At 37.4% G+C, this 60,948-nt stretch overlaps 3 protein-coding genes, 1 long non-coding RNA gene and 1 pseudogene across 6 annotated transcripts; 4 read left to right on the top strand and 1 right to left on the bottom strand.

Annotated features, from left to right (window-relative positions):
* Positions 1-894: 894 nt before the first annotated feature.
* On the top strand, positions 895-8,125 carry LOC148863994 (vacuolar iron transporter 1-like). The gene is made up of 4 exons (XM_088976296.1): positions 895-1,145; positions 6,186-6,271; positions 6,423-6,537; positions 7,560-8,125. The coding sequence occupies exons 1-4, from the start codon at positions 895-897 to the stop codon at positions 7,849-7,851; spliced, it is 744 nt and encodes a 247-aa protein (XP_088832422.1). The 3' UTR covers positions 7,852-8,125.
* A 5,756-nt stretch (positions 8,126-13,881) lies between these two features.
* Positions 13,882-18,784, top strand: LOC148863993 (vacuolar iron transporter 1-like). Its single transcript, XM_088979445.1, has 4 exons — positions 13,882-14,328; positions 15,055-15,140; positions 15,395-15,509; positions 18,317-18,784. Exons 1-4 carry the CDS (start codon positions 14,099-14,101, stop codon positions 18,612-18,614), a joined length of 729 nt encoding a protein of 242 aa, XP_088835571.1. The 5' UTR covers positions 13,882-14,098; the 3' UTR covers positions 18,615-18,784.
* Positions 18,785-19,359: 575 nt separating this feature from the next.
* On the top strand, positions 19,360-23,378 carry LOC148863992 (uncharacterized). Its single transcript, XR_016110254.1, has 2 exons — positions 19,360-19,796; positions 22,913-23,378. It is a non-coding gene; the product is annotated as an uncharacterized LOC148863992 (long non-coding RNA).
* Positions 23,379-24,738: 1,360 nt separating this feature from the next.
* LOC148863991 (heat stress transcription factor A-1-like) lies at positions 24,739-32,218 on the bottom strand. 2 transcript variants are annotated; one of them, XM_088979444.1, is made up of 3 exons: positions 32,103-32,218; positions 31,671-32,005; positions 24,739-25,997 (listed from the first exon to the last, which is right to left on the bottom strand). In XM_088979444.1, exons 2-3 carry the CDS (start codon positions 31,887-31,889, stop codon positions 25,107-25,109), a joined length of 1,110 nt encoding a protein of 369 aa, XP_088835570.1. In that variant the 5' UTR covers positions 31,890-32,005; positions 32,103-32,218; the 3' UTR covers positions 24,739-25,106. The 2 variants fall into 2 exon arrangements, with proteins under 2 accessions (XP_088835570.1, XP_088835569.1); XM_088979443.1 differs by having other exon boundaries at positions 24,739-26,018; positions 32,103-32,204.
* Positions 32,219-45,490: 13,272 nt separating this feature from the next.
* LOC148863990 (uncharacterized) lies at positions 45,491-54,206 on the top strand (annotated as a pseudogene). Its single transcript, XR_016109420.1, has 7 exons — positions 45,491-46,089; positions 46,596-46,682; positions 46,814-46,858; positions 46,967-47,062; positions 47,196-47,297; positions 53,745-53,899; positions 53,990-54,206. The product of XR_016109420.1 is annotated as an uncharacterized LOC148863990 (transcript).
* Positions 54,207-60,948: the final 6,742 nt, after the last annotated feature.

The raw sequence follows: 60,948 nt of genomic DNA, 5'->3' as shown, positions 1-60,948 counted from the left end.
ATAAATGATAAGAATTATGCAATATCGCTTTCAACCCAGTATTGTCAAACACAGATAGGATCAGACAATCGGAGTGTTAGAACTGAGAATGATCAGGAGGTAGAACAGTGTTTAGGTTATAATTAATTGTTTGGTTCTTAGTAATGTTGGCTTCGTAAATATCTATTATTTTAAAATTTAAATACATATGTAAATTTTTGTTAAAACCTATAATATTTATTTTTCATGCTTATTTTGATAAAGAAAAGGTTTAAAAGGTAATCTGAAACTATTTTAATTTCTATATTTTTACATTTTCAAATTTCAATTGAACAAACAAGTTAGAACCGGTTGAATTGGACAATTATATTGGACCATTCAACTCGTGATGATGAAAATGGCTGTGTCCGGAGTCCTGTCCAACTCTAACACCACTTGATTTTTTTTAGTAAGTGTGTTTGTTAGGACTTAGGGCTGTGCTACTTAACTAATACCTAGCTACTTGGAGACATTTTGAACGATGCAGTTGCAGATCACGTGGTCATGATGAGACTTACAAGCCAGGTTTCCTACCCACTCTCTAACTCGCCGTATGGCCGTGGCGACTACCGAGTGGGTAGGAAATCCCGAGTACGGATGGTACAGTAAATCGGGGGTTGCCACGATGCCTCCTCCACCTCGTGTCTTTTATGATATGAAAAGATTTCAGTAGGTACGTACATCATTATTAATTAATTAATTTAATTTCCAAATTCGACTACACGTGCAGATCGAGAAGAGAGAAATTAAGTCCGCCCTTTACATATATAAAGATCGATCATCGATGCACACCCACATACCATCCGCTATAGTTATACAACTTAATTTCTTTCATTTTTGTTAATTTCCTGATCATCAGGATTCAGATTAATGGTCATGGAGAATGGGAGAAACACGTCAGCAGATCTTAAGTCGGAGGAAGTGCCGCTGCACCATGGCCATCACAAGGAGATACATTTCACAGCGGGAGAGGTGGTGAGAGATGTTATAATTGGCATGTCCGATGGCCTCACCGTCCCCTTTGCTCTTGCTGCCGGTCTCTCCGGCGCCAATGCTTCCTCATCTATCATCCTCACTGCCGCTCTTGCTGAAGTGGCTGCTGGCGCCATCTCCATGGGACTTGGCGGGTATTGTTCCCTTTCTTTTATTTATTTCTTAATTTTCTTATTTATTTAATATCTGAGGAGTTTTAAGCTTTTAACTCATCCATGCCAAGTATGCATGCAGCTGATGCAGTTCTTGGGTAGACGTGACAGACTGGTGATGATATGCCTCTAAATGCTTCGGGTAGACCCGATAGAACCGAGCATATATTGTATTTTACAAAGGTGCCGTTTGGCATGTCTTTTTAGCATGGTTTTGAAAATTGGACTGGACTGGATGGTCAGACCAGTTGACCCAGGACTTGTTTAGGTAACCGGTTGCTTCTATTTCACCCTAAAATCGTTCTTGGGCTAAAAACTGTTGACTTGGTTAATGGCCAACTGACCTGGGTGGTCAAATCGTTGACATGTCAATTTGACCAATGGTTTTTGGTCGTTTTTTATTTTAATTATTTGTATTTTTTAAATTAGAATGGCTCATCCTTTCGAACAAGACAATCGGACCATTCCACTTGAGAACCGGTGGCCAAAATGGTTCCGGATACAATTTTTAAAACCTTACATTTTAGGAATATCCTTCAACAGCCCAAATGGTCAAAAGATATGATAAGCTTTTGGGGTCTTGTCTTTTAAGGCTCATCAGTTTGGAAAGAGTACAAATACATAAAAACAATGCAAAATACAAAGTTTTTGTACTCTACATATTTGTGTTTGTACTCCTTCCAAACTAAGCCTAAAGATCTACACCATTTGGTAAATATCATACTCTACCATGGTCTATCAAGCCGTTAAGGCTATGTTTGGTTTGAAGGAAAAGGTAAGAAAAGGAAGGGAAAAGTAGGGAAACCTATATAAGGTTTATACATGTTTCCCTTGCTTTCCTTTCCTTTCCCTACCTTTTCCTTCAAACCAAACATAGCATGAATGAAAGGTTTTAGGCACAGAAAGATAGGGAGCTTCTTTTGAAGCTTCCAAAATTTTTTCCATTTTGGTCTTCTATGAGTTTTTTAGGGCATAAGTCTTTTTGGCATGGTTTTCAAAACCAGACTGGACTGGATGGTCGGAAAAAATCGGGAACCAGTCACCAGTTTTATTTTCCCCAAAAGCTAGATTTCCTCTAAAACCATTAATTTTGGTTAGCGAACCGTTAAACCAGACGGATAACCATTCGAACAGTTTTAACCGTTTTTTTTTTGAATTTTTTATTTTTTTGTCAAATCTGACCAAGCATTCAGTTCGAACAATCAAACCGTTCAACCCAGTAACAAGACCCCTGACCTATTCAATCACCAAATGCATTTTGGCATCCTATCTTTCATTGTCAAAAAAGAAAGACCAAACTATGGTTTTCCACACTTTGAAAAGCGTGAAAGACCACATTAAAACACCTTTCTTTCTCAATAATAGGGCTATCGGCGGACTTGATATCTAATTGTGCCAGACTTAAACATTGCACCCGATTAATAATCGGATGCGGATTTAACCGCCCCCCCACCCCACCCCACCCCCCACCATATATAAATTATTATTTTATATACAATTTATATAAAGTTTATGAATGATATACTTAATATTTTATTGAGTAAATTATAAAGACCTCTTATACGATGGGGTCAGTGACAATTACCCCCTTTAATTTTCACTTTGCAACAAATAACCCCTTTCCATTAAGTCAATTGACAGAATTTTTCTTATTTTCTTTTTCTTGCCCTTTTCTCTTAAACCATAATTGACCCAAAAATGCCTTTATTTTCTCTGAACAAAACCAACTACAATAACAAGAATCATTTCACTGACATAGAAAAACAAGTTTCTTTAAGGCGTTGTTCATTTACGAAGAGGCCATTTACTTGGGTAAGTACAAGTTTCTTTAAGGCGTTGTTCATTTACGAAGAGGCCATTTACTTGGGTAAGTACACTTACCCATGTTCTTTTTTGGTAAATTTACCTAGGTAAATGAGGCCTCTCAACTTTCCCGTTCTTTTGCCTCACCCACTTTCTTAGGTAAGTGGTTAATTTTTCTATGTTTTGTCATTTTTACCCTTGGGCCCAAGTCCATGCTTTTTGGATTATATTGTTTTGATGGATATTTTTGAGATATTATATTTTGATCATTTACTCTCTACTCAGGAAAAGTTAACTTTCCCAAGTGGGAGAAGGGCAACACTTCCTTGAGGAAAACATATTTACAGTGTGACTTTCCCCCTACTAAAATCCGTGAAATGAACGAGACCTAAATTCTTGTGTCATCTCACTGACATGAATGTCTATCTTCATCTTAATATACAAAAATTACCTACTCTTTTCTCCTCTTTTCTCTAATAAACCAAAAAAAAACCAAACGAAACCTTAAACTTAAAAATCTCTACCATTTCAATATCATATTTAGAAAACTAATTGAATCATACATCATTCAAATAAATAAATAATGGTAGTTTGGGGATTTAAAAAATTAAGTTGACTAATGGAACTTTAATTGAGGGGGTATTTTTTCGTAAAGTGAAAGTTTAGGAGGTTTTTGTCACAAATTAAAGTTCATGAGTAATTGTTAATGACCTCATAATATAAAGGGGTCTTTCTAATTTACCCTATTTTTATTTCTTTACATTTTTTATACATATATAAGTTAAAAATAATTAATTTTTTAAAACCTTTTTAATTTTTTGTCATTTTTAAAACAATAAGACAAATGCATATTACATCAGGATCTGGATTGGATTTCAGACCGGATTCAAATCAAAATGTTTGATAAATAGATCAGATGCGAATGTAACTGGATTTGATCTAAATCTGATCCATTTGTAGCTCTATTTCTTATTGTATGCTTGCAATATAATCATATTATCATCCAAATACATCAGCCTTGCTTTGTTTTTTATACCTATAATTTTAGGCAAAACCTATCTGCACCATGCAACAAAAGATGTGAACTAGTAACAATACATTACAACTAACATTTTTAACGTTGTTAAAGTCTTGGCGATAAGTACACCTTGTGAAACTTGAGGGTACATTTTGTGAAACAAAAATCAATTAAATAAATAAACCACTAGCAACTAAACCCATGCAACTTACAGGCTTAATAGAAGTTAGGTTTTAGTTGACAAATTTATATTTTTGGCATCAATTTTGGTTTAAGCTAAGGTCCATATTTAGAGTTGGGAAGAAATTAAGTTTTGGTTGAAAAATTTTGGTTTTTGATGTCAATTTGGGTTTAAGCTAAGATTCATACTTAGAATTGGGAAGAAATTAGGTTTTGGTTGGCAAATTTCGGTTTTTGGCGTTAAGTTGGGTTTAGGCTAAGGTCCTTATTTAGAATTGGGTAGAAGTTAGACTTTGGTTGACAAGTTTAGATTTTTGGAATCAATTTGGGTTTAAGCTTAGGTCCATATTTATAGTTGGGCAAAAGTTAAATTTTGGTTGGCAAATTTAAGTTTTTGTCATCAATTTTGGTTTGGATTAAGGTCCATATTTAGAGTTGGGCAAAAGTTTGGTTTTGATTGGCAAATTTAAGTCCACATGTGTTAGAAAGGAAAGAAAAGAGGAGGTACATGTGAGCTATGTGGTGATAGGACCCCTTTTGTTCCTCATTTTCTCATCTAGTATACTAGTAATTGTTTACATGCTTTGCGCGTGGCAATTTTTTATGATGATGATAGTAAATAATGTCTCCAAAATTTTTATAATGTTTTCATATTTTTATGTCTATAAAAATAATTCTTATTTGTCACATTTATTTTTTTTAATATGATAAATATAAAATATTAGAGATGGGCCTAGATGTTTTATACAAATCTTTGTATTTTTTATATTTTTCTGTGTTTTTTATCTTTTTTAATTTTTATTATTAGTTAACTATGACATCAAAAATTGACCTAAAAGGTTGTATTGTTGACTTGCCACCAAATAGGAAAACAATTTTATTTTTAAGGTTGGTTTTAAATTTGTATATTTCTATCACCAATAAAAATAATTATTCTTTATCATACTTATTTTTGTTTAATATAATATGGTTAATTAATATAAGACTCAATGAAAGAATGGAAGTTAATATTGTAAATATAAAACTTAATGAGAGGAATTTGAATGAGGAAAAAATGGTTGTTCAAATTGCATTTCTATCCTTATAATAATTAGAGAGGAACCAAATTCAAATTTGAGATATTTTAATCAAATAAAAGTTTGACACTCATTCACTAGCATAGGTGATTGATTGAATATTGATTTAAAGTGCAATAAATGAATGCATTGAAGTTGGATTCATAAATTTATCCTACTTTATTTGCACCATAAACAAACAAAATAATGTAAAAGCTGAAGATAAACTGGAATTTGCACTCAAGTCATTTACAATTCCATACTTGACCGGTGCAAATGAAATTGCACCGGTAACAAGCCAGGCCTAAATTTTTAGTTTTATATCTAATTTAATCCACTAAAATAATCAAATCAAATAAGCAATAATTTATTCAGTTCATCCAGATAAATAGATTTCCTTATTAATGATTATATCATTTAGGCTATGTTTAGTTTGAAGCAAAAGATAGGGAAAGGAAGAGAAATGTAGAAAAACTTTTACAAACTTTGTATAGGTTTTCCTATCTTTTCCTTCCTTTCCCTACTTTTTCCTTCAAACCGAACACAGCCTTAGTGATTCCACCATTGAATTAAGATTTGAATACTTTTTCATAGTCTGACTTTCATCCTGATTATGTGTGTCAATTGAATGATTTAAAGGATGCATGCATGAGCAAAGTAAATATGTATCATTAGTATATATATTTCCCCCAGTAAAATTTGTAGAGTTGCAACTTGGGTGGACTCGGGTTGGACATTAAAGAATCCACAACCTCTTTAAAAACTTATTCACTAAAATAGAAAGCAATAAGCTTTCCAATTCAGAATCTTCAGCCTGCGGCCCCTGGATGGACCTTGTGGGAGGGCCTAGGCCCAATGCTGTGTAAATTCTAGAGTGTAGGGGCCATGATCCAGGAGCACAAGCTGCTATTGTAATTGTTAAAGCAACAGCTGAAATACCATTAATTATGTTGGAACTACCCACAGGTATCTTGCTGCCAAAAGTGATGTTGATCACTATATGAGAGAACTCAAGAGAGAGCAAGAGGAGATCATCACTGTCCCTGATGAAGGTGCCTCTCACCATTTCCCTTTTCTTTCTGTCATGTAGATCTGATTTCTGTCCTACCCATCTCATCCGTTGATAGTGGTGGGACCTCATATCATATGAGATCATGACTGATTTATTCCGAAAGGTTGATTGTAGTTTTGTTTAAATTACAGAGGCAGCTGAGGTTGCAGAGATATTAGCAGAATATGGGCTTGAGCCTCATGAGTATGGGCCGGTAGTGAATGCCCTTCGGAAGAAACCCGAAGCATGGGTTGATTTCATGATGAAGTAAGTCGTAATTACTTAATAAATTTTATTTTCTAGAGAGTTTATCGAGTAGTATGGTTTGAGGTGGTTCCGTTCTCTGCCTAATCAATTTAAACTGTAGCATTTATCTTGCTCTGAGCGATGAGTGCTAATTAAACCCTACATAGATTTATGGAACTAAATTTTACAGAAGAAATTGTTTGGGAAAATAAAATAGGAATAGCCACGTCCTAATTGTTAGGACCATTAGGAATTCACAAAAATAAAACTTCATTTTTCGAGAAGGGTATACTCCATAATTGAATAGTCAACATTTGATCTATCATTCCATTTCTATGGCCTCGATCAGTTGAAAATTCGGGTTTTCAAGATCAGTTGACTGGTTTTGAGGCCCATTTTAATGGTTTAGATATCTTTCTTAAAAGATCATTTGATAATATTAATTAGAAAGAGTAGAATCCTCTTGGTAGGATTTTTGACTCGTTGTAGCAGAGACTTGAGATCAAATCTCATTGCCACCAAGGTTAGGGGTTAAAGGCATGTGGATGGGTTATCCAATAAAATGCTAATATCCCCTTAAAACCTATATCAAAATTTAAAAAAAATCATAAAATTCACACATAGTAGTATATTTCATTAATTACATTTGTTGTAATAAAATATCAATTTGGATGCAATGCAAATAAATTTGCACTGATGCAAAACCATGGCAGTGCAAATGAGTTGAGTGTAAATTCTAACTTATTTTTATTTCAAATTTTAGCTTATTTTGTTTAATTGCAATACAAATAAAGTAAATTAAGACATGAAGCAGAATAAAATAAAATCCAAAACAAAATTAAACAAGGATTTTCATTTTTTACATTTGTACTAATACAAACAAATTTACACTGCAACCAAACACAGCCCAAAGTTCAACATAAAAATTTATCAAGGTGTTATTGTGTAAATCATCATTGTTATTGTTCTTCCTGTAATAACCATTGGAAAAGCCAATGATTTGAACTCTGATGAAACTAAAAAATAACCATGCATGAATGCAGGTTTGAACTGGGGTTGGAAAAACCACAGCCAAGGAGAGCAGTGGAAAGTGCACTAACGATTGCACTCACCTACGTAACAAGTGGCTTAGTCCCCCTCCTCCCATACATGTTCATTTCAACTGTGAAAAAGGCAGTCCTCACATCTGTGGTTGTCACCTTGTTTGCATTGCTACTCTTTGGCTATTCAAAAGGCCGCCTTACAGGCAACAACCCCATCAAGACTGCCTTCCACACTGCCTTGGTTGGGGCCATCGCCTCCGCTGCTGCTTTTGGAATGGCTAAGCTTATATAATCATAATCATGCATCAAACAATATCAAATAGCCCTCCTTGTACCTTCTTTTTTTTTACCCTCTTGGATTGAAAATTTGGGCTATCTATTCCTATTTGATTGCTCGAATGTTAATCCTTTTTATAGCGTGTATTCATTGTTGGGTCCATTTTATCTTTTGATAATGGCTGAATTGGCTGATTTGAATGTCAGTGCCTATGATCGAAAAGTGGTGAACTGAATGACTTGTTGGTTTATCGGATGAAATTATTTTATACCAAGGGTATAGTAAAAAATGCAACTTCAGATTGTTGGCAATTAGACTTGTTCATGGCCAAATTCGGGCTTAATTTTTGTTAAAATTTGAATTCACTTGACCGGAAACCCGAACCCAATATAGTGAAAAGTAAGGCCTGAAGCCCAGCCCGTGAACAGGTCTATTGGCAATGGTCCAAAGAGATCCTAATTAATGCTACTGTTTTTTGTCCCATGGCCGTGAATAAAAGGAATATAGTGGGACAGGTTGGTCTTAGTTCCACATTTATATAAGAGAAAGGAGCCCTTTGAGTCTTTGTTTCTTCTCAGCAAAAGGAACACCTATATATTTAGCTCCAAATTCAACATTCTCATGTTAAGCAGTATTAACAACATTTTATTAATTGATATGGTGAACTTTCTTACTACAGAACAATCTCTATCTTTGAAGGTTAACCATTTGAATAAATATAGTCTACAATAAATTTAAGGGGTTTTTATGATTCAGTCCACCCCTAGGTGGAGCTAAGATTTTCTAGGGTGGACTGAATCCTGCTTGTGCATTGATGTTAAATTCACGGGCAGGATGTGGTTTAGGGGGGGGGGGGGGCTGCAAAAAAGATTTCTGAGGAGTGCAGTCCAAAAATCCCTAAATTTAAACAGTACAAATATTGGCAGCTTCAATACAAAAGCTCTAGCAAATATTAAGGGTCCATTTGACTTTCAGGAATAGGGGTCTGGAATCGGAATCCCATTTTCATTATTCTAGAATGATCATTCCCTCCCCCTCCCCTGAGAATCCATCCCAACCAATTCTGATTCCAATTCTAATCCCAATTTGAACCAAATAAGTGAGAGGAATAGACTATTCCAATTCCAATTCCAAAGAATTTCAATTCTGATTCTAACTGTAAATCAAACAGGCCCTAAAATATCATTTACAAAAAAGTAAGTGAGAAATCTTGGGGCTCTTCAATCAGCACAAAACCCATGAACCCGCTTCCACCAGGGTTGAGGGTTAAAGGGATTGGAGGATGGATCACCCATTTATCAGCATAGAAAGATCTATTACAAGAAATGCAGTCTTTTATCATTTTCACACCAGTTTTGATCAAACCAACAAATGTAAAATAGTAAACAAGTCATTAAGGCTACATTTGGCATTTCTTATTTTAAGGACTTATCTCCTTTTTGCAATTAAAACTCAGTATTCATAGATGGTATTTTAATTGCAAAAAAGGTGATAAATCCTTAAAATAAAAAATGTCAAATGCAGCCTAAGCCTCTTTTTTTTTCTTTCTTTTTCTTCACTAAAAATTAAAAAATATCTATCTCAAGAGTCATCAAACCTCCTTTCTTTACATTTTCTCTTGATATAAATTTTCATTGGTAACGATAACTACATCATATTATACATATAAATCGAATTGAATTGATTTAGGAAATTAGACAAGGGTGGATCTATATTTGATCATATCATGCACAAATCAAATTCAAATTGGGCAAAGGAATGCCATTTGGCATTTGCAGTTCACAAAAACCTGTTCTGTTGTCCTTTATATGAAGCTTACTCTAGTGGTGGCGGCACACTCAAGTTTCCTTACAGTTCAGATTTGCTCTTCATGGAATGCTTCTCAGAGTTGTACATCTGGAAGGAGACCGGATCTGCTCCTCCCACTTGAGACCTCACATGTACATCCTATCATGCATTGAGAACATTTCTCACACTTATTAATTATTATTCACGAGAAATATTCCTAATGCACGGTGAATGTATATATGAGGCGCCCATTCATGAGCAACAGATCCCGTCTCATCTGAAACATCCCCATACTTTAAGTATCATTTATGGGAGATATTTCTAATGTAGGACTACAACGTAATGTATTGTAAGGTTAATGTGAGGCGCATTCTGCCAAGAGCAGCCCGACCTATCATCAAACGTAAATAATAATTTATTACTTGGACAGGCCAAGTCTAGCCCAATTTTTTAATGGGCTTACAAGTAGGCCCGACTGTTTTACAAGACTTTGGCCTATCTGGGAGTCCGTACTGACTCTGCTGCATGTAATGCTGCGATTGCTGTATTACATAAGACTAGTGAGCCCAGGTCTGCTGCTTGCGCTGTGCATCACTTGCTAGTTGCTACATAACTAATCACAAATGAACATGCCAGGGGTCTATATTAGTGGCACAGCACGAATAGCATGTACTCAGGACTTTTACTACTTTTAGCAAAATAATTCGATTTTTTGGGAGGGTTTTATCATCCACTCCACCTCATAATTTATAATTTTATTGTATAATTTGGATCATGGTTTTTGAATCCTTGGTGATTCGAACAGTTGGACTGTTTGGTCTAGGAATCATTTAGACCATCGATTTTGTTTTACCCCAAATTTGATCCTTAGTTAAAAACCATTGAATCGATCAACAATTTATTGATTTAAGCAACGAACTATTGATTTATTTAATGGTTTTTTAATGTTTTTAACTTGTAATTATTTTTTATTTTAATTTATTTTATCAGAACAAACTGTTCTTTCAAACCAGAACTGATGGTCAAAATAGTTTTGATTCTGAATTATTTTTTTAAATATTGATTTGGATAAGTATCAAGGGGAAAGAAGCCAAATTCAAGGGGTACGGTATTTATAGGTGGAGTGGATCGTAAATACACTGGGGGAAAATGATTTTCCCATTCAAAGGTGGACTGAAATAAATGGCATGTGGTAAGATAGATGGTCCTGGGCCTCCTGGCAAAATAACTGGTATCATATTTGTGCAGAAGTTTTCTTTTTGGATAAAGATATAGATGCAGAAGAATGATATTAAAAAAAAAAAGGGTAAAATACAAAAATCTTTTTGGAAAATATTGGGATAGGTATCTCGTATTTTAGGTCAATTGCCAATTTAGTATTCGAATTTTAAAATATAATAATTTAGTACGTACCGTCAGTTATATGTATTACGTAACCTCACAAGCGATTTAAGACTTTTAAAATTATTAAAATTACCCTATAAAATAAAATTAACAGAATCAAAATGGCTTGCTGCTCCATTGTTGCGTAGCGAATTTTTTACCTGCTCTATTGTTGCGTACCCATACAAGCGTTTTTTCGCCTTCTCTTCGCTCTGGATAGGAGCGCTAATGGACACGGGGAGGGAGCAGGCGAAGCGTGTCGTTCGTTGTTCAACGAAAGAGACGATGAACAGTGGCGGTAAACAGTCAGAAACCACGGGCGCAGGCGATCCCAATGAAACAAGGAGTGGCACCACTGTTCAACGAAGGAGACGGTGAACAGTTCAGAAACCACGGGCGCAGGCGATCCCGATGAAACGAGGAGTATCGCCGTTGTTCAATGAAAAAGACGATGAATAGTGGCGGTGAACAGTTTGACCCTGACGAAACGAAGAGTGTTTGCCACTGTTCAACGAAGGAGATGATGAACAGTAACGGTGAACAGTCAGAAACAACGAAACAAGAAAGAATGTCGCCGCTGTTCAACGAAGGAGACGATGAACAATGGCGGCGAACAGTTCAGAAACCACAGGCGCACAGGCGACCCCGACGAAACGAGAAGACGCCACGACACCGGTGTTTTAAACCAAATAGTAGTTGATGTTATTTTTCCTTTTTTTTTTCTTTGAAACATTGGCGTATTCGCATTTTATCAAGGGGTGGCCTCTCTGAATTATCATCTGACGATTTTTTTTTTTTCTTTTGATTTCTTCTATCATCTGACGATCTAATGCATACTATTTTCCCTTCGATTAGGACTACTTGCGAGTTGGGCTGAAATTAAGCCTAAAACGCAATTTTAAGGGCCGGATTTTGCATTTCGGCATGTTGAGAATCACACTGGAGAAAGGGAAATGCTTGACTTGAAACCCTCCTGCAACAGCAACTAAAAGTGTCTAAAACAGATACAGAGCAAGAAAATGCAAAAAAACAAAAAACAAAAAAAAAAAAAAAAACAAAAAAGAGATTCATGCTAGCTTTGCTTCACAGTTCACACAATCGACGTACAACGGTCCAAGTTCTAGATCGTTTATCATGGAAGTTCCTTTAATAATTGAACAATTGATTTTTTTTTTTTTTTTGGTTAATGAGCATTTTTCTTATTTTGTCATGGCTCAGAATATTCCCGATAATTCTGAACAGTGCATTCAGAGACGATGAACAGTGTCATCTTCTCGTTTGAAGATGTCCATTGTCTTGAAGGGGAGTTGCGCACGGTGAGAGGCAGTCTTACAGCCAGCCGTCGATTTTAAAGGGCGTTTGTGTCTTTTTCCATGAATTAATGCCAGGTATTAGATTGTAGCAAAATGAAAATTCGGATATTAATTATGATATTTTAAAGTTTGGGTATTAAATTGGTATTCGACCTAAAGTATAGGTATCGAACGGAAATTTTTCCTAAAATTTTTAACCATCATGAAAAGCTCTCTTATAATTTCATTTTAGCAAAAACTTTCCTTAAAATTTTAAATAATTAAAAAAGTCCTCCCTTTTTTCATCAATGACCCGATGGAAAACTCCACCATTTATGAAATTACCTTTAGGCATCATTTAAAAATTTTATAAAGTGCGCTATATTTGTATCACACACCCATATCCAGGGAAAATCGTCGTTTGTTGTGTCACACACACCCAAATCCTTTGCGTCTTCTTCCTTTTCTTGAAGTAGTGTTAAAACATCTATCTCTAAATACGGTAATAAACCAAAGGATCGCAGCGTTATTAGCATTCCAAACATCAACCTAAAATTTAAACTCTTCCCATATCATATCTTTCTTTCCTACATTATAGATTTTCCCAAATTGACAACATATTAAAACTGGATTTAACTCTCTTATTGCCAGATCCAGATAGACATTATACTCTTTGGCGAAGATGAAATTGAAAGGAACGATCCCTTGAGGGAGCACGACCTGTACAATTATGATGTGGAGAAGCTGGCCTCGTAATTCAACAACAGTGGAAGCCGTAGCCATTACTGTTGGGCCCGTTAGAAACCACACGGCCATGGCGAACGCTGCAATCGTGTTCCCACATGCAGTTATCTTTGGCTGGAGCGTCATAAACAGTTCTGTCAGGATTATTGACGGAAGGGAAGTTTTTGTTTAATTATTTAAAAAATTAGGGAAGATTTTTGCTAAAATGAATAATTAAGAGAGGATTTTATGATTATGAGAAACTTCGGGAGAGATTTTTGTATTTTGCTGGTGGGCCCTATCAAAACGATTCCTTGTTGGATCTTATTCCATACAGAAAGGGGTCACCGATAAAAAGTTTACTTTTCCTTTCATTTTCTGTCCTTACCTACATTAAAGCGAAAAAAAGGCTGCAAACTTTTGTCCGTAATTACGCACCACTACTGCTGTTACAGTCCATAGGGCCATAGAGCTCCGGGCCAGGGTCCAAATGATCTCGCCTGTCGATTTAAATGGACCCACCCCTGAGGGAAATGTGAGGAGATGGAATCTCCTCCAAAGTCCAAACTGTTCCCACACTCTTCTGATCTGTGTGTCTCACATAAAATTGAGTTTTTTGAGACCCACCAGATCATGTTTGAACTTGTTGAAATAGTTTTTCGTTGGGACTTAGGGAGTTTCAGATCTAGACGAAACTTCAGGCGTAATTCACTATATTCGTACAGAAGCTCGGGTTGAATCAGTTCGGGCTCGGGTTGGACCCGCCTAAATTTCAACATTCGGTATTAGTGGTATTACCAGTAATTAAATGCAAAACTGTATCCAGAATATTAAAACCATTAACTCTTGATTTTCGACCACAGAAAGAGCACAGAGCCACCAATCCGCCACTACTCCCGAGTCCAGCGCCCTCTCTCTATATATATGAAGTCCTCCAAACACCATGCTCCGTAATCATCAATCCTTCTTCGTTCTTTGCTCTCACAGACAACAATCTTTCTTTATTGTTTTTATTTTCTTCTTGAAATCAATCAATCTCTCTCTCTCTTTCAGTCTTTCTCTCTTTTCCTGATAAAATGGAGGACGGGAGAGACACGGGATCGGATAAGCTGCTGCACCATCACAAGGAGAAGCATTTCATGGCGGGAGAAGTCGTCAGAGATGCTATCATCGGCATATCCGACGGCCTCACCGTCCCTTTTGCCCTCGCCGCCGGGCTCTCCGGTGCCAACGCTTCTTCTTCTGTCATCCTTACAGCCGGTCTCGCTGAAGTCGCCGCTGGCGCCATCTCCATGGGACTTGGCGGGTATTTTTGCAATTTCTTCGTTTTCTTTTGTTTAAGAAGAATTTTGTCTGAATGAGATCGATCTAGAGTTAGAGTGCCATTGTTTTCTCGAGGTTTTCCTCTCTTCTTGAAACTTCTAGAAACTAAATGCAGTTCTTTGCACCGGAAAACCTACATTCATTGCACTGCAACTCAACCCTTCTCTCTCTCTCTGTCTCCGACGTACGTGTGAAAGTCACATCTTTTAGCATTTAACATACGCCAGGGAGCATAGGTTAAGATGGTGCAGGATTAGAGGAGATTCAAGGTGGTACTGGTTCATGGTTCCCTCAATAGTTTGTATTCAATAGATTCCAATCTCATGTCTGAAAACAGGATACCTCTTGTAGGAGGCCCCTCTTACAAGACTTACACCAAACCAAACTGCTTATCACTGTTTTGTCGTTTTGTATTTTAAAGGAGCGCGTGGCCACCACAAGTCCATACTGCATTGTCCTACATCCTTAATTAACACATGACAACTGATCCAATGGTCATAGATTTGGACCTATGCAATTAATCACATGAATTTATGATATTTATTTATATTTGGTAAACAATTTATGATGTTTATTTAGTTACCTGCTGACCCGGTTGGTTTCTAATTTATTATCTGTTGACCCGGTTGTACTTTGTGCTCCTGGGTATAATACCAATTTGCACACCGAGGTCCAACTATTACAGCTTTAAGTTGGGGTTTGTTGGCAGGTATCTTGCTGCCCAAAGTGAAGCTGATCACTACATGAGGGAGCTCAAGAGAGAACAAGATGAAATAATCAATGTCCCTGATACAGGTAATCACGATAGTGGGACCACTGTGTTCTTGATGGGTGATTTATTTGAGGAAGGAGTTCGGCTTGGGTGAGGGCAAAATCGGTTTAAACAACGTTTACAGCTTTGCATTGAGAATATCTCCTTAATTATCTGCTTTATTATTTCACGGATAGATATTCTCAATGCAAAATTACAAAAGAGGCCGTTGAAACGGTGTGAATACGAGCATGTGCACGGGGTGCTGATGATAATGGGTACAATGTTGATATTACAGAGGCAGCTGAGGTTGCAGAGATATTAGCGGAATATGGGCTTGAGCCACATGAATATGGGCCGGTGGTGAACGCCCTCCGGAAGAAGCCTCAAGCATGGCTTGATTTCATGATGAAGTAAGTTATAATTCCTTCAATTCTCCTTTTTTTAAGTAGAAATTTTTATGGTACCGGAAAACTCTAGCCACCAATGAGATGGGCCCCATTCTCTCAGCAGCAGAAGCTACACCATGTTTCTAGGCATTCAAAAGGAAACCCTGATCACTATGATGCTAGCATAAAAGCTCTATTTAGCAGAGCCAAGGTAGAACTAGAATGAGTGTGATTTTATCATCACAAGTATAAGTAAAATGAGATTCCCTTCAATCACCATGGGTTTCATCTTTCATGTAGAGAGAGGATTTGGACTCACCATTAAATAGGTTTCACATAAAATATCACATGTTTGAAAAATCCTCTCTACATGAAATAGGGGCGTTTTCATGTTTTATAATATTTGGATTCACCATCCGAGCTTTTTTTTTTTTTTTTAATTGAATCATTTAATTTGACACCCACTATAGTTTCAAATATTTGTTATAAAACCCACCCTCTAGTTTGTATATTATGAAAACACCCCTATAGTATGCATCTGTTTTACTTAGTAAATGTTTAGCATCAATGCTGCAGTTGCAGATGTGTGGCTTGGAGTACCATTTTATGAGAAAACGGTGTCTTTTTTTATTTGGAACCGTTGCTGCCAGGTAAGACGTTTCTTGGAGCAACAGCAACTTTTTCTGTTTGGTACCAATGCTTCAGGAAACATTTTCTGCACTTCTACATCATTATCTACTGCCACATCCTTGTTGACAAGAATGAGCTGCAGTTCTAGGAAACGCCAAATTTGGCATTGCTCCAAACCATTCCTTCCCGATTTTCCAGGTGTGGCCTAGAGCACCATTTTCTATGAAAAAATAGTTCCAAACTGAAGGCTGTTTCCTGGAGCACTATTTTTTCCTATATGGCACTGATGTGACACTGTTTTCTAGAACAACAACAACGGTTCCAAACAGACGCCATCGGTCTTCCATGAGAAACTATCTATATTCCTATCTAAGAATGGTTATGTGACTTCTTAAATCTTAAAATGAGTGAAAATTTGAAAGGAAGGATTTTGTTCCAAAAATACCCCTAGAAGTAAAACTCTGGACTCGTGCTCTTTCACACCTTCCACTCCTAAGACCTCATTGTGATATTATAGGAGTGTCCAAGTAAATTACCCTTTTTAATTCTATTAACAGTTTATATATTAAATTTTTCTAAGCAAACATGTCTTATTGAAATAACTTGATTGTGCTGAATTTTGGCATAACTATTAGTGAGACCTATCTGATGGAGGATCAGTTTTTTAGCTTATACACATTATCTTAGGTTTGTCACCTCATTACTGATTTGGGGGTGTTCCACAACATGTATATTTTTTGTTTGTTTTGAAAGGAAAAAATAAACTGATTTATTTTAATGTTTTTTTTCTGAAATAATCAAAACAGTGGCTTTTAAAACAAAAATAAATTTTATAACGAATAAATTATATGATTTATGGAACATAATATTAAATAACTCAATAAAAAACATGTTTTTGAAATCAGAAATTCAATTACGTAATTTTCTTTTCAGTTTTAAAAATAAAAACATATATACAAATAAGAAATTTGTTTATATCTTTAATTTGATAAATAATCTGTTTTCAAATCAGATGATATTGATTTATTATTGGAATTCGCAACAATAAAAACAATTTATGCCGTAAAACACCCCCTTGATGAAGGCACTTTATTTAGGGGACATTAGCCAGATTTTCCATGGTGATAGTCAGCAGTTTTCATGGTACCGAAAAGGTACATAGCCCAAAAAAGTAACATACCTCAAACACTTTAACGCATCAAAATCTCTAATTAATGAATATAAACAATTTTACCTATGGTTGCTATGCAAACCCCAAAACTCTACACATGAGGAATATTTTATTAATACAAAATTAGTAATACGTGCATTAGCATCAATTCCAGATTCTAAGAATACAAGATCCGATCCCGATCACGATTTAATATAATTAATACAAAATCATTTAAATCTTTTATTAAATCATTAATGGCCCGTTTGGGAGGGCTAAAACATTTGTAGAACTTATCTGGGGAAGCGGCCCAAAGAATCTTCAGTGAGAAGCTTCTAAACTGTCTGGGTGGGGCCCACTTAATAATGCCAGAAACTGTTGAGTGAAAGCCCTCCCAAACGGGCACCAAGACAGAAGCCACTAAGTGCCCGTTTTGGGAGGGCTGAATCAAAGTCGTTTTTGACTTTCCAGGATGGGTCTCACACTAACAAGCCTATTAGCTATTCATTAAGAGGTTTTTATTGTTCAGTCCACCCTTACAAATCTTAGCCCCTAATCATCAATCAATGAAATCAATTAATCATTTGAAGGATTGTCCGCCTCAAATTCATTGAATAGCTTATCTAGAGTGACCGGCTTAATTAGCTGAATCTTCAGCTCGGCCCTCCCAGGAAGGCCTGAGTAGTAGTAGTACATATACATAACACCAACCAATCTGATGAAATCAATGTATTTGAACAGTCGTTGACTTGGATGGTCAAACCGTTCGGCCTAAGAATCATCCAGGCAATTGGTTCCGTTTTACCTCAAACCTGATCCTTGGCCAAAAACCATTAAATTGGTCAATGATTCAATGACTCAAGCTGTTGAATCATTAACCTGTTCAACAGTTTTTAACTGCTTTTTATTAACTATTTTTTTATTAAAACGAATCGCCCATTTTAACTGGACGATCAAACCATTAACCTAAAAACCAATGGCTAAAACGATTCCAATTCTAAATCGATTTTTAAAACTTTGAATAAAGCTAAAACAATAACCATGAACGCAGGTTTGAGCTTGGATTGGAGAAGCCAGAGCCAAGGAGAGCACTGGAGAGTGCACTGACTATCGCCATCGCCTACATAGCGGGCGGCCTAATCCCGCTCATCCCATATATGTTCATTCCAACTGCTAGAAACGCAGTCCTCACATCTGTGGGTGTTACCTTAATTGCATTGCTACTCTTTGGCTACGGAAAGGGCCACTTCACAGGCAACGGGCCCATTAGGAGTGCCTTCCAGACGGCCTTGATCGGAGCCATTGCTTCCGCCGCTGCTTTTGGCATGGCTAAAGCTGTACAAGCGTAATCAGGTGCCTAATAAAGTGGCACTCTTGTATCTTACTTTGACCTCTTTAGTTTATTTCTTTTCGTTGATTGGCTTTGATGTATGTTCATCTAGATTCATAGTATATTCTGTGAATTAAAACCATTTTCACTAGGCTTTATATAAAGTTCATCAGATCCAATTCCCAGCAATTATTTAGCTCTGCTTTTCAAAACTCGGTCTATTATTCTTTTCTCTCTCTCTCTTTTTTTTTTTCTTTTTTTCCTTTTTGCATAGATCAAATTGGGACATATAAGCCTGTTATGGAACCAGGGTAAAGCTGCAAATGGATGAGATTTAGACATGGAAAGTTTTAAGCAATTTCAGTTTGGAAGGAGTACAAATGCAAATATGTACTGCATAAATACATACAAAATAATATAAAATATAAGGTTTTGCATTCTACATATTTGCATTTGTACTCGTTCCAAATTCAGCCTTAATCTTCTTTTTCTTTGATTGTTTGGATGTTAATCTAATCACATACAACCTAAGGGTAACTTATTATTGGAGCTATTTTTTACCAGGGCATTAAATGAAGCTCATCAGATCCAATATCCAGACACGATCTAGATCTTTGTTCCATTACAAAAAATAGGTCCACAAATCCACTTTATTTATGAAATTAGCATGGTTTTCAAAATCGGATTGGACCGGAAAAATTGGTAACCGTTCAGCCCCTAGGTCTAGTTATACTATAAACCGGTAAATCTTTAAAACTGTTGAGCAGAGCGGTCAAACCTCTAAATCGTTCAACCCGGGCAGCAGTTCGCGGGTTATCATTTTTATTTTCATTGATTTAAATAAAATAAAAAGAAACAAAAAACAAAATGATTCCATATCCCCAATCCCATCTCTTACGTTTAGGGTTAGAACGACCTCATTTTCGTTCTAACCCTTCCCTCCTCTCATTCGTCACACCCAGCCAACCACCTGTGGCGGCCATGACCTACGGTGACACACAGCGACCGACGGTGATTCACGGCAACCGGCGACAGCGGTGAGTTTCGTCTACGACGGACAACGTTGAGCCGTTGATTTTGCAACAGATCCAGTAGTAACAATTGTGGGTTGCGGCAGTAACAAGTCCGACGACTAACTTGCAGCGATGGCCGATGATTTTGCAGCAGCGATTTTGCAACCTTACATGTACTGGTGGTTATGGTATATTTTCTGCCCACTATTCTCCCATGCTTGTTCTATCTGCAACTTTTGGGAACCACCAATTTCGAGTCTCAATTGGGAACCCCAAAAGTTTTGTTTTTGTTTTTTTTTTGAATTTTATACCTTCAGGTTTGAAGGACTGAAGGTTGGGTGGTTCTCAAAATTGAACATATATTTTTTATTTTTTAATTTATTTATAACGTCACGGGCCAAACCATTTGATCTCGTACGGTTGAATCGCTTAACTGGAAACCGATTCTGTTTCCGGTTCATTTTTAAAAACCTTTAGAATTAGATCAAGGGGAAAATCTATGATAGTAGAAAGATATATAATAGAAAAGCTTTGACCAATCAAAAACTTCGAATTTTATTAAACACCGTACTATTTTTATGATACGGGTTGATTGGTTATAAGTTTTTCTCATATTATAGTAGAACAATTTAAGACCATATCTAAACTCCAAAACCACTAAAAAAATCAGGACATCATCATCTGGCCAGGTCAATGGTTCAATGGCTCAACCACCCTTCCGACAGGTTGAAAAGAATTCCCAAGGGGTTGAATATTTAAGTACACTTGGTTGAAAGCAACTAAATATTAACCTACTCCGTTAGATTTATAAAAGAAAAATGGAAGAAATATTAAACATTAACCACCAAGCTCCAAGCAAGTATTAAAAGTATCTCTCGATGATAATACCAAAAATGATGAAGCATCATCGAAGTATGCTTCCAATACACAATGGGGATGTGCTCTGAGACATTGTGGGAAACTATAACTCGCTCTAAGCACTTGATCAGCTAGCTAGATGGATACATTTCATGGCACAAATCATCTAAACACTAGGTTTAAAACATCGACACATATTGCATTGGTATTGGAAGGTCACCAAAATCCAGAATATTAATATCCATCCTAACAAGCCCACTTTTAACTAACAAACTGCAGAAAATTTAAGGAAAAAAAAAAAAAACACAAAATGAGTAACAACTAATCGATACACACAAAACACAACTACTTGGTATCATGTTTGTTGATATTTTGAACCTTGTTTGCTTAGTCAAAAGATCCAATGGCTCTCCACTATGCCTATCATTTAATCACTTGCTCTCCAATATCAACGGTCTTTACTTAAAAGTGCACTTTTTTTGGTACTTACTTAAAAGTGCACTTAAACTTTGGTGGTGCGAGTCTTCTTCTCTCTCGTCTCTTGTTTGTGCGAGTCTCATGGTTTTCTTTAACTTTTGAAATCCCTCTGGGTTATCAGATCTGTGTATGTTGTTGGTATTTGTGATAATGGAGACGTTGGAAGATAGGGATAGAGTTGGTGAGGATGATGTTGTGTAGTAATTCTCTTCCCTTTTGCAGAGTGAACCAGAACATCCCACCCAAGTGAAGAAGGAAGATTTAAGTCCCTGTGGGAATAGGATTTTGGAATCGGAATCGGAATGGGCTATTTCGATTCCAATTGTTTGGTTGGGTGACCCATTTCTGTTGGAATGGCATTCCCCATTTTATATTATTTTGTATATATGTCCCTAGGCTCAAATTTCTAGGGACCATCCTGCTTTGCTGTTGACTGATGGACTAGAACGGTTGGGTCAGGCCAGGCTTGGGCTTCCTGAGAGTTCAATCCAAGCCCAATCGAGTTTAAGTTGGACCCGAGTATTTTTAGCCCAGGACCAGCCAAGAGACCAAAACCCAAGCCCCACCCATGCTGAGCCTACAAAAATTGCAGCCCTAGTTACTCTATTTGCCACATCACCGACAGAGAAGCAACTAAGCCATTAGGATCGCTACCCAACCCGCCCTCTCTCTCTCTCTCTCACTCTCGTTACTCTATTTGCCACTCCTTCGTTTTTCTCGTTGGCGATCACACTCACTGGTGTGTTGTAGTTCTCACAGGTCAGACCTGTTGGAAGAAGACTCTACCACTTTCAAATGAAAGGATAAATAGAAACATAATGGAAAGGCTCTCCTCAAAGTAAGAGTAGACAATCTCCATGTAAAGAAAGACAAGAGAAGGATAATGATCATCATCACCTCGCTGTTTTCGGGTAGCTCGATCGGTCTATGTTAACTTGGTACTGATAGTTGTAACTACCCTGTTTGTTTTCTTAGCTTACTGCAACAAACCAAAATCGATTTAACCAAAAAGAAATATTGTAGAGGTTCCATCCTCTTTTACTTAGCAAGACCTCCAAGAAGCTATAAGTGATTTTAGCGAAGAGCTGGGTAGGGATTCTTTTGGAACTGTTTATAAAGGGGTCGATGTTGCAGTAAAGGACTAATTCAAGAGCGCGAGCAAGAGTTCAGAACAGAAGTAGGTGTTATTGGATAGACCCACCACAAGAATCTAGTTTGATTGATTGGGTATTGCAATGAGGACAACATCGACTTCTTGTGTATGAGTTCATGAGCAATGGTGCTTTAGCAAGCTTCCTTTTCAGAACTCCAAAGCCCAATTGGAACCAACGCACCCATATTGTGTTTGGAGCTGTAAGAGGGCTCCTGTATTTGCATGAAGAGTGCAGAACCCAAATCATCCATTGTGAAAATATACTTCTTGATGATTGTTTTACACCAAGATTTCCGACTTTGGATTGGCAAAGCTTCTGATGAATAACCAGAGCGAACTCATACAGTTATTAGGGAAACCAAAAGGTATGTTGCACCCAAGTGGTCCAGGAGACTAACAGATTAGGTAGAAGTGTTGGCTGTAGGCATAGCAGATTCTACCGAGGCAGAAGTGTTGGATGCACTTACAGGGATCAGAACAATTAACAGATTAGGTAGTCAGAACCTCTCCATTGAAGCGATTCAGCAAACATTATAAAATGGTTAGGAAAACAAGAGACCAGACCGTGGAGACTTGGACACTTTCTAACGAAGGCAAGGGATTTACTGACTGCTTATAATGCAAACTTGATTTGGATTCCAAGGGAATTTAATGCTCTTATAGATGGACTAGAAAAATTAGGTGCTCTGTTAGAAGATTTATACTTTGAAGTTTCCTCCTGTATAATTCCTACATATTTGATCCCTGTTTTTGTTTTTCTTTTCTTTATATGTGTACACCTTCTTATGTATCCTTCTCTTTTCTTAATGAATTCAGTTACCTTTCTCTCAAAAAAAAAAAAGGAGTATGGCAATCACTACGAAGGTTGATATATATAGCTTTGAGGTCTTGTTGCTAGAGATCATCTATTGTAGGAAGAACATTCCAACAGAAATTGACGAAAATGACAACGGAGAAATTCTAACAGATTTGGCTTACAACTGCTGCTGTCAAAGCAGGTTAGATATCTACTGGAGTGATTCCTAAGGGTTGCATTTTGGTGCATTCAAGAAGAGCCATGACTAAGGCTGACGATGAGGAAGGTCACGCAGATGCGAGGTGTTATTGGAGTTCCAGTGCTTACATGCCCTCTCCCTTTCACTCAGTTTTTGAAAGCTAAAGTGGTCCTCTGTTTCTGTGACCAAATAGCCAAATTTTATAAATCTAAACTTGTTTCTTTACCACTGTGTTATTATGACAATTGAATATTCAACATGGCTCTTGATTATTGATTGTCCCAGAATAATGGGTTTTTTGCTTCTTTTCCCTTGCTTTAGTTTATCCCACTTATCTCAAAGAACTGCAAAGACAATTACTGATATGGTCCGATTAGTGTAGGGGCGGTGGAGGTTCCGGCTATGTGGGGGTGGTTCGGTGTATGGTCCGATTAGCGTAGGGGCGGTGGAGGTTCCGGCTATGTGGAGGTGGTTCGGTGTTGTGTAAGGACGGCGGGGAGACAGAAGAGAAGAGCGGGGAGGTTATTGAGGGCAAATATGATACTTTACAAAGTGATTAGATGATGTTTAGGGGTAATTTCGTAACTATACACGTTTTCTGTCATAAAGAGGTTTTTGTCAAATTTTTTAAAAATAGTGAGGAGGTTTTTGTTAAAATAAAACTATAGGAGAGGTTTTTATGATTATCAGAAAGTTAAGGGGAGGATTTTATATTTTACCCTTACAATTTGTTTGTATGATTTTAACCATCTCTTAATAAAGAAACGTTTTGTCAGTTAATATTAACAGATTTAACAATATTATTCATTTACAAGGAATCCGACTTCACAAAGGAAAGTAGAGAAACAGGGAAACTCAAACTTAGCATTGGTGTACAGTTTATTCTCACCTATATATATTACATCACTTATTTGTCTTCAAAGAGTATTTCCTTCTTGACTGAGAGAGACGTTTACATGGAGAGATCAGCCTTTTTCAAGCTAAGATCAGTCTTCGCCGTGTCCGTTACTTAGGCAGTGAGAGTGACTGATCGAGCTTGAAAAATGTTAAGCGTTCCATGCACGGTGAAGGCTACAATTCATTGACAGGGCAACATGGCAGACATGTCCAGTGATTTCGAGTTGCAGAGTATGTTCTTGCAGAAGCTCTTGGGTCACCTTATAGCTCTTTCCCCTTGACAAGTAACTCTTTCATTCAATGGATATTCATCAGTTTCTTGTTTTTTTTTTTTCTTTTTGATAATTAGTTTCTTGTTTATATCTTTCCCCTTTGTAACGAGCAATTTCTGTATCTTTCCCCTTTCGCTTCAGAAGAAATTCTGTATCTTGCGTATGCATGTATATATGATGAACATATTTTATCTTATATATTTTGATGAATCTTGTTCCTCAGCCTGATTGATTTTAAATATATTTTAAAGTTTATACCATAGATAATCTGGGGCAGACAAATAATAACGTGGAAGATAGGATGTCTTTCGTTTGAAGGAAAAGGTAGGTTTGTATAGTTTTCTACTTTCCCTACCTTTTTCCTTCAAACCAAAGAGCCTTGATGCTAGCCAAAAACAAGGAAAATTAAGATACATAGAAAAAGCATGAAACAATGAAAAAATGAGTTTTAGGGTCGTTTGGTTTGCAGTCAAAATCAGAATAAGAATCAAAATCCCTTAAAATCGGAACCAGAATGGTGCATTCCCATAATCTGATTGGTGCGGAAAGGAATCAGAATTAGAATTGGAATAAGCTGGAATAGGATTTCATTCCAGAGGAAGAGGGAGGGAATGGGAATAGGACTCTGATTCCATCCAACCAAACAATTGGAATTGGAATAGCCCAATCTGATGAAAATTCCAGATCCCTATTCCCACCAACCAAACGGGCCCTTAAGAGAAAAAAAGTTAGTCCTCTTGCAACCTCGGATGTACAAAATCGACCGTTTTTCTTTTGGAAGTATGCTATACAAAGTATAAGATGGTTTCTGTAGAGGTCTCTTCACTGCAAGATCCATTAATTCTTCTACAGTATTTCATGCCTGCTGTTGGTTTCAGATGCTAGAAGACTTATTTGTTCTGTCAGGAGGTCCATATTTTGACTAGTCTCCAACTGACAATCATGCACCACTGCATCCATATCCATTCCCGTGTTCATAGGCTCTGGGGCATCTAGCTCAGTTTCTACAAGATTCTCTGTGAATGGACTATCAACAAGAAGTTGTTCCAGTAAATCATCACTAAGTAACCCCGAGATGATAATTTGAGCATCATTTTCTAGAGAGTGCAAGCCTTCTCCAGTTGGTGATTCCATGGAATCATTCCTAACAAAATCATTAACATCCACCTTTGGAGACACATCTGTGTTTAAATCTGTCATTACTAGAGGCTTTGAAGTGTTGTTCTTTGGTGGTTGGTACATTACTATTTGCCCTTTAGAAACTTCAGCCTCACCACCCTCAAAACCTTGTTCCAGGGCAGGAAGTCGTCTCTTCTTGCTTGCTCCAGCCATTCTCCAATTATTTTCATTTTGCTGGAGTAACTGCTCCAAAAACCCAGGGCTCTGCATGGCCATTGCCAAGAATGACAACATTTGTTGCTGGGCTTTTTCCATCCTCTGAAGGCTTTTTCGCAAACCTAGCAGCTTATTTTCAGCTGCTTGCTGCTGTTGCCTCAGCTTAACTAGTTCCTGCATGAGTACATTTTTGTCCCTCTTGAGACTCTCAACTTCCTCCTGGAGGCCAAACTTTCCAACTTCAACACACGCTCCAACAGGCATCTTCTGCTGGGCCTCTTTCTGTTGACCAGGACCCTGAATATGCTTCTTTCTACTGATATTCTTTAATAAATGCCGCTGACCTTTGATAAAACCCTCATTTGCAAATTCCCAGCGGTCTGGATCAGCTTTTCTAAAACCCTGATAGAAAGTAAAACAAAGCTATGGATAGGTTTAACTATCATCCACATAATTTAATATTATAACTTGCAGAAGATAAAATGAAATCTGAAAGGAAAAAAATGATGTTGATGGACCTGACCCCATATAATTGGGAATTAGGACAAGGCTTGGATGATATGATGATGATGAAAATAAAAAAAATGAGTGTTGAGTGACCCTATTGGGAGATGTTGGGGACGTCTCCATTTACCCACCTTGTAATGAAAATCCATCTAGTAGTTAGTTTCACTTCTTGAACATAGCCCAGGAAATTAATGTCTTTATGCAAACAAATCTTTCAGCTCTTTCTTTTGATGAATGACATCATTATTTTCTGGGTTCAACTATGATACTGGAAAGACATGATACCAGAAATACCTCTAACCAATCAACCAGTATCATAAAAGTGGTAACCAATCAGGTGGTATCATGTCTTTCCTGTAGCATAGTTTTTTGCCTATTTTCTTCTACAAAAAAGGACAGTTATTAGGAAAGAAAAAAAAAATGCTTCTACAAAGATTACAATGAACTACAACTACAAGTTAGAAGATGCAAGAAGTTTTGATAGATCTAGGAGATAAGCAAATTTAGGTCCAGGCAATTCAAAAGCAAAAAAAAAAAAAAATGAAAGAGCAATTGCCAAAAGTTTTTGCCAGATTGAAAGGGGGATTTTTTAGTATTAGACCTAATAAGGAGGTGAAGTCTAGGAAAATTAATTTAAAAAGTAGACATGAACATAGTCAAGCCTGTGAAGAAGTTGAGCAAGTGAACAAAGTGGTGTTTGGTCTTGTTGGTTTTTGAAGATTGTTTAGTTGGTCGCTCCAGGGTTTCAATTGGAGGAGTTAGGGGTCAGTAGGTGCCTGTTGTGAGGCACAGGTGTTAGTTTTAAGATTCTGGGTGTGAGGTGTTTGTTTCCTATCTTTTTGTTGTTTGGCTTTAGTTTTCATTGGGGGTTTGTTACTCTTTTCCTTCGGGTGATTTCTAATCACTGTCCTTGTTCCTTTGTCTCTTTAACAAATTTGATTTTATTATTAAAAATAAAAGGTTTCCTATCTTTTTTTTTTTATCAATCAAAAGGTTTCCTATCTTCTATACCTAATAATTCTCCAGACGTGATTATGGCCCTAATAAAATGTCAAGTTTAGTGATTCTGGTTGTTGCAAAAAGTCTTTCTTTTTCCCCTCTCTATCTATCTCTTATTTCTTTTTCTTTTTTTTGATAATTTCTATCTCTTATTTCTTTTTCTAAATGATCTGTCTCTTTGTTGTTTACCTTAACAGCAAGATCTCTCTCTTTTGATTATTCTTTGGTGAACAACAAGCATTCTGCTTGCTTCTTCATCATTACTCACTTACAGCCCCTCATTCACCCTAATAAAGCCCATCATCATTAGATAAATTAGTGGGACCCCTACCCTGTCCTACATCAATTTGGTATCAGAGCCAAATCCTGAGATATTAGATTCATATCTGGAGGCATCAGAGCTATATCTAGATTCTAGGTGAACTGGAACCAAATCAAGGGGTATGAGTATCGCAGCGAATATTGAAAATGAGTTGGGAAGATATCCAGGTTAGCAGATCATGTTAGCAAACCTTATTAGCAGATTCATGGCAGATTGGGTCTTGGTTCTCTCAGAATTTAGGCAAATTGATAAGGAGGACCTGGGGAACAAGTTAGGGGAGGTTCTGGGTATTCAAATCTGTAATGTGGAAAACTCATTCTGATTTTCAGATTGTATTGTATTTGGATGATGACTTGTCACCCATCAGATTGTACTACTCTTTTTGTTTTAATGAAATTTTACTTTACTTGTAAAAAAAACGATATCCTAGGTTCCTACCTTATGTAAAAGAACTTCACAATGCTTGCTGTGAAATACAAGCTAACTTGTGACTTGTGAGATCTATGAATAGAGATAAAGAGGAATAAGGACAACCAGATTTGGAGCCATCTATTATCAAAGCTATGATATCTCATTCTAAGCCTATGAAGGAAATGCCTAAAGATGTGTTTCAAGTACTTAATACATGACTTCAACCAAAATATAATGATGGGCTGCCAGCTGGTTTCTTTAAAGAGGCCATTGTAGATCAAGAGGAGCTTCATTATATTGATATGGTCCGGTTACCACCTTTTGGTCTCTTGTAAGGTTACTAAAACTGTTTGGGAGTGGGTACTTTCTCGCTTTGGGTGTACTTGGAACCCTCCTGAGAGTGTCCAAGGTTTGTTCTCCCCTTCTTTTTTCAGATGGCCTAAGAAGCGAGGGAAGATGATGTGGAGGAGTATTAGGGCAGCCGTGTGTTGGTCACTATGGGAGGAAAGAAACTCTCGAATATTTTCAGAAAATGAAAGATCCCTGGAAGAACTATTAGACCTAATACTTTTAAGGGCTGCCCACTGGCCAAAAACTATGGAACTGTTCTCAGACTTTCCTATTGCTGACCTGTTAAGAAACTGGAAAGAGATAGCAACCTCTACTCTGTGTAAGGAATCCAGATTTATAAAAGTGTTCATTCTTGTGGTCCCCTCCTCCCTCCGGATTTAAAAAAGTGAATTTTGATGGCAGTAGCATAAGGAATCCAGGGCCCTCTGGGATTGGGGGAGTTTTCAGGAATGAGTAAGGGATTGTTATTGCTCTGTTCTCAGGCCCTATTGGAGAATGAGACTCTATTAGGGCTGAGATCCTTGCAGCTTTGGAAGGGGTTCAAAGAGCAAGGGAACTAAATATCAGTCGGCTGATTTTGGAAGGTGATTCAAAGGTGGTGATTAGCTGGCTGAAGAAAGAGGACAGTGGCTTGTGGAGTTACGATAATGAAAAGAAAAAATTCTTATGGCTATGTAGAGGCTTTGAGATACAATACAGCTGGGTGAAAAGGACTGCTAATTCTTTTGCAGATGGGTTGACCAAGCAAGGGGTGAATAGGGAGACTATTTTTTGGGCCATTTTTTAATCTTCTTTCATTGTAATTTTCTGATGGGGGAGATAAGACTCTTTATCTCCCCCTTTTTTTTGTACCTAAAGCTTCATAATTCTTAATAAAGCTTCTGTTATTGATCAAATATATATATATATATATATATATATATATATATATATATATTGATATGGTGATTCACTGATTCCCAAAGAAAACGAGATAATCTTTTGTGTTGATGTTTTCATTACCCTTGTGGTTCCTAGTACCAAACCTATAGCTCACGAATTGAAGCAATTGTTAATTCTTTTCCACTTCAAAACTCAAGGATGAGTTTTTCCGAACTGGGGGAGAATGATGCAGATATGGAAGCAACAAAAGAATCAATGGAGAATTAAGTCAGTTTTCCAATTCCTACACCAATTTCAGAATTTTTGGGTTATGGGATATTGACAATATTTCAGTTTTATATTCATTTTCACTGCTTTCTTGAAATTACATTTATGATAACTTTTAGAGTTATCATTTATAATAATTCTCGTAATTACTACTTTTGGTAAACTCGTGGTTTGCTATTTTTAGTAATTTCTGGTATCATTTAAGTTAGTCTTAGAGGGATCAGTAATGAGTTACTAGAGTTGTTTTAATAATTGGAGTCCTCTATGGAGCTTCCTTATGGGTCACTTGTAGATTTGTCTTAGATGGCACTTTCATAAAACTGAAAACTGAAATCTGAAATCAAAGCAAAAAAGATCTTAACCATCTGAAACATGTCTGAAAACATTATACGTATGGGCTACCTCTTACCAAATTAGAGGGTGTTCTGTAGTGTTGATGAGAAATTGAGTGTGTATTCTCATTCACACCACACCTGTGGCACGGACACATCCATACCATGCCACAATAGGATAGTTGTTCTGCAATGTGGATAAAAATGGGTGGACTGAAGCAAAGATCGAAATATTGCAACATATCGGGGCCCCTCCAATACGCCCCTACACAGTGTTTCAGGGTCCCACCTATTTCAGGGGGTAGGTGGGCCTTAAACCGACCCCCTTGAACCAGTTTGAGAGAAAAAAAAAAAAAATTGAAGGTGAGCTTTGATAATAGGCCGAATGGCCGATACACCCCATCTGGCATATTGGCCTGTATCGATAAACCACACCTCATAGGCGTTCTGCAAGGTGTGGTGTAGTTTCAATCCACACTCTATGCTTTGATTCCATCCATCTCACCTATGTGTGAGATGACCTATGTTGTTAATCAAGAATAAAAAATATTCTATTTTTTTAAGTAATATACATTATAAAAAAATAATATAATTTAACCATGAAAATACAAATTAATGCATTTATATATAATATGAATAGTTAAGAGAATTAATGAAAACCATTTGTTAAAAAAGCAACAATAAATTACAAAGAGTAATAAAATATGATAAAAATTATAAAAAATAATTCAAATATATATTAAAATTAGTAAATTGCCAAGGGTAGTATTTTTTATAAAATCAAATAATTTTATAAAAAAATGATAATTTTAATACAAATTAATAGAATTTATTAAAAGGAAAGGCCCATGGTTTTAGAATCATCGATTTTGGAATTATCGAGTTATGGTAAAAATGCATTGTACGAAGTAGGGGCATGGTTTAAAGTATCGATACAATACGCCTCGTACCGGGCGTATCATATCGTATCTTTTGAAAATGATACAATCCGAAACGCCTATTTCCGGGTGTTTTAGAACCCCAACTTTTTTTAATTAAAAAAAACATGTTTTTAGCTTCCCAAAACCAAACTTTGAAAAAAAAAAACTAAAAAAATATAGTTTCGAGCGTTTCTAAGTACCGATACGATACTGCCGAAATGCGTATCTTATCGATACTTTGAACCTTGAGTAGGGAATCATTAATTTTGCAATTGGCCACCGTGGTGTGGAAAGGTCCACGAGATTTAACTGTGGACGATATTTTAAGATATGGTGTGGACCGTTCCACAATAGTGTGGTTCAGTCCACACCACGATGCAACCAACGATGATAGGCATGACACGTTTCAAAATGGAATATATCGTGTCCACGCCACTGTTCCGAACACCAGCTTAGACCTAATCACTTTTCAGAGGTATGGTTCAAAAGTTAACACAAACAAGACCCAACCTCTAAAAAACAAGTTTTTCAGATTTTAGACCACAATCAGATATCACCTTAGTTTTGGGTTAGTTTTATGGTCATCAGAAAAAAACTCACTAAAGATCCCAGATAGCTGGGACCAATATTTGATAATGGCCTTCCCAGATTGGTGAGCAAGGATATTCAACATGCTATCAGCTGAGACTGCTGAGTAGCCTGTCCTGCTTTTTGTGTAATCAAGAATGTTTTGCATTGCGTTCTCAGGTCCCAGACTGAACATTGTCTTGATACCCCTGATTTGGCTAGGCCATCAGCAAACTCATTGGCACTCCTTGGAATCCATCTGAACGAGCAGTTCAGATTTCTCCCCAATAACTGAGCCCCCCTAACTAAAAACCCGAATTCCCAAGGCACTACTTCTGTACACAACCAAGAGATGAAAACCTGGCAGTTCCCCTCAACGATTAAAATTCTCCAATTGTTCACTGCTATTAGTTAAGAATATCACAAATCATCCAAATCATAATCAAATAAACTAGCTACAAAAATGAAATAACCAGCATCCCAACATAAAATATTGCATAGAGAGAGAGAGACTCACATAGGTGTTGAGCTGCCTTATGAAGCTTGAGAAATTGCTGTGTTTGAAGTACTTAGGAAGCAAGTCTCGGGAAAATGCAGTGACATCCCATATAATAAAAGTATCATTGTTCGAACTCCACGAAACTATGGGATCAGTTGCAGGATCCTCCACCATATCGTAGCATTTGGTGAGGAAAGGCGGAAGAGCAGATGCTTTACCGGATGACGATTCCTCCATGAATAGAACAAAGAAGCACCTCAGCAATTCGAGTTACCAAAAATCGCCATACTTTGCTAGTATTTCCACCGCCCTTCTCTTCTGAGTCGATGAGCATTCCATGACCAAGCCCAAATCTAAGAAAGTAGAGATGAATCAACCAAATATTAATAAAAAAGGAGAGAGACGTTGCAGAGAGATAATAGGAGAAGCAACGAAGGGTTCGGCTTGAACCATTAATTCGATAGCAGAAAACCCTAAGCGAACGACAGATAGAGACTGAAATGAGATCAGAGAGGGAATGGAGGGAGGACTACGGACAAGGGAGCATGACAGCATGTCAACGAGTCGGGTTCGGCACAGGTTGCCTCAATCATTATCCTTCCCTCCCATGATTCCACCCGACCCGATTCAATACCATGCGACTCCCGGCACCGCCCCGATCCTTTAGGTTCGGTCCAATCCGACCCGATCCCCACCCGTAGTGTTAAACCAAAACAAAACATAAAAAATCAATGGGAGAATGACCTGTTCAGCCCGAGTTCGGCTTCAGTCAAGGCAAAGCCCATTCAACAGCCTTTACTGCATTGCATTGGCAGTATATCTGTATTTATGTATTTTATTTCACAGGGAGAACGGTGTAGGCACAGGCTTGTTTTGATGGAAGCTGATCTAGTTCAGTCTACCCCATAATTTTTAGTCTTTTCCTACAGTTGGGTAGGTGTTGTTGGATTTTAATCTCATAAGAGATTAAATCTAATAGGTTTGATTGGTCAATTACATAAGAGAAATTGCACCTGTACACTTGTTTGAAAAAATCAGTTTTTTTCTTACAAAACCCAGTTTTGAACTTGTCCCACATTGGAAAATTATGAGTTTTGTTTTCAATATTTCAATAGGAGCTGATTTATACTCCTTAGAATTAGTAGAGGAGAGTATGGGGATTCGATATCGCGCAACGCGCGCGCACGCATGTGCGCGCGTTGCTGTGGCGCAATGAGGCACTTTAGAGGTGCACTTTGCTCGCACCTGCGTGGCTTGTGATGGGCGACTCTGGTTTTGGTACGTTTATGACCGTTGATCACCATTGATGAGATCAACGGTCATGATTTGATTGGGTGTGATCAAGAGACACAATTCAAAGTTAACAGTCACCAGTTAACAACTTTTTAAACAGTCACAATGGTTGAAATTGTGACTGTTCAAGGTGCCTTCTCTAAACTAGCACCTACCTTTTCCTCATACCTCTTCACAAATTATTTAAGGAGCATGAATCAAACTCCAAAACACACAATTTTGAAATTCACTATCTCTCTCTCTCTCAATCTGACCTGCTACAGTCTCACAAAAGGTTTCTTTGGAGACTCTTCAACTTTGTTGGTTGCAAATTCTCGCCCAAGGCTCTGTTGTATCCTGGGAACGAATTTGCCTGTAACCCAACAGCAAACTCAGTAAAACTGAGTGGGGGCAAATAACGTTCTAAAGGCAGTGTCTTCAGACGCGCCTCAGAGCTTCTCCTCCTAAGTTACAGTGACCCCATCTTCCCCAACAATTTTAGAACGTTATTCTGCAATGGAGGAGGAAACAAGCATGACTTCAATCAAAATGATGAACCAAGATCTTTTTCGACTAGACCAGTTCGATGGAGCAAATTTCAGCCGATGGCAAGACAAGATGATCTTCTCTCTAACCACACTAAAGCTATACTATCTGTTGGACCCGAATCTGCAATCACTTCCTGAACCCACTGACAAAGACTCTGAGAAACTAAAGAATGAAAGAGCAAAATGGGAAGATGACTCACTTTTGTGCCGATGACACATTCCGAATGCCTTATCAGACCGGCTCTACAACTTCTACAAGGAACTTGCATCTCCAAAAGAAATCTGGAAGGCCTTAGAATTCAAATACAAGGTGCAAGAAGCAGGTACGAATAAGTATCTTATTGCAGAATACTTTGATTTCACCATGAACGACCATAAATCTATACTGGAGCAAGTTCATGAACTATAGGTGATAGCCAATAAAATTTGATCCCTTAACATCATCATTCTTGAATCTTTCCAAGTGGGAACAATCATTGCCAAACTTCCACCCTCTTGGAAGGATTACAGGAAGAAGCTTCTGCACAAAGCTGAAGAACTTACCTTGGAGCAAATTCAGCAACACATTCGTATTGAAGAAGAGTCTCGAATTAGAGACAGTAGGGATAAGACCCTGACCGGTATGCTGAACTCTAAGGTAAATTTTGTGGAAAACGGATCGAAGAAGACTAACCCTGCATTACAAGTAAAGAAAAATGATGGGAACTTCAAAAAGAGCAACAATAAGAAAGGATCCAGCTATGTTTGTGGAAAGAAGGGGCATTATGCTCGAGTCTGCCGATATCGGAAAGGCGGAACCAAGTCTGCAAACATGGTAGAAGACAATCTCGTGGCCATGATTACTGAAGTCAACATGGCAGAATTGTCTTCTGGATGGTGGTTTGATTCAGGCGCCACAATCCATGTTTGTAAGGACAAGTCCTTATTTAAGACATATGAAGAAGTGACTGATGACTAGGAGGTACAGATGGGAAACCAAACATGTGCCAAAGTTGCTGGAAGATGCAACGTAGAGTTGAACTTCACATCCAGAAAGACACTGACTCTCCTGAATGTTCTCTATGTTCCTGACATTAGAAAGAACTTGGTCTCGGTAAATCTTGTTTGTAAGAGGAGATTCAAAGTTGTCTTTGAATCCGACAAAGTAATCATATCCAAGAATGGGATGTTTGTTGGAAATGGATATGGTTGTAATGGTATGTTCAAATTAAGTATTAATGAAGGAAAAGTTTTTGTTTATATTGTTGATTCTTTCTCTTTATGGCATGATAGATTAGCACACTTGAATTTTAAATCCATAAAGAACATAAGCAAATTATGTATAATTGCTTACAGTAATGAATCAACTAGAAAATGTGAAATATGTGTAAAATCTAAAATGGCTAAGAAATATTTCCCTAGTGTTGAGAGAAATTCTCAACTTATAGAACTAATTCATTCTGACATCAGTGAACTCAATGGTGTATTAACTAGATGAGGCAAGAGATACTTCATAACATTTATAGATGACTTTTCTAGGTACACCTATGTCTACCTTATGAGAACTAAGGATGAAGCCTTTAACATGTTTAAACTATATAAGACTGAAGTTGAAAATCAACTAGAAAAAAAAATTAAAATCCTTAGAAGTGATAGGGGTGCTGAATACTTTAAAAATGAGTTTAATTCTTTATGTGAAGAATTTGGAATAATACATCAGTGTTCTGCTCCTTATACCCCTCAACAGAATGATCTGGTTGAAAGGAAAAATATAACACTTACAGAAATGATAAATCGCATGTTGTTAAAAGCTAATGCACCCTTAAACCTATGGGGGGAAGCACTCCTAACAGCCTGCCATTTATATAACAAAATTGTTTCTAGATTTAATAACAAATGCTCATATGAATTATGGACAGGAAGAAAACCTAATTTAACATATCTAAAAGTGTGGGGGTGCTTAGCATATTATAGAGTTCCAGATCCTAAAAGAACCAAATTAGGACACAGAGTTAAGAAAAGTATGTTTGTTGGATATGCAGAATATAGCAAGGCCTTTAGGCTTCTAGACTTAGAATCCAACATAATAATTGAAACTAGAGATGTTGAATTCTTTGAAAATAAACTGTGTTTTGAACCTGCAGAAAATGAATCCACAGAAAATGACAGAGAAACTCATATCTCAATACCTGTTGATAATAATGAGATTGAAAGAAGAAATGACACAACTATAACACCTACAATAGAACTTAGAAGAGGTCAAAGACAAAGAATAGAGAAAAACTTAGGTTCAGATTTTATCTCTACTCAGTCAATTGTATTTTTGGTTGAGACTAATAGAGAGAATATTTTAAATAAAATACCCATTGTCCTAAACATTGAAAATGATCCAAAAACCTATAGTGATGCCATGACCTCTAGAGATGTTGCCTTTTGGAAGGAAGCTATAAATGATGAAATAGATTCAATAATGTCAAATAACACATGGGTACAAGTAGATCTGCCTCTAGGATCAAAACCAATAAAATGTAAATGGGTATTTAGAAGAAAATACAACATTGATAGAGCTGTGCAAACTTTTAAAACTACATTGGTAGCCAAAGGATTTAGTCAAAAGGAAGGGATTGATTACTTTGACACCTATGCACCGGTGGCTAGAATAACTTCTATTAGAACACTTATAGCATTAGCATCCATTTATCACTTTTCTGTTCACCAAATGGATGTTAAAACTGCTTTCTTAAATGGTGATTTAAATGAAGAGGTTTACATGGAACAACTAGAAGGATTTGTTCTTCCTGGAAACGAGAAGAAAGTCTGTAAACTGGTTAAATCACTATATGGATTAAAACAAGCACCTAAACAGTGGCATGAGAAATTTGATTCTTGTATTCTAGCTTTTGGTTTTAAACATAATAGTGCTGATAGATGCATCTACTCAAAATTCACTAAAAATTATGGAGTAATTGTGTGTCTTTATGTGGATGATATGCTTATTGTGGGTACAAATATGGTTGGCATAAATGAAACACAAAATTATTTATCCTCTGTTTTCAAGATGAAAGATTTAGGAGAAGTAGATATCATCTTGGGAATAAAAGTTAAAAAACATAGTAGGGCTATGTACTAAGCCAATCACATTATATTGAGAAAGTACTTGAGAAATTTAAGCATTTAGGGTTTAAAGAATATAGCACGCCATATGATTCTAGTATAAAACTAGTAGAAAATACTGGTAGAGCAATTGCACAACTTGAGTATGCTAGTGCAGTAGGAAGCTTGATGTATGCTATGCTTTGTACCAGACCTGATATTGCATTTACAGTAAGTAACTCAGTCGGTTTACAAGTAATCTTGGTGCAGAGCACTGGAAGGCAATTAGGAGAGTTCTTGGGTATCTCAAGAGAACCTCGGAACTTGGCTTGTTTTATTGTGATTATCCAGCTATACTAGAATGGTACACTGATGCAAGTTGGATTACCAGTAATAGAGATAACAAGTCCACATCTGGATGGATTTTTGTCCTTGGTGGGGGTGCGATCTCTTGGGCATCCAAGAGACAAACTTGTATATCTCACTCGACCATGGAATCCGAATTCATAGCCTTAGCGACTGCTGGAAAAGAGGCTGAATGGATTAGGAATTTATTATTGGATATAAAACTTTGGCCTAGTCCTATGCCTCCAATTTCCATTTACTGTGATAGTGAGGCAACTTTGTCAAGGGCCTACAGTGGTACATATAATGGTAAGTCCAGACATATAAGTCAGAGACATGAATTTGTTAGGCAGCTGATTCAAGATGGAGTCATCACTATAACGTATGTGAGGTTAAGTAAAAACTTGGTTGATCCTCTTACCAAGGGTTTAGCCAGAGAATTGGTAAGAATGACAACCAAAGAGATGAGATTAAAACCCTTTACTTAGTCACCTGTAATGGTAACCCAACTTGAACTGAAAAGCCATCAGTATTGGGTTTAATGGGTAACAACAAGTTACAGCAATGTGACTGTTAGCATTGACATTGAGAAATTTCCCATCACAACATAAACAATGTTGTCCGTTATGATGAGAGGTTGAGATAAACTCTTAATGAAGTTCTGAAATGTGTCAAATAACGGAGCACATAGTGGAACTTCACCTATGTGAACATAGAAGTGGTGCCGCTTCTCATGAGGGTTTGGGTTTCCTCTCGGGATTGTTCATGAAACCAGGAAAGAAGCACATGGCCATAACAGTGCTGAGCAAAATTTGAAACTCTTGTAGAGACTGAACATTTTTATGTGTATAGGTGTCTCCGGTCTGTCTTGAGAGTAGTTGGTTTAAGGTCTTACCACCAATAACTTTGACAAGGCTCTGAGATAACTATACTAACAAGAGGTTTAAGTTGATAAAACACCTTTTGTATGCATAAAGTGTCATAGTAGTTTGGATTGAGAGAGAACTATGTAATTGATCAATCAATGTGGGGGATTGTTGGATTTTAATCTCATAAGATATTAAATCCATTGGGTTTGATTGGTCAATTACATGAGAAATTGCACCTGTACACTTGTTTGAAAAAATCAGTTTTTCTCTTACAAAACCCAGTTTTGAACTTGTCCCACATTGGAAAATTATAAGTTTTGTTTTCGATATTTCAATAGGAGCTGATTTACACTCCTTAGAATTAGTAGAGGAGAGTATGGGGATTCGATACCGCGCAACACGCACGCACGCGTGTTTGTGGCGCAATGAGGCGCTTTAGAGGCGCACTTTGCTCGCACCCGCGTGGCTTGCGATGGGCGGCTCTGGTTTTGGTGCGTTGATGACCGTTGATCACCATTGATGAGATCAACGGTCACGATTTGATCGGGTTTGATTAAGAGGCACAATTCAAAGTTAACGGTCACCAACTGTTAACAACTTTTTAAACAGTCACAATGGTTGAAATTGTGACTGTTCAAGGTGCTTTCTCTAAACCAGCACCTACCTTTTTCTCATACCTCTTCACAAATTATTTAAGGAGCATGAATCAGACTCCAAAACACACAATTTCAAAATTCACTATCTCTCTCTCTTAGTCCGGCCTGCTACAGTCTCACAGAAGGTTTCTTTGGAGACTCTTCAACTTTGCTGGTTGCAGATTCTCGCCCAAAGCTCTGTTGTATCATGGGAACGAATTTGCCTACAACCCAACAGCAAACTCAGTAAAACTGAGTGGGGGCAAATAACGTTCTAAAGGCAATGTCTTCAGACGCGCCTCAGAGCTTCTCCTCCTAAGTTACAGTGACCCCATCTTCCCCAACAGGTGTCAACTGAGAATTGATGTAAGGTGGTGTTTAGGGTGGGATGTTTGACATTTTGAATTATTGTAGGTTTATAGTGGAATTTAAGTTATGTAGTGGAATGTAGTCATTGTAGTGTACTTTTTCCAAAAATCAATCTTAATTGTTTCAGCAAATACGGGCTCCACTTTGTAGGAATTTTGATCCCCTATCACTCCTTCCTAGGGATGTAAATGAGTCACATTAAATGATAAATCCAACTTGAGTTGGGTTAGAGTTTTGGTTTTTCAATTTGAGTTGGGTTCAAGTTTGATCCCCCTATCCCCGTCTCCTAGGGATATAAAAAGCATTCTTGTATTTTGGTCTAATGTCTAACCTTTAATTAGGGAGGCAAACGGATTGAACCGGAATTGAATTTGGGTATATTCGAATCTGATCTGACATTGTTTATGTCGGATCCGATCCGATCCGATCTAAAAATCCAATTGGATCTAATAGAACTCGATTTGAATTCGAATCTTAGCATTAAGTCGGATATTTGGATTTGATCCGATTTGACTTGTTTTCTTTAAAAATTAATAAATTGTTAAAATAAAAATAAAATATACTAATTTAAATAAAGTAAAAACAAAAGATACAAGTATTTTTTTGAATTATTTTCATCATATATATACATATTTTTTATAAAAAAAAGAAATAGTATAACAAATTTACAAAAGTATAATATAAAAAATTATATATATCGGATCGGATAGGGGGTGATCCAAATCCAATCCAATTTTTTATTAAATCTTATTATCTGATCCGAAGATCCAAATAGAAGTGATCTAAATCTAGTCAGATAAGATCAGATCATGATCCAATCCATTTGCTTTTCGAAACTCAAGCCCCTATGTTTAATCAAGTTTAAGATTAAGGGTACAACTTGAATAGATTCAAGTTGGCAAGATTTAAATGAACCTTACTTGTCGAAACTCAAGCCCGTAAATAATGTAAAGGGTAATTTACAAAGACCCCCCTGTACTATGGGATCTATGACAAAGAACCCTCTATACTTTGCTTTGCAACAAAAACCTCCCTATACTATGACCGTGAGATAAAGACCCCCTTCCATTAGCTTTTCGTTGAAATATGCCATTGCAATATTATTTAAGTCCCCATACTATCATTGTAATAACTATTTAAACAATTGGGAGAAAACACTGTTCATCTTCCTAGACCTCCTATACACGAATAACAGCCACGGTAACCCCTTTTACCTCAGATTCCTTTACACTTCTCTCTCTCTCTCTCTCTCTCTCCCAATCTCTCTTCTTCTCCTTCCCCTTCCCCCTTCTCTCCTCCCCTTTCTTCTTCCCACTTTCCTCTGTCCTGTTTGTTCTATCCAAACTGTATAGTCTTCAGACTCTCTTTGCTCTTCTCTCTCCACCGCATAGGTTTAATCGTAATCGGATTACCATCAAAAGTCCGGCTGTCGATGCCCCTGAAGAAGGTAATTCTGTTCCGAGCAAGCAAAAAGAGAAAGAGGTAGAAGATTGGACGGTCATGCTTGTGCTAGATGGTAGCCTCTTCATAGGCAGAAATTTCATTCCAGATAGCATGAGGAGCTCTCATCACTCTCTACCAGCTTTCATCAAGATAATAAATGAACAACGGAGATATTAAGGCCCACACCATCATCATTAAAGTGAATCTTGACCTTTATAATAAGCCTGATAAAGGAACAACAATGTTGTAGTTTGTAGGTTTAATCAACTCTTTGTCATGTTAAATCACAGCAACCAATGGGGCAGGTTCTGAGAAAGCAAGGCTGGAAGACCCGGCACCATAACCACCAATAGAAGAAAGCCAGAAACATGATTTGGTCTTTGTTCTGTTTGGATTATCTGGTGTTTTTATCACCAGACTCTAGTGTTCTTCATGATGGGTCTAGTGTTCTTCAGTACAAACAAAATACTATCTTGAAAGGTTAATCATTATGTTGATCAACCTAATAGAGGCCTTACCATTAAACTCCGTTTTGAAACTTGGAAGAAGGAGGAGGAAATTGGAATTGAACTTGTGATTAGTGCGGAAGCTGAGAGGTGGGAAGGCTTTGGGCTTGTTTGGCGTGTTTTTCCGTGTGGTCTTTTGGCTGTTTACAAGTTGAGAAGATAAAAAATCGGTCCATTTCCGTTTGGTACGCGGAAGACCTAGCTGCCAAAAGACGGGACACCGAAAATACATATGAAGCCTATTTTGGGTTGATTTCAGGAAGCTCCCAATGAAAGCTTCCCGCATCTTTTGCACGTAAGCCACACCATATCTTTTTTTATTTTTGTTTTGTGTCTCTTCATGTTTATGTGTTTATACCTTTGTGTCCATTTTGGTGAATGAAAATACTCTATAAATAGAGTTTTGATCAACCAAGTGGTACAGAATAACACACAATCACATTTTTCACTTTCTATTGTTTTTCAACATCTCTAAACATCTTCCATTGGCGATTCACAGAATACTGGTAAGTGAGTACATGTTTAGTATAAGCCTGTGGGTTGTTTCATCTTGTAAATAGATTTGCAAATACCCAGCTGCACCATAAGGGGAAAATGTGATTTTAAAAAGAGTGACCAAATGGCATGACTCAGCACTTTCATACTCTTTGCAAGGTTCCGTTTGCAAATTTGTAGTTCATAACCAACTTCTCCTAAAGCGATTATGCACCACTAATGCACTCTGGGTTCGGAAAAAGCACAAAATGATAAGTTCCATTCTCCATTCGTTACTAATTTTACAACAGATCCACTCATAGGGGGTTGTAGCTCTAAACTTGGCCCAAAGAACATTTGGGTCCGGCAATGCAGTAGTTTTTTTTTTTTTTTTAAGAGTAAAAGACTTAAACATATCCTAAGTTTTCATAAGTTATCTTAAACATACCCTAATCTTTTCGAAAAGACTTGAATATTGACCCCATTGGACTTAAACATACTCTACATTAATGAAACCTTACATGTAAATTTGTTTAAAATTTTAAAAATCCTATTTTTCCCTTCTAGACAGAAATAAAAGAAGGATAAATGAGGTGGAAGAAGAAGAAGAAGATAAGAGGACAAGAGAGAAAAATGGAATACTAAATAAATGTGAAAAGAAGAGAGAGAGAGAAGTGAATACTAAATATTTGGTCATTGGAATCAATGCTTCTATGAATTTTATTCCATTTGATACTCTGGATTTAATGGCTGAAAAAGAGAGGGGATTGTTTCAGCTTTCAGTTCCAACTTAAAGTCCCACTTCTGAGAAAAAAATGTATTTTACAAAGAAAGATATTAGCAGCCAATAGTAGCCTAGTAGGTTCATTCATCTTCAATTCTTTATCAGAGACCATTTCCATGGTTTCATGAATCCATGATACATGAAAAGTTAGAGATAGGATGGATTCGCATATATCAATGAACAAAATTTCAATTGTTATCTCATTTTGTGAGCATTGTCACAATTATTTCTTTATTTGTGTTTTTCATCCTATTTTTGGGGAGTGAAGACCTACTTTGCTTTGGTGGTTTTTATTGATATGCCTAAACAGCTTACACCCACATGAGTTTAAAAGATTCAGGGTATATTTTAGAAATCTAAAAAAAAAAATCTCATCAAGGTACCCTTTAAGTCAGTTTATGAAAACTCAAGGTATGTTTATGTTTTTTATTCTGTTTTTTAGTCCTCATCTACCACCATTATGTCCAGCTGGTGATTGTATTCAGGGTCCTAATTAATTTCTCCATAAATATTTTTTTCTCTCTCTCTCTCATGAAACTGATTAGTTGTAAACACTGCTGACCAAACATTTTTGTGAGTATTACAGAGAGCTTTTTCTCATAAACAAGACCACACCATTGACCATCCATTTGGAAGGATTCGAGTCTATCAGGTTCCATTTGAAAAGAATACAAATGCAAATATGTACAATACAAATTCATACAAAATATAAGGTTTTGCACTCTACATATTTATATTTGTACTCTTTCCAAACTGAGTCCTAGGAAAGAGGAATATCAATTTGGGACATGCTTCCCTCTTGCCACTGCAAGCATTATACCAATAATCTTAATCAACCGCCTAATTTGGTAAAACCTCATAATCAAAATATTCCATTGGCAGCAATGCAACTGATCCACACTTAATGAAAGGTACTGATTGTCTACTATACATGGCCTTCAAACATCACTTTATTGTAATCCTTGTATCTTAAAATTTTATTGGTATCCTGTACTTTGGGCTAGTCTCACTTTAGTATTCAAACTTTAGAACGTGCCACTAAAATACCTAAATTCCCCAAAAGTGCCACTTTTAATCTCAGTATTTTGTCAATTATCTAAGCACATGATTTCACATGTGATTTGAAACATTTTAAAATCCCAAAATTAAGCTTTAGAAGAAGACATTGTTCTTCAAAGATTAAGCGTGTCTTTGGAACCATGGGGCATTTATTGAATAAACATTGTCACATAAGCGCCACTTCAACATTTGCCCCATTATGCGGATACGTATGCATAGAGACTTGTAAAAGCAGCCTTCACTTATGTGTGTGTCTACCACTAGGGAAGCTTCATTTTTAGTATTTCCCCCCAATGGGTAGGCATTTATTCATTGTTTTGCTGATGTGGTGCCTAATGATGCCTAAGTATCAAAAAACGGGTTCATTATTGCTTTTCTCGGTTTTACAAACAAATAAAGTACAAATGTTTAGTTAATAAACATCCACGGTTTCAAACACATACGGCCTCTTTGAAAACTCTTGTTGTAGTTGTCCTAGTCATTTCCTGGACACCCGATCTGCTACCCATAAATAATTGTTCCCACATCCATACCCACAAAACACCATTGTCTTGTATTGAGAACATCTCCCTTATCATCTCCCCATGAATGATAAGGGAGATATTTCCAATGCTCAGTTGTAATTACTAGTGGGTAAGAATTTAGGGGAACAACTAATGGATAGCAAATCTGAGCCCTTCTGGGAAACATGGGGTTGATTCATGCCAAATTTTGGGGTTTGGGGTCGTGGTGAGGTTTTGGTGCCTGAATCTAGAGCGATGGATGCCGGTTAAAGGAGTTGGATGTAGGATTCTAGTGGTTGTTAATTGGTCGATTGTAGTTGAAAAACACAGTTCAGGGAAATGATTACAAACGTATAAATACTCGATATTTAGGGAAATGATTCAAAACCCAATCCTATTCTGTTGGATTTGAATATCCCCTCTATCTGATTTTCAGATAGGATTCGATTAAAAATCGGGTTGAATTTGGATCAACCTATATATATAATATTATATAATATTTATACTATATATTTACATATTTATTTATAATATATATTAAGGAAAATTCTCGATTAGTACCCTGTACTTTATGCCTAGTACCATTTTGGTTCCTAAACTTTAAAACACGACAATTCGATACCTAAACTTTCAAAATGTGCCAATCTAATACCTGCCATTAATCAGTTGTTAACCAGCCATTAAGTGCCATTTGAAAATCAAATGCCTCTTAAGTGTCATTTAATTATCTTTAATAACTATCCAAACATTGACAAAAAATTAACAGTCCCAAATTTTTGAGTAAAAGAGAAAATGATTTGGAACTGCTCATTTTTGTCAACTTTTGGATGGTTAATAAAGAAAATTAGATGATACTCCAAAAACATTGTCTTTTCATATGCCACTTAATGACTGATCAGTAGCTGATTGATGACACATTTTGAAAATTTGGATATTAAATTGTCGCATTCTAAAGTTTAGGGACCAAAGTGACATTAGGCCGAAAATACAAAGTACTAATTAAGTGGTCAAAGCCAAACCAATCAAACTGGTTTTAAAATATATGCCAAACCATGGCACCCCTACATGCTTATTTTTGGTGGGGATCACACATATAAACGCTTATTTGCTAATGGGAAATTAATCTGAATAAGTGATTTTTAGATGAGTGTCTGTCTCAGCGTTTCGTCGTGCTTCATTCAGATCTAAAGTCACCTTTGGACATGCATTTCGTAAGGTTAACCAAGCGGCAGATTGGCTCACTTGTAATGCGCTTTCTAGTAGGGTTGTTAGTTTAGGTTGTTTTCTGTGGGAGTTTAATCAAATTTACTTTTCCGACTCTTGGGAAAGAGCTACTCACGTTTTCTATAAAAAAAAGTGCTTTTTCAAGAAATAATCTATTTTCAACAAGTAAAAAACTTTGCTTTTTTTCTTTTTTTTTCAAGTTCTTTTTCAAAAAATGCTAATTGTGATTTTGGCCCGTATTGATAACATAATTTTCAAAACAGAGACTTGAATGTAGTATGTTGTTTAGTATGTAGAATGTACCAAAAAAAAAAAAAAAAAAAAGAAAAAGCAAATTGGGTTAGTTTAGTTGGATCGATTCAAATTTGCATTCCTACGAAGTACAAACAAACACCCCTAAGTTTTGCTTTGCACTTCGAATAAAAATACTACTTCTGAATTCGTATCTCGTCGTGTTTATACAGGGTGGAAGACAAATTGTGTTGAGTTCTCACCGTAAAAGTCATCTATCTTGTTTACACAGTTGACTCTCGAAGAAGAACAATGGAATACCTATTCTAAGTTTGTGGAGTTTCAGTTCTCTTCTTCGAGCTTCTCTTGTTACTGGTAATAGTCGGCTTGTATTTTCTATTATTTTATTTATAAAGAAAAAACCTCGGGGTTTATGCTTTAGTTTGATTCTGATATGTTTCTTCTCTTCATCTTTCAGCAGTCTCTCCTTGCATTGTTTCTAGATTCAAAAGTGTGCACAAAATCCCAGAAAGAAAAAAAAAATGAGGGCTGCAGTTGTTGCACAACATCACTACCCACTCAATGGCCGCGCCACCAACTTCACAGTCAACACATCCACCACCAGAAGAAGAAACTGTGCCTTCACGTGCGAATGGGCCTCAAGGAAGACGGCCCATCACTGGCCATTGTTGGCATCACAGGCGCCGTCGGCCAAGAGTTCCTCCGAGTCCTCTCCGACCGTGACTTTCCTTACAGAAGCATTCGAATGCTTGCCAGCAAGCGCTCAGCCGGAAAGAATTTGACTTTCGAGGACAAAGATTATGTAATTGAGAAGACAGCTTCAATGGCATCGATATTGCTCTCTTCAGTGCTGGAGGTTCCATAAGTAGGAAATTTGGACCAATCGCAGTTGATAGTGGCTCCATTGTCGTCGATAACAGCTCTGCATTTAGGAGAAGGTCCCACTTGTTATTCCGGAGGTGAACCCAGACGCAATGGCTCATATTAAGCTTGGGTCTAGAAGGGGAGCTCTAATTTCTAATCCCAATTATTCTACTATTATATGTTTGATGGCTGCCACGCCTCTACATCGCCATGCCAAGGTACATTTTTTTTAATAGCAAAACTATGTACATCCACCATTCCTTTACATGGCAGTTGATAGTTGTGATTCATTACATTTTTTACAAACTTTGTAGGCTATACTATGAGCAAGAGAGTTCGGTTCTCTATTAACTTCAGTTCAGCATTGATCTACAATATTTGTTTGAAGGTAGAACATTAGTAGAACAATGTTTGGTATATGATGGTAGGTTATTGGAAGAACTTGTGAATGCTTTGTAGAATAGTCAGAGATGAATGTTTTAGCAGTTTCCTTGAGGAAGTTCTGTTTCCTTAATTAAAAATTCAATTGTTACATGGTGACTGGCACAATTGCATCTTGGTCATGTTTTCCTTTCTTCATTCAAATATTTGTGGTCATTTGATAATAGTGGTTTGTTAACTTTGCAAGCCTCCATCACAGAAAACTAAATGATGCATTGGAAGTTGCAAATTTTTAGCACTCAGAATAGATCCTAAGGCTTTGTATGCTATGTAAATGTTGCAGGTAATTTGAATGGTTGTCAGCACATATCAGGCAGCTAGTGGTGCTGGTGCTGCTGCAATGGAAGAGCTTGAACTGCAGACACGTGAGGTTTCCTCTGTTTCACTATACCTTATTATTATTCAGCCCTTTTTTAAATTTTAACCATTTTAAGAGAGGACAAAGTTGATTGCTGTTATCGTCTGGGAAAAATTAACATATCTGTTTGCTTGTAATATAAGGTCCTGAAGGGCAAAAGACCAACTTGTAATATTTTTAAGCAACAGGTTTGCCTTTATTTTATCTACATGTTGCCTATCATAGTGGGCATGGTTAGATGCATGCTCTTTCCATTGAATCAGTCAGACTAACCTCTTGACCTGCACCCTATGCAGTACGCTTTTAATTTGTTCTCACACAATGCACCTATTCTCTCAAATGGATATAATGAAGAGGAAATGAAAATGGTGAAGGAGACTAGAAAAATTTGGGTAAGCATTGGGTTGAATCTTCTCATTCTTCTGATTTTGGTCATGTATATAATTCTTCCTTGGAGTTCCCTTGATGATAGAAGCCGTAAACCATTGAATCTACCTACAATACTTTTGCTTTAATTTCATTCAGAATGACCCAAATGTCAAGGTGACTGCCACTTGTATTCGAGTCCCTGTGATGCGTGCACATGCTGAAAGCATTAATCTACAATTTGAGAAGCCACTTGATGAGGTAAGGCTGTTAAATTTGGATACAGTTGCTTCTCAAACCATTTCTCTGTTAGAAAATGATAACTAATTTGTAAAATACACATTATTGATAGAGATATAAATACATGGATTTAAATGCTATTAAAAACCTTGAAACAATAGATCTGCATGCTTTTCCTATTGTTAGAAAATGCACAAGTTCTTTGATATCTAGATCAGTACATTTTAGGATTGTGTTATATCATGTTACATTCTACTTTAGTAGTTTTTGGCAACAACTTAACTCTGAATATTGTTGTTCTGCTGCACTTCTGGTTCTTCTTTTAGCCTTTTTTCTTGTATTAATAGTAATCTCCTCTTAATGTTTGAAACACCTATTTCTAGCCAATCCATTCTTATCTGGGTGGTTGTGGCACCATCTCCATTGTTATGAGGTCTCAGTTTTGAACTGAGACAAAACAGTCTTCTGCAGTTGAGCATTGAAGTCATATATTCAAGCAAGAAACATAAATACCTAGGCTAGCTTACCAATTTCCCTGGGTAGGTTAAGAGGTCTTGGGTTCAAATCTTGTTAACAACATTTATCAATCAAAAAATAAATAAAAAACCCTGAGTAGGCCTTGTGACACAATCTCCCTGTACTTTAGGTACCCTATTTAATGCAATAGGTTGTTCAGACATCAAAAGTTGCATTGCCCACAAAAGGACAAATACTGGCTCAAGGTTTCCTACTCTTGTTGCAGCAAATTCTTTATGTTTTTAGGTTTGGGGCCAATATGGTAAAAAATATAATTTAACTTTTACCTATTACTTATTGGTTTTGTTAATTTATGATACCTGCATTTATACTTTATAGATTCTGTCACCATATGTTTGATCAATCCCATTATGCTTCATTATACAGCTCTTGTTACTGTTTACATGTCAATGAAACTATGCTGCTACATTTAACATGCCACTTTCGTGGTTGACAATGTTTGCCACCTTGTTGACTATGACATTGTGTGGATGTCTTATATTCTTGTGGCCTTTGTTTCTTGTTTGATGTATTTTTCTGCTAAAACACCTTTTTAGTTTTGCATACATTGTCTTGTATGTCTGGAGCTTCTAGCTTTACCTTCATGTTCAACCATTTTAATATTTTGATCAATGTTTCAACAACCAGACCAGCTAACCAACTGAACTAGAAGGGGCACATACAATTCAATTGAAATCAGAGCAATTGGTCCCATATAACTGGTATAGACAATCTTGAAGTGGAACCGCCAGGTTAAACTAGGAAAACCAAAACTAGTTCCTTTTCTGGTTTGATACCCATGCCAGTTTTCATAACATTGACCATAGTTCACTAATTATGTAATTCCTGTGTTGATTTTATTAAGTGTTAGATTTCAGGGTATTCTTTATTGCTGTGAATGTGATAACCTTAACATGTTACTAATTAACAGTCACTCTGCATTGATTATGAATTTATGATTTCTCTATATAGCTTGCGATGACTTGTAAAAAATCAAGGTTTTCCATTGTAAACTGTTTTTGTTTAGTCCATTAGACTAATATAACATTTGTGAAAGACCCCTGCAATAGCAATACAATGAACCCCATGTTCTAATGCCTCCAACTCCCAAATGTGTAGTATTCTAAATTTATTTCACTAGTGTGTAGTGAAGATCCCCCCCAAATATCCCAGGCTTGCTAATGAAGATACGCAAGTTATTTCTACTTAACAAATAAGACATTCCTAATTGAAACCCAATAGTTCAACGTTATTCCCTTTCTATGTTCTTTCACCAAGTGATTCAATAAGAATATCGATGTCAAGAAGAACCACATGAATTCCTTTGGTGGTTCTTCTTGGTTAAGGAGTTTGGAAGATTAGAAGAGAGAAAACAAGTTCTGGTGGAGCAAATCGAGGATTTGGACCAGAAGGAAGAGAGAGGTTCCTTTGGAGAGGAAGAAAGGAAGTTGAGATGGGTTTTGAGGAGGCAAATGGAGGACATCTTGGTTAAGGAGGAAATCAGTTGGAGGCAAAAATCTAGGTGTAAGTGGCTAAAGGAGGGAGATAGAAACACAAGGTTTTTCCATTCAGTGGCAAATGGGAGGAAAAGGAAGAATTTCATCTCTAATTTGGAAGTTGATGGAGCAGTGTTGTCCCACCCGACAAAAATTGCAGAGGCTCTAGTAGACCACTTCAAATCTATTTTTAGAAGGCCTATGAATGGGAGAGTGTGGTTGGAAGGATTGGGTAGGCCGACTCTAAGTGCAGAGAAGAGAGAGTGGTTAGAAAAAAGTTTTGATATGGAGGAGGTAAAGGAAGCAGTATTCTCAATGGATAGGACAAAAGCTTCGGGTCCAGATGGGTTCACAATGGCCTTTTACCAGGACTGTTGGGATATTTTGGAGAATGATCTTAGATCAGTTTTTAAGGAGTTCCACAGGAGGGGTGTAATAAATCCGGGCTTGAACTCAACTTTCATTGCTTTAGTTCCAAAGAAGAAAGATGCTTCTCAACCAAAGGATTTTAGACCTATTAGTCTGGTGACTAGCTTGTACAAAATCATTGCAAATGTGCTATCTCTCAGGATAAAGAAGGTGCTCCCATCTATTATTGCATCCAACCAAGGTGCTTTTGTGGAGGGAAGATAGATCACCGATCAGATTCTCATTGCAAATGAGAGCTTGGAGAGCTTTAGGAAGTCAAAGAAGAAGGGAGTGATTTGCAAATTGGATTTGGAGAAGGCTTATGACTTGGTTGATTGGTCTTTATTGATGGAGGTGTTGAGGAGTTTTGGTTTTGGAGACGGGTGGTGTAAGTGGATTTGGGGCTATGTTAGGACTTGTCATTATTCTATCCTAGTGAATGGGACTGTGGTTGATTTCTTTCCTGCGTTGAGAGGTCTAAGACAAGGAGATCCTCTTTCCCCATTTCTTTTCACCTTGATTGTTGATGTGCTTGGGAGATTGATCCATAGAGCAGACTCGAGGAATTTGATAAGAGGGTGGAGAGTAGGGAGGAGGTTCCTTTAACACTTCTACAGTTTGCAGATGATACTATCATATTTGGTGAAGGAGGGAACTTCAATTGGACCCGGAATCTAAAGTTGACAGTACAACTCTTTGAGCAAATATCTAACTTCAAGGTAAACTTTGATAAGAGTTGTGTGGCGGGAGTGAGTGTGAACGAAAGGGACCTAAGGGAATTTGCAGGTGAGCTAGGTTGTGCAATTTCGGACTGGCCCCTGACATACTTGGGCCTCCCTTTAGGAGATAATCCTAAGAGTGTTAGCTTTTGGGCTCCAGTAGTGGAGAGGTTTGAGAAGAGGCGGGCGGCCTGGAAGATAAATTATCCTTCTTTAGGTGGGAGAGTCACTCCCATTAAGTCTACCCTAGCTAACCTACCTGTTTACTATCTATCAGTGTTTAAGATCCCCTCAAAGGTTTCCAATCTTTTGGAAAAATTAATAAGGAACTTTCTGTGGGAGCTTGGAGAGAAGAAGAGAGATCATAGGGTGAATTGGGAGGTGACCACTAGGTGTAAAAAACTAGGAGGTCTTGGGATTGGTAATTTCAAGAAAAGGAATATGGCTCTATTGGGGAAGTGGTTGTGGAGGTTTTCATTGGAAAGGGATAAATTGTGGACTAAGATTGTGGCTAGCATTCATGGGCTGGAAGACAATGGCTAGGATCCTGGAATCTTGGCAAGGGCTTCAGTTGCTTCTCCTCGGAAATCCATTCACAACCTGCTTCCAGTTTTCTCCCCTTGGATCAGGTATGGTCTAAATTTTGGTAACCGACTAAAATTCTGGGAACAACTTTGGGTCGGGGATTCTCCTTTGAAGGACCAGTTTCCTTCCTTGTATGCTCTATCAGACTTGAAAATGAACCCATATCTTCTTTCTTGGTCCCTTCAGCCTCCACTTCTAGCTTTGGATGGAACCTTGGCCTGCGTAGGGAAATTAGGGATACAAACATGGATAGCTTGGTAACTTTGCTAGCCTCCCTTGAGACTATCTTCCTAACCCTACTAAGGAAGACACCAGATTTTGGGACCCCTTCTAGCTCTGGTACCTTTTCTCGTGCTTCATTCTTTGAAACATTAACTCAACCTCCTATCCCCTTTGGGTTGTCCTTTCCAGTTAAGGAAATTTGGAGCAGGTCTATTCCTCCTCGGGTTAGTTTTTTTTGTTGGGAAATTTTCTTGGAAAGAATCAACACTTTAGACTTACTTCAGAGAAAGAAACCCTACTATTGTCTACTTCCTAATAGATGTGCTCTTTGTAAAGCTGATGGGGAATTTGGCTACCACCTCATGGTCTCTTGGAAGGCTGCTAAAACTGTTTGGGACTGGGTTTTCTCCCGTTTTGGGTGTTCTTGGTATCCTCCGGAGACTGTCCAAGGTTTGTTTTCTCCCTTTTTCAGTTGGCCTAGGAAGCGAGGGAAGACTATGTGGAGGTGTATTAGGGCAGCGGTATGCTGGTCTTTGTGGGAAGAAAGAAACTCACACATTTTTTCCGACAAGGAAAGAACATTGGAAGAATTGTTAGATCGAATCCTTTTAAGGGTTGTCCACTGGCTAAAATCTTTAGAGTTGTTTTCAGATTTTCCTGTGGATGACTCGCTGAGAAACTGGAAAGAGATTGCTTCCATTGCTAGATGCAAGAGGACTCTTTGTCCGTTTTGGTCCCCTCCCCCCTCGGGCTTTATAAAGCTGAATTTTGATGGCAGCAGTGTAAGGAATCTAGGGCCCTCTGGGATTGGAGGGGTTTTCAGGAATGAGGAAGGGATTGTTATTGCTTTATTCTCTGGCCCTATTGGAGAAGGTGACTCTCTTAGGGCTGAGATCCTTGCAACGCTTGAAGGAATTCGAAGAGCAAAGGAATTAAATATCAGCTGTTTGATCCTGGAAGGTGATTCGAAGGTGGTGGTTAGTTGGTTAAAGACAGAGGACAGTGGTTTGTGGAACTTTAACAATGAAAGAAAACAGTTCTTATGGCTGGGTAGGGACATTGAGATTCAGTACAGCTGGGTGAAGAGGAGTGCCAATTCATTTGCGGATGGGTTGGCCAAGCAACGAGTGAATAGGGAGTCTGTTTTTTGGGCTAGTTTTTAATCTTTTCTCTTTGCATTCCCTTTGTTTTCTGTTTTTGGGGAGCTAAGATATTTTATCTCCCCTTTTGTATCCATATTCCCTCTTTTCTTTTAATTTAATGAAGCTGGTGTTATTGATAAAAAAAAAGAACCACATGAATTCAAGATAAAAAAGTAGAGCAACAGTGAATTAGTGAACCCGACCTTAGTAAACTGACCATGATTTGTTGAATCAAACAAGAGGAGCAAGAGCTTCAATAAATTCAGAAGTTACACTATTTATTCAGGAGAAGGTTGACGTAAAGTGGATTGTATATATAGCAATACTGCATAACATAGAAACACTACAAAACTCGGTCCAATAACTGCCTGTTGAATACACTTTTTCAGGACATTAATTTACCAGCAGACTTGTTTACTAACTTTATTAAGAAACACATTCCAGACCTAACCTTTGAATCAACAAACTTCACTAATGGAGTTAATTTCTAAAACATCAAATTACCTATTTCAACCATGTTTAACAAGATGAAGATACCCTGCTCAAAATTACCATTTTGCCCTTTCTTGGCAAACCAAGATACAGCTGTGGAATCAAAAGCTTCAGCTAATCAATGGGTAGGAATGTACCCAGTCTATCCCTCCCAAGGCCCCAGATAGCTGGGATGAACATTGAGTAATGGCCTTTAGTAGATCATGACTAAGAAATCAATGAAACAGCCACCTTACAAAAAAGCTTTAGCAGAATGATATGCAGGAATCATCACATCATTAATAGGACTTCTTTGATCGTCATTACCAAGAGAGAGAGAGAGAGAGAGAGAGAGAGAGAGAGAGAGTCGATGCTGCCCTGGATTACTCTCAAATTAGTCTATTTAACTGAACTAAAAGATCTAAACAAGTAAAACAAAATATGCCCCTTTAAAGATCAATTAAGATCCCAGCACTAGTTACAGGCAGCCAAATTTGGATAACCATTTCAAGCTGTACAACGAGCCCAAGGATGGTATTCGAGAATTCCAACTTGGCCATGTCATCAAATTGTATGGAGAGATCTATGGACCCTATCATGCTTCAGATGTGATTCATCAGGGTTTGCTGGATGCCCCTGCATCACCCCACTGCAGTTTCTATCTCCTCTTTCCTCAAGTTGCATCCTATGTTTTATACTGAATTTGAACATTATGTTTTTTCATGGGGCAAGATGGGCTAGGGGCAGACCAAAAAAGAACATGGGTTGCAGTGGTAAGAAATTATTTAAGTGCTCAAAATTTAATGATGGATGTGGCACTAAACAAAGCAGAATGGCGAAACAGGACTCATGTAGCTGACCCCATATAGTTGGAATAAGGCTTAGATGATGATGATGTTTTCTGTCCAGGACACTGCAAGGGATATTCTGAAGAGAGCTGCAGGTGTGGTGATTATTGATGATCGAGCTTCTAATCATTTCCCTATCCCACTGGAGGTGTCAAACAAAGATGATGTTGCGGTTGGCAGGATATGCCAAGATCTATCTCAAGATGGAAATTATGGGTGAGATACATTTGCGATTTGTCAATTTTCTTTTTCAGAATGTTATCTTCATAATACATCATACGGAAAAGCCAATTATTTCCCAAATAGGTTGAATATCTTTGTTTGCGGTGATCAGGTATGCAAGGGAGCTGCTCTTAACGCAGTACAGATTGCAGAGATATTGTTGTAGTTTGCAGTTGATTCTAATAAATGAATTCCCATTAGAGATGCACTTGTTTCTTGGATTTATGTTCACTGTTATGACAAGGCAAAACCATTTGAGTGGTTTATGATGATGTATCACCGTGAACAATCAAAATCTACGGGTAAATTCCTGGGTTTGGTTATTTTCTTTCCCAAGACATGTGATTCAATTCCTTTTCTCCAGAACAATCAAAATCTCAATATAAGTTCTAATTAAGTAGATTACAGGAAACAGTTTCTCTGCTTTCAATCTTAAAGATGCAGCAGAGTTTTTTGCTTTGGCTTGATAGGGCAGGCTTGGTAGTGGGAGATGAGATGGACTGTAGCTCAGGACACATTGGTCTTTAATTTACAGAATTACGGTTTCCTTGCATGCAAAAATTGGAATCCATGTCCCAGTAATTTGACGTTTCTTATAAGCTGAATGGTCGGACTGTTAAACCGATAAAACTATGATTCATTAAGCTTTTTGATTTTTCATCTAGCCCAAATTTAACAACATTAATCCCCAATTTGAGCTTTAACTAGATGTAATAACTCTTAAAGGATATCAAGTTGGGTTGGGTTGGGCTGGGCTGAATTGAGGTTTATCCAATTTGTTTCTTTCTTTTCTTTCACTAGGGCCCCATCCAATGACCCAGCCAGCCAGCCTAGTCCAGCCCAGCCTTCAAAGTAAAGCGGTTGAAGGCTACAGTGCAATTAATCTTACACTGGATTGCTCAGACATCGGACCTCATCTGGATGGAGGACACAGATGATTGATGAGTCAGCTCATAAACGCTCGAGGGCAGGGCTCAGGGCTGGGGGTTCTGAATTTGCATTCAGCGAGAGGGGGAACCAAGCTCCTCGAGCGACAGGGTTCCCTACAAGTAAAATCTCTGCACACACTCTGCAAGCATGGGAATCCAGCCAGCTGCACATTAGGAACATCTATCTCCTCATGAGTTGAATTTAACATGCATGTATGGGAGATATTCCAAATGCGCATCTGGATGCTTTGCGCGCAGAATTCTAATTTTTGCTTATAGGAGATCCGGGCTCACTCTCAGATGTGGATAGTGCAGCCAACCCTGACTTGGCACATAGAGCCCCTGCGGAAAAGGGCCAAACCATGGCAAGAACTTTTACAGGCCCAATAGTGGTGGTGGGCCTGGTGGCTGAAATGGGAGGGGACAGGGGAGCGAGGGTAGTGAGTGGTAGCTCGCAAAATGTCTGACCAAACCAAAGGGCAAAGGCCTTTGCATTGGAAGAAGCATCAAGAGTGAAACCAAAGTTTTTTAGACAAATCAATTTTCAATTCCTTTGGGTTTGCAAATTTTCTTCCAACTAAACAAGGTCCATTTCATAACAAGCCTTTGATGGTCTGAAACATTGGAAAGTGAAGTTTAATTTCCTATGTTAAAAGTGGAAAGTGAAATCATATGATATGGGAATGAATTGATCACCACACAAACCCCCTTATGACACTGGGCCCCATAAAAATAAGAGGCTCAAGTTTCTCCCATGTCATAACCCTACAGCGTTTTCCACATACTAGTGTGATTCCTTTCATATGTTAAATAAATGTTTAAATCCCAATATCCATCGCTTTCGCTAGACAATAGAAGTGAATCACGTAATGGACCTTCTTGTATGTTGCTTTAGGTTGGGTCATGGATGTTTACTATTTCCAGTCAGGTTTAAACCGCACAATGGAGACTGAAGTTTTTCAACCTACTAATTTATTAACGATTAAGACATCTTTATCTTTATCTTCTCGATCTTCTCGGTCTCAGATGCTGCGAATCCTAGTAGAGATTTGATATGGGACGGCAGGTGCTTCCAGACACAGACACTCACAATCTCACAGACATGTCTGAAACTAGGCGTTCACCTCAGCAGCTAGCGGCCAGGGCCACCCACCAACCTTCTGGAATGTGGACTGTGAATCCGAAAGAGCATTTTCAGATTTACTTCTTATATTGGCTGGTACGTATGAAGCCGACAGTCCTTATCAGCCATCCCAATTCCCCCAGTCATGTCTTTCAAATTGGCTTTATTATCTCATTAAATCGTTTCGTACTTTTCTGCTGAAGGCTTTTATGACTTCCTCACTTTGTAGCATTGCAGCTGATGTGAATACATCCAGATGGACTGCTGTACTTTCATAGTTCCATCCAACTGGCAAAAAAATTGTCAATCTGGTACTATATACAGTGCAGAATGTACACGTCGTATATGATCATTCCATTCATCTACTGATTCATGAAGGTGATCAGATAGATGTCTTCTGGTTCAGTGTGCTACAGAGTGATTTTTAGTCTGTATAGCAGTGACACCCACCTTTCAATGGAGAGAGTTCTTGGGGCACGGAGCATATCTATGATTCTCAAGAGACTAATTAATCCCACTGTGATTCATGTCAGTCTTTTATCCATTATTAGATTCCTTCCTATCTTTTACCCCAAGTGGCTCTGGATGATTCATGGTCTCATACTGAAACAAGGAAATTGTAGTCGGCTTCTGATCTGAATTTGTGGGCTTTGAAGTTGACCAAACACATTATTCATTTATATCCTGAACCCTGGTTTCAACTATAAGGAGGAAATGATTGTTCATGGAAGGTCTACAATAGAAGAATAGGGGATGAACATATAGCAGAATTCAGCATGAGAAATGCAACCAGAAATATGAACATCTCAAGTTAATCATGAATCGTATCCAACTTCACTTTAAGTTGCACTCTTTACAATTCTTAGCACCAATTTTGTTTGAAAAGAAGAATGTGGCCCTATTTTGAATACATCTTCCTAGCGATTGCTTATCATTATATTATCAGGCATACCCATTATCATACCGAAGCTGTGGCAGCTGTACCATATATACAAACTGGACACCATGTAGATAAGTCTTGGACCAAGGATCATGATCATCTTATTATTTATATCTAACTTCTCTCAATTGAACTTATTCTATTCCGGGATTGGTTTCCCATTGTTGAGAATTATTACTATTGATGCACATGGATTCATATGACCAAAAGACCAACTACTGCTCGCTTGTATTACTGTCTGGTTTGGTTTGATAAGAATATGGTGTTCTTGCTTTCCTTGTGAAGTATATAATTGATTAATCAGCAAAATTCTCATTTACTGACGTACTGATACTGACAGGACCAAAATGACAATGGTTCATGAATTGTTCATAAGATACTTTAATGGATAACTGATGAATGATTGACACGACCGGACAACAATAGGCAGAAAAATTGGGTTCAATATTGTCAATTTTATGGTGGTTTGGCTTAAATAATCTGGGCCATTTGATTATTGAAATTGAATTGGTCTCCCATCTAAATATCAGGTTCAAACTTAAACCGACTTTCTGAAAAGTTGAATCCAACTGAGCAATTAGAACAGAAAAAAATCAGTTCAGTTTGGTATTTTTAAAAAATCCAAAGTACCGATTCACTTAATCTAGAAAAAATTGCGATTAACCAAATCAACTGATATATATTTGTAATATATTATAAAAATAAAAATAAAAAACTAAACCGGCCAACTGATTAATTGAATTGAATTGAATTGATTTGATTCAGTTTTGGTTTGATATTTTTCAAAAACCGATAAGATTGATTCACAACAACTGGTGAGCACTCACAATTCGATTAAAGAGCACCCCTATTCACTGGGCTGTGGGTTGTACCTTTAGAACCAGCTTCAAATTGATCTGACCATATCCCTATCCATTGCAAACACCAAAGGAAAATGGAAAGGGCCACTTTACTATTAATTTATTGTATAACAAAAATCACCATTTGATCAATGGAGATAAAGGCAAAGCCACAAAACCCACCCCACTTCCTCAATCACACATTTACAGAAAGACATATGTAAAGAATAAAAACAAAAAAAAGGAGGGAGGGGGGGGGGGGGCGGAGAATAGAAAAAGATATGGGCTATATCTGGTTGCATGTAAAGAGAAGGAAAATGAATGGTTTTCTAAGAAATAATGGTATTTAACCAATGTTTGGTTGCATGTAAAATGACATTGAAAAACATATAATAATTCCAAAAAAATTGAATATTGTAGGAAAATAACATTAATTCATTCTCATTTTCTAAATAATTACTTGGCCTTTTCAATTCAAATCCTGCAATTACCGCATGTTTATAACATGGTTTAAAGTATTGATATGGACGGTATAAAAAAAAAAAAAAACAATAATAATAAATTGTGTATCGCCAGATTATAAACTTCAATACTCTCTCTCAAAAATTTTCATACCAGTCTTTCAGCAATAAACATGTTAGGACTTAGGAGGGATCCCAAAAACTGATAAATATCATGTGATACGTTACGATTATACCTGTGTCGGGTTTGGACTTGATTTTTACTAAAATTTGAATGGACTTGACTTAAATCCGGCCCCTAAACAGGTCTAACTATGATATATATTGAAGGTTAGCATTCAATTTTGTATATGAGAAATTGCACCTGCATCCAATGGGTTTGATTGGTCTATTAAATGAGAAATTGCATCTGCACATTTGATTTAAAAATTGGTTTTTCTCTTACAAAATCTAGTTTTGAACTCATATTGAAAAATTATAAGTTTTGTTTTCAGTATTTCAATAGGAGCTGATTTACACTCCTTAGAATTAGTAGAGGAGAGTATGGGGATTTGATACCGCGTAACGCGCGCGCACGCGTGTGCGCGCGTGTATGCGGCGCTTTAGAGGCATTTTAGAAGCGCATTTTGCTCTCACCCGCGTGGCTCACGATGGGTGGCCTTGGTTTTGGTGCATTGCTGACCGTTGATGAGATCAATGGTCACAATTCGACCGGGTGTGATCAAGAGGCACAATTCAAAGTTAACAGTCACTAACTGTTAATTACTTTTTAAACAATCACAATATTTGAAATTGTGACTGTTCAATGTGCATTCTTTAAACCAGCACCTACCTTTTGTTCATACCTCTTCACAAATTATTTAAGGAGCATGAATCAGACTCCAAAACACACAATTTCAAAATTCACTCTCTTTCTCTCTCTCTCTCTCTCACAGTCCGATCTGCTACAGTCTCACAGAAGGTTTCTTTGGAGACTCTTCAACTTTTCTGGTTGCAGATTCTCGCCAAAAGCTCTGTTGTATCCTGGGAACGAATTTGCCTGTAACCCAACAACAAACTCAATGAAACTGAGTGGGGGCAAATAACGTTCTAAAGACATTGTCTTTATACACGCCTCAGAGCTTCTCCTCCAAAGTTACAGTGACCCTATTTTCTCCAACATTTTCATACTAGTTTTTCAGCAATAAACATGTTAGGACTTAGGAAGGATCCCAAAAACTGATAAATATCATGTGATACGTTACGATTAGACCTGTTTATGTATCGGGTTTGGACTTGGTTTTTACTAAAATTTAAGAAGTATGGTGGCTAATTCATAACCAGTCAAAAATTTATTTTGAAAGCAATTGGAGGAAGAAAGAATAAACAATTCCTGGTACAAAGAATGTGGGAAGAGAGCAATAGCTACGGAACGGCGGAACCCAATTGCATTACACGTGCATTTTTGTCTCTCCTTAGACTAAATAATAATGAAGGAACCTCTAAAGAGAAGACTATATAATAAAATGATTCCAAATCGTCCAAGCTTCTATAATTATAAATCAATTATTCGGCCAATGTTCCTTCCGTCCATGCATTCTGCGGTGGTCGGCTGAGTGTGAATTGTGATTCAAAGTTCCATTCACTTTAATCCGATAATCTTAGCCTAGTTGGGTCCTCAGCCGACCCCATTTTGGGAATGTTGTAGGAGACAGATATTTGGGTACCGTTGGACCTTTAAACGTGTGATTGTGTTTGTTTCTACTTTCTAGTCTATTATTGGATTTGGGTAATTGGGTCGTCTCCAGGAATTTGAATTCATCTCTTGGCCTAATGATTCTAATCAAGAGTAGAACATAATTCCCCACTGAACCCTTGACTACCAATGGAAGGGAAGCTCCTCGGTGGTGGTGTTATGGATGAATTGAAATTAAGTGGTAATGGGTCGAATCAGATGTCACACATGGGTCACTGGACTTGTAGGCCGGCAATGGGTCCGGCAGACCTGATAGACCGAACTGGCCTAAACCAACTGTATAGGGTATAGCCATATAGGGTTTGGGTGGGGTTTATTTTTGGTTAGGAGTGCAACTAGGACGGGTTGGGTTGGATTGAGGGTCAACCAAGCCCAACCCTGAGGTGTAAACATTGGGCCTGGTCCAAACTGAGGTTACCAACCAGGCTGGGTGGATTCGTCGGGTTTGAAAAATTTTACACGTAGATTTGTTAATGAAATTTGTACATATTTTTAATTCATTCCACTCCAGAGTTGGGTTGCAAGGGAAATAAAAGATTGTTATACAAAAATATTTTCTTTTTTTTGGCTAACAGATAAAAATATTTTCATGTAAATGAAATTCATGTATTTATTTAGACCGGCTAGAGTTGGGTTGAGCCAGGCTAGGCTCAGGCTACCCGAGGCCTTAACCCAAGCCAAATTCATGTTTAGATCAGGTCCGAGTTTTCGGGCTCAGATCCAGATGAAAGCCCAAAAATTCAGATCCAAACGATACAAAAGCTTGGGTTAGGTTGGATTGGTTGTACAGAATTGATTAATCTCTAGTCCTGTCGATTTGATAAATAGTAGGTTTTTTGTCAAGTTTAAAAGTATAGCTTTCGATTGTAATCGGATCAGACCCAATAGAGTCTAGTTTGGAACTGGTTATGCATTATTTACATATTCGGTTGGGTCCAGGTCTACCCGACCCATTTCAGCACTACTTTAGGCAAGATGGTAACTAAAGAGACTAAAGACATGAATTAAGGTGGTCA

The sequence above is a fragment of the Nelumbo lutea genome, chromosome 3 (assembly GCF_056320005.1).
Source record: "Nelumbo lutea isolate HS-2025 chromosome 3, American lotus-T2T, whole genome shotgun sequence".
NCBI lineage: Eukaryota > Viridiplantae > Streptophyta > Magnoliopsida > Proteales > Nelumbonaceae > Nelumbo > Nelumbo lutea.
The sequence above is the reverse complement of the archived record's forward strand: the minus strand, read 5'-3'. Positions and strand labels throughout refer to the sequence as shown.

Coding starts and splice junctions, on each gene's coding strand:
- LOC148863994 (XM_088976296.1), top strand. CDS start 895: ATGGAGAATGGGAGAAACACGTCAGCAGATCTTAAGTCGGAGGAAGTG. Junction 1,146..6,185: donor ATCTCCATGGGACTTGGCGG/GTATTGTTCCCT, acceptor AACTACCCACAG/GTATCTTGCTGCCAAAAGTG. Junction 6,272..6,422: donor CATCACTGTCCCTGATGAAG/GTGCCTCTCACC, acceptor TTTAAATTACAG/AGGCAGCTGAGGTTGCAGAG.
- LOC148863993 (XM_088979445.1), top strand. CDS start 14,099: ATGGAGGACGGGAGAGACACGGGATCGGATAAGCTGCTGCACCATCAC. Junction 14,329..15,054: donor ATCTCCATGGGACTTGGCGG/GTATTTTTGCAA, acceptor GTTTGTTGGCAG/GTATCTTGCTGCCCAAAGTG. Junction 15,141..15,394: donor AATCAATGTCCCTGATACAG/GTAATCACGATA, acceptor TTGATATTACAG/AGGCAGCTGAGGTTGCAGAG.
- LOC148863991 (XM_088979443.1), bottom strand. CDS start 31,889: ATGGAGGAATCGTCATCCGGTAAAGCATCTGCTCTTCCGCCTTTCCTC. Junction 26,019..31,670: donor TAAGGCAGCTCAACACCTAT/GTGAGTCTCTCT, acceptor ACCTATCCATAG/CTTTGTTTTACTTTCTATCA.